General features: G+C 34.4%; 2 protein-coding genes and 1 non-coding gene across 4 annotated transcripts; 2 read left to right on the top strand and 1 right to left on the bottom strand.

Annotated features, from left to right (window-relative positions):
• Nucleotides 1-37984: 37984 nt before the first annotated feature.
• On the top strand, nucleotides 37985-38057 carry TRNAA-UGC (transfer RNA alanine (anticodon UGC)). Its single transcript has one exon. It is a non-coding gene; the product is annotated as a tRNA-Ala (tRNA).
• Nucleotides 38058-46354: 8297 nt separating this feature from the next.
• Nucleotides 46355-50411, top strand: LOC146955224 (putative plastid-lipid-associated protein 13, chloroplastic). 2 transcript variants are annotated; one of them, XM_085720747.1, is made up of 8 exons: nucleotides 46355-46415; nucleotides 46449-46684; nucleotides 47603-47724; nucleotides 47803-47886; nucleotides 48020-48116; nucleotides 48455-48671; nucleotides 49270-49322; nucleotides 50208-50411. In XM_085720747.1, exons 2-8 carry the CDS (start codon nucleotides 46466-46468, stop codon nucleotides 50301-50303), a joined length of 888 nt encoding a protein of 295 aa, XP_085576873.1. In that variant the 5' UTR covers nucleotides 46355-46415; nucleotides 46449-46465; the 3' UTR covers nucleotides 50304-50411. The 2 variants fall into 2 exon arrangements, with proteins under 2 accessions (XP_085576873.1, XP_085576869.1); XM_085720743.1 differs by having other exon boundaries at nucleotides 46355-46684.
• Nucleotides 50412-64744: 14333 nt separating this feature from the next.
• On the bottom strand, nucleotides 64745-65744 carry LOC146955223 (VQ motif-containing protein 25-like). Its single transcript, XM_085720740.1, has one exon. The coding sequence runs from the start codon at nucleotides 65493-65495 to the stop codon at nucleotides 64917-64919; it is 579 nt and encodes a 192-aa protein (XP_085576866.1). The 5' UTR covers nucleotides 65496-65744; the 3' UTR covers nucleotides 64745-64916.
• Between the last annotated feature and the right edge of the window lie 6345 nt (nucleotides 65745-72089).

The raw sequence follows: 72089 nt of genomic DNA, 5'->3' as shown, positions 1-72089 counted from the left end.
CCTTTAAAAGATTCCTAAAAAAAAATTCCTATGTGTTCTTGATCATTTTCTTGATATTTTTGTGATGCTGTCATGTGTTAAATCTTGATTAAAAAATGTGTGGTATTTTCTTGTCAATTGTTTACCATTTTTGTTAAAAAATTGTGAAGTTTTTATATGTTTTTGTGTCTAAAAATTCTTTAAAAATTCCAAAAATTTTCATACACATTTCTTGGTAGTTTTGTGGTATTTTTGTAATGATTCTAGCCTATTGAAAATTGATAAAAATATATGTGGAGTTTTCTTGTGATTTTATGTTACTTTTTGTTAATTTCTTGTGAAATTTTTGCATGTTCTTGATCCCAAAGTCTTGCTATGGCATATTGATCCTTGGTGTGAGAGTTTGCAATGTGTATACCCCTGATTTAGAGTTGTTCTTTTCTGTTTTGGAGTGTGATTTGTTAGTTTCTTGTTTTACAAGTCATGTAAATAATTGTTTGTGGAAATAAAGTGTGATATATGCTTAAAATGTGTCATAATTCTTGGTTTAATATTGTCTTATAATTTTCATGTCGTAGCTGAAATAAAACTCTTTGAAAATTGTCATGGCATGAAAATTATAGGCCTTATGTTTATGAGAATTTTATGACAAAGTTTAGGCATATTTTACCACTTTTGTGTGCTAGGATTTTTACTTTTTTTTCAAGTTTCATTACTTTCCTATGCTATTTTACTTGCATCCATTCCAATCCTTATTATTCCTTGTGCCACTAACCATTTTGTTTCATGTTTCATGCATCTCCACAAGCATACTTCATTCTTCCATTATAGTTTCATTTCTTGCACTTTAATTCCCATATTAATACTTAGAATGTAACACCTAGGAAATCTTGTACTTTACTTTTATGCCATTTTTTTAATTTCTTGCAAGACCATAGAATGTATCTAGGCCAATGATGTAAAGGACAATGGACTCTAATGATGTACACCGACACAAGCACCGACACATGCACACACACCACTTTAGGTATATAGCTAGAATATGCATGTTTAGATGTATGTTTAGGATTGTATGTTTAGATGTATGTTTAGGCTTTAAACTTAGAAAAATCAAATTTCCAAAAAAACTTGAACAAACTTCACTCAAACATTTTTCATAATAAACCTTGGGGTCAAAACCCCATGGAATTTTCCTTTTATTTTCTTAATCAAATCTTAATGAATCTTAATCATACTTTGACCATATTTTGCAATTCACTAATCCAACCTCACAATTTCCTAATCCCATGCCCTTGAGGCCTCTTTCTATTCTTCAAATTCCAATTTTCAAACTTAAAATCAACCAACAAAAACAAAAACCTTTTTGGAAGAGAACTACGGTGGATTTGATCCCTTAAACGGGTACGTAGGCAAGGAACAAAATTCCTTCAATTCAAATAAAATAAAAATTTAAACACATTCTTCTCCCTCCAATTCTTCACTTAGAAACTCTTAGGTTTAATAAATACTTTTCAAAATAGCATTTAAAAATAAAGCGCGCGTAGAAATTAAAGACGGTTCCTATAGGATACTATAGTCGTTATGGGTGCCTAACACCTTCCCGTAGCGAAAACAACTCCCGGACCTCGATTCTCAAGGGTTTTGCTTACCTTTTTCCCTTCCCAAGAAAAAATAAGATATCACCGGTTTAAAAGGTTCAAATGTAATCAATGTTTGACACCCGAAAACCAAGATAAAACAGCTGGCGACTTCACTGAGGACATTCGAGAGTTACGCCTAGTCTTTATTTCCACGCTTGCGCTTGAATTTTTACTTGCTTCTTTTACTTGGATAAATGTTTAAATTCTTGCAAACGTGTGGGGTGAGAATATCAAAAGTCCTGCACCCGGGCTGAGTGAACTTAGGATCTAGGAGGGATATAATCGACAATTCATTCCGGGGGTTGCCTCGTGTTTTGGATTATGCGATCAATCCCACATAGCTGAGGCATTTTAGGGGTGATGTTGTCGGCGCGTGTTGTCGCGTTTAGGCACTTTACTTCTAATTGTTCTATGACGCTATGAACCGTAGATAACCAAACCCATCCATGGCCATTTTCTAGGACGTAGTGCGGAGGCTAAACCGAGTGTTGTCTCGAGCTTTAGTTGTCACGCGATACTACACTCAAGTTAGACCTTCCACGGATAATCATGGAGCGAGTGTTGTCTCGTGACACCGTGATATACGTCGGAGAAGTTGCAACTTGGGAACCTTTTTAGAACCTGGTTACTATTATCCTAAAGCCCTAGTTTCACCGGACACCGTGTCCACCCATGACTCCTCGACTTTGAACTTTAACCCACCATGTTTTCTCCGAACTTGAACATAATCATGCATTCATGCATACATGCATACATGCATAAACTTCTTCCATGCATTGTTATCGAAGGGCTTAGACAAGTTGAATTTGTAAACATTGTATGGATGAAGAGGACTAATTCCTACAAGTTCAAGGAAGTGGATTTGGCTAGTTTGAGAGATTTGGCACTCAAGATTGAGGATCCAACTGGTTTCCGACATCGTTACGGGGCTTTACTTCCTATTCTTCATACTAATATGGATGAGAAGCTTGTGCACACTCTAGTGCAATTCTATGATCCGAAGTATCGGTGCTTTACTTTTCCGGACTTTCAGCTGGTGCCTACTCTAGAGGCTTATTCTTCCTTGATGGATCTGTCGATTGCTAAGGGGGTACCTTTCTCAGGACTTGAGCCTCCTCTTACTCCATTGGTTATTGCTAAGGATCTCTATCTCAAGACCACCGATATCTCCAAGAATCTTGTCACTAAGGCACGTATCCGAGGGTTCACTTCAGAGTATCTTCTTGGGAAAGCCAACCTCAATACCACTTGTCAGGACACTCTCGAGGCTATTCTTGCACTTCTCATCTATGGGCTCATTCTCTTTCCGAATCTTGATGGCTTCGTGGACATGAATGCTATTATGATCTTCCACTCCAAGAATCCGGTTCCTACTCTGCTAGCTGACACATACCATGCTATTCATGATCGCACCGGCAAGGGTCATGGTTACATTCTTTGTTGTGTGCCTCTCCTCTATAGGTGATTTATTTCGCACCTTCCGGAGTCTTTCCATGACAATCCGGAGAATTGGTCTATTTCACAGAGGATTATGGCTCTCACTCCTAATGAAGTGGTTTGGCTCACTCCCGCTTCTAGGGTTAAGGAAATTATCTTTGGTGGTGGTAAGTTTCTTAATGTACCTCTTCTTGGTACCCGAGGTGGAATCAACTATAACCCGGAGCTCGCCTTGCGACAATTTGGTTTTCCGATGAAAGATAAGCCCATCAATCTTGCTACGGCTCCTTACTTCTTCCACTACTCCAATGCTCCCACGAGGATAAGAGAGGATTTCATGGAAGCTTGGTCCAAGCTTCGGAAGAAAGAGGTGAAGCATATGGGTGTAAGGTCCGGTATTGCTCATGAGGCCTATACACAGTGGGTGATAAACCAAGCTGAGGAGATTGGTATGCCTTACCCCTCCATGAGATATGTGTCTGCATCTGTTCCTACCATGCCTTTGCCTCTACTCCCACCTACCCAGGAGATGTATCAGGAGCATCTAGCTATGGAGAGTCGGGAGAAGCATCAGTGGAGAGCTAGATACTATGAGGCTGAGAACTTGATCATGACTTTGGATGGAAAGGATGAGCAGAAGACTCATGAGGTCTTGACACTGAAGAAAGAGTTAGCTAAGGCTAAGAGGGAGATTGAAGAGAAAGATAGACTGCTTATGAGGGACTCCAAGAGAGCTAGGGGTGCCCATGACTTCTATGCACGATACTGCGACTATGAGTCTGAGTCTGAGAATGATGCTTCCACTTCCTATGCTTGAGGACCTCCATTCCCTGTTGTTATTTCCATTTGTTCATGTTGGATTTGTCTTGTAAAACTTTATGTTAGTTGTTTGATTCCCTTTTATGTTAATCATTGTTTAGTAATGTTTACAAGTTTTCAATTTGTCTAAAACCCTTCGATGACACAAAAAAGAGTCTTTTTGCATATGCATTAACACATTTCATGCATCATATGCATTCATTGGCCACAAAGAACTTCTCTCGTGCTCATTGCCTCCTGGTTTTGTCCGCCGCAGTCTGAAAAGTGGCTCGTGTTCGCAAAGTCTACCAACCAGACATAATTCATCAAACAAGATTTCACAAGAGAAGAATGATGGCTAACTTCGAAGAGGAAAATGCTCAGCTCCGTGCCGAATTGGCTGCTATGAAAGAAGATTTGGCTAAGGCTCATGACGCTATGTCCGCTATGATGGCTGCACAGGAACAACCAGCCACTTCTGTTCCAGTCACTGCTGAGGTGATTCCCTCTATCCCACTGTCTACTGTGGCTACTGATGCTCGGTTTGTTATGCCCAACGGCCGTCCTTATGGCCTCTCAGCTTACTACTCTCCTAATACCGCTGCTGGTGTCTCTGGTTTTGCTGGTCAAGGACAGGTTCCTGTATCCACTGCTATGCCTCAGGTGACTACTATTGTTACCGACCCTATTGTACACACTGTGCAACAGGTGATTGATGTTGATACTCCGCGTGGACAAGATCCCGCAATGGAATCTATGAAAAGACAGTTGAGGGAGTTGGCTGGAGAACTCCGTGAGGTCAAGGCTAGCCGAGGAAACAATGGTGCTCCTGCTAAAGCTCGTGATCATTGCTTGGTATCCCGATTTGAGGTTCCTAAGAAATTCAAAGAGCCAGAATTTGACAAATACAATGGGACTTCTTGTCCACACAACCATGTCATCCGGTACGTCCGAAAGATGGCAAATTATGCAGATAATGATGCACTAATGATCCATTGCTTCCAGAGTAGCTTGACAGATGATGCAGCAGATTGGTACACTAGTCTGAGCAAAGATAACATCCATACTTTTGAAGAACTCGCTGCTGCTTTTGAAGGTCAATATGAGTTCAATACCCGTCTAAGGCCAAATAGGGACTCTCTTAAAGCCCTATCTCAGAAATCAGATGAAACCTTCCGTGAATATGCTCAGAGGTGGAGAGGGGCAGCTGCCCGTGTTTCTCCTCGACTTGATGAGGAAGAGTTAACACAGACATTCCTGAAGACTCTGAAGAAGGATTATAAGGAAAGAATGATAGTCTCTGCTCCAAACAACTTTTCTGATATGGTTACAATGGGAACTCGTCTAGAAGAGGCTGTCCGAGATGGTATTATCGTCCTTGAGAAGGGTGAATCTTCAAACAGTGCGCCAAAGAAGTATGGTAATGGTCACCACAAGAGGAAAGAATCTGACGTAGGGATGGTATCTGGTAACCCATCTGCAGCTGCTACACAATTGCCCTTGCCCTATCACTACATGCAGTACTCTCAACATCCCTTCTTCCCGCCATTCTATCAACAGTATCCTCTACCACCGGGTCAACCACCAATGCCCGTCAATGCCATTCATCAGCAAGTACAACAACAGCCTCCCGCTCAACAGCAACGGCAGCAACAACAGGGTCCCCGACCCAAACCTTCTTTTCCACCAATACCAATGCGGTATGGTGAGCTGCTCCCCACTCTACTGGCCAAGGGACACTGTGTTACTAGACCAGGCAAGCCTCCGCCTAATCCGTTGCCTCCCAGGTTCCGACAGGATCTGACATGTGAGTTCCATCAGGGCGCTCAAGGCCACGATGTTGAAGGTTGCTTTGCTCTGAAATATATTGTGAAAGACCTGATAGAAAAGGGACGGTTGACTTTTGAGAATAGTGTTCCTCATGTCCTTGACAATCCGCTTCCAAACCATGCTGCTGTTAATATGATTGAGGCCTTTGAAAGGGTTCCCGTTCCTCAAGAGGATCCCATGATTGGATGTCCGCAATGTCGTTACTCCCTTGGTGCCATTACACGTCAAACTTTGCCAGGCTTCTCTGTTCAAACATGATCATGCTTCTTGTCCGGAGTGTCTTCGGAATCCTATGGGCTGTGGTGTTGTGCAAAATGATATCCAGAGTCTGATGGATGACAAGCACTTGATTACCAGTGATGTATGTGTGATTGTACCAGTGTTCCATGACTCTCCTGTTGAAAGTGTATCTCAGGCAAAGAATGTTGAGCCTTTGGTGATCAGGTTACCTGGTCCGGTATCTTATACCTCTACCAAAGCAATTCCCTACAAGTATAATGCAACCATGATTGAGAACGGGGCGGAGGTGCCTCTGGTATCCCCAGCCATAGTTGATAATGTTGCTAGTGAAGTTACAGCTCTCAGAAGCGGGAAAGTCCGTCCACCCTTGTTTCAAAAGAAGGGAGTGACACCCATTGCCATAATAACACCACCAGTTGCTCCTCCTGTTAACAAGAATACCGGCCCAGCAGGCCAATCTATCGAAGAATCCAATCTGGACGAAATCCTGAGGCTTATCAAGAAAAGTGACTATAAGATTGTTGACCAGCTACTACAAACCCCATCAAAGATATCCATCTTGTCTCTGCTCATGAGTTCAGAAGCCCACAGGAAGGTGTTAATGAGGATACTGGAGCAGGCTTATGTTGACCACGAAGTCTCTGTGGATCAATTTGATGGGATAGTGGGTAATATTACTGCTTGCAACAGTTTGGGATTCAGTGATGATGAACTCCCCGAAGCAGGGAAGTATCACAACTTGGCTCTACATATCTCGGTGCACTGTGGGTCTGACATGATATCCAACGTTTTGGTGGACACTGGATCATCGTTGAATGTAATGCCTGAGTCCACACTAAGGCAATTAAGCCATCATGGAATTTCCCTGAGGGGTAGCAGCTATCTGGTTAAGGCTTTCGATGGATCTCGCAAGGATGTTCTCGGGGAAGTAGACTTGCCAATTACCATTGGTCCTGAGACATTTCAGATTACTTTCCAGGTCATGGATATCAATGCCTCTTACAGCTGTCTCCTCGGAAGACCATGGATCCATGACGCTGGAGCAGTCACGTCCACTTTGCATCAGAAGCTCAAGTTCATGAGGAATGGTAAGATTGTCACTGTGCATGGTGAGGAAGCATATCTAGTTAGCCAAGTATCATCGTTCTCTTGTGTTGAAGCAGGGTCCGCTGAAGGGACATCATTTCAAGGATTGACCGTTGAGGGCGCAGAACCCCGGAGGGCTGGTACTGCTATGGCTTCGCTGAAAGATGCCCAGAAGGCTGTCCAGGCAGGGCAAGCTGCCGGCTGGGGCAAAGTGATTCAGATTCTGGAAAACAAGCGTAAAGAGGGCCTTGGATTCTCTCCAACTTCTGGTGTTTCAAAGGGAACCTTCTACAGTGCTGGGTTCATCAACGCTATTACGGAAGATGCTGCTGAAGGAAGTCACGTGCCTACATTTGTTATACCAGGAGGCGCTGTGAGAAATTGGGAGGCCATTGATGTTCCTTTAGTCATGCATGCTTCCATGTAATGTGTTTTGTTGCTCATGTTTTTTGTTTTCAAAATAACAATCCTTTCGCTCTGCCCAAGGCGAAAGTGATATCATTGTAAGGGCATGTTTGTTTCGGCATTGCCGTTATCAATAAAAGTTGTCGTTTTTCTCACGACTCTTTGTTTTTTACTTTTTAGTGCCTTTTTCTTGGAAATAATGGTAATGCCAGAAAAAACCAAAACATCTGTATTTTCTTATTAATTTCAAAAATCTGCATGAAAAACTTTTTCTAAAATCATCCCAATCATATTATGCAGATTGAACCATAATAAACCCGTTGAACACAGTGACCCTATGGTTCATCCAAATTTTGAATTCCCTGTATATGAAGCTGAAGATGAGGATGATGATAATGAAGAGATACCGTATGAGATCACTCGACTGCTTGAGCGAGAAAGAAGAGCCCTTCAGCCTCACCAGGAAGAAATTGAGCTTATCAACCTGGGTACTGAAGAAAACAAGCGAGAGATCAAGATCGGTGCTGCACTTGAGCCAGAAGTGAAAAAGAAGATCATTCAGCTTCTCCATGATTATCCAGATGTCTTTGCATGGTCCCATGAAGATATGCCGGGTCTAGATCCCAAGATCGTGGAACATCGGATACCGACAAGACTTGAATGTCCTCCTGTCAAACAGAGATTGAGAAGGTCTCGTCCAGACATGGCTCTTAAGATCAAGGCTGAAGTGCAAAAGCAAATTGATGCGGGTTTCCTCATGACAGCTGAATATCCTGAGTGGATTGCCAACATCGTACCGGTACCAAAGAAAGATGGGAAAGTTCGAATGTGTGTTGATTACAGAGACCTGAATAAAGCCAGTCCAAAAGATAACTTCCCATTGCCTCATATTGATGTGCTTGTTGACAGTACTGCTCAATCCAAAGTGTTCTCCTTTATGGATGGTTTCTCTGGTTATAATCAAATACGAATGTCTCCTGAAGATAGAGAAAAGACGTCCTTCATCACTCCGTGGGGAACGTTCTGTTACAAAGTGATGCCGTTCGGCTTGATAAACGCTGGTGCTACCTATCAAAGGGGTATGACCACTCTGTTTCATGATATGATTCACAAAGAGATTGAAGTATACGTTGATGATATGATTGTGAAGTCAAGTGATGAGGAGCAGCATGTTGTGTATTTGAAAAAGATGTTTGAAAGACTGAGAAAGTACAAGCTGCGGTTGAATCCTAACAAGTGTACATTTGGTGTAAGATCTGGAAAGTTGCTAGGCTTCATTGTCAGTCAAAGAGGCATTGAAGTTGATCCTGACAAAGTCCGAGCCATCAGAGAGATGCCGGCCCCTCAAACTGAGAAGCAAGTCAGAGGTTTCCTCGGACATCTGAATTATATTTCAAGATTCATATCTCACATGACTACTACTTGTGGTCCAATTTTCAAATTGCTCAGAAAGAATCAGCCTGTCGTATGGAATGATGAATGTCAGGAAGCTTTTAATAGCATTAAAGAATACCTGTTGGAACCACCTATCCTTGTCCCGCCAGTGGAAGGAAGGCCTTTGATTATGTATCTATCAGTGTTAGATGATTCAGTGGGTTGTGTCCTCGGTCAACAAGACGAGACTGGTAAGAAAGAGCATGCTATCTACTATCTGAGCAAGAAGTTCACCGACTGTGAGACTCGGTACACAATGCTTGAAAAGACTTGTTGTGCTTTAGCTTGGGCTGCCAAACGCCTGCGTCATTATATGGTGAATCATACAACTTGGTTGATATCCCGAATGGATCCAATCAAGTACATCTTTGAGACGCCTGCTGTTACTGGAAAGATTGCACGATGGCAAATGTTGTTGTCTGAATATGATATTGTGTACAAAGCTCAGAAAGCAATCAAAGGAAGTGTCCTTGCTGAGCATCTTGCTTGTCAACCTCTAGATGATTACCAGCCGATTAAGTTTGATTTCCCTGATGAAGAGATTATGTATCTAAAAGCAAAAGACTGTGAAGAACCACTGATCAATGAAGGGCCGGACCCCAATAGCAAGTGGGGATTGGTGTTTGATGGTGCTGTTAATGCTTATGGTAAAGGGATTGGAGCCATCATTGTAACTCCGCAGGGGCATCACATCCCTTTCACCGCTCGAATAACTTTTGAATGCACAAACAACATAGCTGAATATGAAGCATGCATCTTGGGCATCGAAGAAGCCCTTGACCTGAGAATCAAGCACCTTGACATCTATGGAGATTCTGCACTTGTTATTAATCAGATAAAAGGTGAATGGGAGACTCATCATGAGAAGCTGATCCCATACCGTGACTATGCAAGACGTCTGTTGACATACTTTACCAAGGTTGAGCTGCACCATATCCCTCGGGATGAGAATCAGATGGCTGATGCTCTCGCTACTTTGTCTTCCATGTTTCGTGTGAATCACTGGAATGACGTGCCTGTGATCAAAGTACAGCGTCTTGATAGACCCGCTCATGTGTTTACTATTGAAAATACGCCAGATCAAGCTGATGAGGTTGTGAATGATAAAAAGTCTTGGTATTACAACATCAAGCAATTCTTGCAGAATCGTGAATATCCACCTGGTGCTTCCAACAGGGATAAAAAGACTTTGAGAAGATGGGCTAGCAAATTCTTTCTGGACGGAGAAATCCTATACAAGAGGAACTATGACATGGTCTTGCTGAGATGTGTTGACAAACAAGAAGCTGAGAAGTTGATGCATGATGTACATGATGGCACCTTTGGGACCCATGCTTCGGGCCACACTATGTCAAGAAAGCTGTTAAGAGCCGGCTATTACTGGATAACTATGGAGCGTGACTGCCACAAACATGCTAAGAGATGCCACAAGTGTCAAATTTATGCTGACAAGATTCATGTGCCTCCACATGCTCTCAATGTTATCTCTTCCCCGTGGCCTTTCTCTATGTGGGGCATTGACATGATCGGAAGAATTGAACCAAATGCTTCCAATGGACATCGTTTCATCCTAGTGGCAATTGACTATTTCACCAAGTGGGTTGAAGCTGCTTCCTATGCAAATGTGACCAAGCAAGTGGTTGTCAAGTTTATCAAGAATAATATCATCTGTCGATATGGTGTTCCCAACAAGATCATCACTGACAATGGTTCCAATCTGAACAATAGCATGATGCAAGCTTTATGTGAAGAATTCAAGATTGAACATCACAACTCTTCTCCTTATAGACCTCAGATGAATGGTGCAGTTGAGGCCGCTAACAAGAACATCAAGAAGATTGTTCAGAAGATGGTCACTACTTACAAAGACTGGCATGAAATGCTACCATTTGCCTTGCATGGTTACCGCACTACAGTGCGCAGTTCAACCGGGGCAACTCCCTTCTCTCTGGTATATGGTATGGAAGCAGTTCTCCCTCTGGAAGTGGAGATCCCATCTCTTCGAGTAATCATGGAAGCAAAGTTGACTGAGGCTGAATGGTGTCAAAGTCGGTATGATCAATTGAATCTGATTGAAGAGAAACGTATGGATGCTATGACTCATGGACAGTTGTATCAAGTGCGAATGAAGAATGCTTTTGACAAGAAAGTCCGACCTCGAGAATTCAAGGAAGGCGAACTTGTATTGAAAAGAAGAATAAGTCAGCAACCCGACCCAAGGGGCAAGTGGACACCTAACTATGAAGGTCCTTATGTTGTCAAGAAGGCTTTCTCTGGTGGTGCTTTGATTCTTACACACATGGATGGTGTTGAGCTTCCAAATCCTGTTAATGCCGATATAGTCAAGAAATACTTTGTCTAGAAAGAAAATAACAGCGTGGTAGGTCGAAAACCCGAAAGGGCGGCCTAGGCAAAAATGCGCTTCCCGGTGGATCGAAAACCCGAAAGGGCGGTCCAGGCAAAAGTTAGGGACAAAAAAATGAATATGAGAAAGCTCGCTGAGATTGTACGCAACTCAGGCAAGAATGAGCGCCTCGATGAGCCGAAAACCCGAAAGGGCGGTTCATGCAAAAATGAGGTTGACAATAAAGACAAGTAACTATATCTGGCAAATCACCATCACCCCTTGGGGCATCTGCAACTGTCAATGGTCGTCTTCATCAGAGGCTTCTGTACTTGTGAATTCAAAATTTCTATGAAATGTAGTGGTCATCGTGTTCAATGTATCACCAACCAATAAAATTACCATTTTCCAAGCTTTGTAAATCCGTGAAGTCATGCCTTTGGCTGACTTTCACTCTTCTACATCAATTTGAGCCTGTGCTATTGTTTGAAACTCTATTTTTTCTTTCTACTTTCAATGCTTTATACAAAACATTTTCTTTCTATTTGATAATGTCAATGTCTGAAACAAACATCTTTGAAAATTGAAAAATCTTTTTCTGTCTATTTTTGAAAGCAAACCTGAGCAACAGGATACATTTCAATGAAACATGCATGAATGAATGAGTGTCAATGTCTATTTCAATACATATTACAAGCAGGTTACTCCCCAGGATGATCTGTGGTCAATGGCAAGAATGAAAAAACAGAATGAAAATGAAAAATAAAAAGTGAAAATGAAAAGCTCGCTAAGTTGAAAACCCGAAAGGGCGGCTTAGGCAAAAGTGAGCACCCCGCTGATTGACAACCTATGAAGGCAAATCAGGCAAAAAGGGGGCAATGAAAAGAATCTTATTCCCCGGTGAATCGAAAACCCGAAAGGGCGGTTCAGGCAAAAGTGGGGTTTGAAAATAAAAAATGAAAGGAATATAAAAGCATTGACCACAGATGCGAACATCCAATGATTACCCAGCACTGACACGCCTAGCAACGGCGACCTGTACCCAAGAATCTTCCAAGGGTTCCTCCTTTACAAGTTTTATTGCCCCCAGCCACGGTTTTGATACGTCTCTCAACGACGGTCTCTCCAAAGAGGTTTCCCCCTGTGAATATGTTTCAACACGAGCCATTACGTGCCCAATCTTCCAATGTTTTGTCTATCTCTGTGAAACTTCCTTGTCAAACTGCCAATCAATCATGCATTTCAAGCATTCATACATGCATAAACATGCATTTTATGTGCTCATACATCCAATAATCTTGCTATACCATACATACATGTTGCATATCCAACTGTCAACTGTTAAACTCAATTTCAATTTCAATTCCGATTCCAATGACAAGTTCAATTCAATTCCAACTGTCAAATTCGATGCAATCTCCAATCTCAATTTCAATTCAATGTCAAATTCGAAGCAATTTCCAATCTCCAATTTCAATTCCAATTTCAATGTCAATCTCCAATTTCAATTCCAATTTCAATGACAATGTCCAATGTCAATGTCAATGACAATGTCAATATCCAATGTCAGTGTCAATATCCAATGTCAATGTCAATGTCAATGTCGATGTCAATGTCGATGTCAATGTCAATGTCGATGTCTATGTCAATATCCAATGTCAATATCCAATATCCAATGCCAATGTCAATGTCAATGTCAATTTTCAATTTAATGCCAATTCAATCTCAATGTCAATTTCAACTCTCAATCCAATGTCTATGACTATATCTCTGCTCAATCTCAACTTTCAATCTCTATTTCAATGTCAACTTTCAATTCAAATCAATGTCAATTTACTCTCAATTTACTCTTGGGCCAACAAAAATGGTCATGTCTATTTGCAAATCAAGTCAATGACAATTTACCCCCAATTGGTATCTTGTTAAACCAGACTTTCAATTTGTATCTTGTTACTGGTCAAGTGCCAGGTTCGATCCAAAAAGAACCACTTGTACCTGCTTATATACCTATGCTTCCGGACAAACGACAGGTTCAATCTAAAAGAACAGTTTGTACCCAGCTTATGCTTTGTTATCGGTCAAACGACAAGTTCAATCCAGAGAACAGTTTGTACCCAGCTTATGCTTTGTTATCGGTCAAACGGCAAGTTCGATTTGAAAAAGAACAGTTTGCACCTTCCCACATGACGTGGTGATAATCCAACAAGCAAGTTCGATCCAAAGAAACAGCTTGTATCAACCCTTTTGTCTATGTCTCCAGCCAAATGGCCAGTTCAATCCAAAGAGCAGTTTGTGTCTGCCTGTCTGTTTGTATCTTCAACCAAGTGTCAAGTTCGATCCAAAGAACAGCTCGTATCTGCCTATATGTCTATGTTTCCGGTCAAGTGCCAAGTTCGACCCCAAGAACAGCTTGCACCTATCTCTTGTTTTGTCTTCCTTGGTCAAGTGTCAAGTTCGATCCAAAGAACAACTTGTACCTCATTTTCTATCCCCTGGTTTGTCTACCCTGTCAGTGTCCACCTGGATCCCCAGTGACATGACATGTTCCATAGACTCCAGTTGTTTGTCTTGCATTCATAATCAAAGTATTGCATGGCATTCATATTTTTGAAACTCTGAAAGCGTATTTTTATGTCCAAAAGCAGTGCAAATGTTAATATTTAAGTATCTTCGTCCCGTCAACTCTAAGACTTCGTCTCTTGACTCTCCGGACAAAGAAACTTAAATAGGGGCAGCTGTTATACCCTAATTTTGGACCTAAAAATACTAGTCAATCTTTCCTTTCTTGCATTATAAGTCATTTGAACTGTCTCTGATCAATTGCATCTTTCTCTGCATTCTATTTCCATGTTATTTGCAAAATTTACACACAAGGGTATTTTAGTCATTTTCTATGTCAAATTTCTCTCAGTCTTTCAAAATTTTGTTTGAGTCCTTTCAAGTAGTGTGAATAAGTCTTCATTTCAAGGCTATGTCAAAATCTAGTTCAAGAATTACATTTGAGATCATTTTGAGTCAGTTTTGCCCCTAGGGGCATTTTAGTCTTTTCATGTGTTAAAGCTCTGTTTAAACCCTTAAAATTGTCTCTGAGTCTTTCAAGTTGGTTTAAATAAACTTGTGTCTCAGTTCTCTGTTAAAAACCATTTTAAAGTTGCATGTGAGTCATTTTTAGTCGTTTTAGCCCCAGGGGCATTTTGGTCATTTCACACGAAATTTCGGCAGAGAGGTTACTTTAAAGTACCTCATTTAGGTAGTTGGTTCATTTTAGTCCGTTTGGTCAATTTTAGTCGTTTCACTTTACGTTATTTTCAAATTACGTTTTTTACCAATTTTATTTTAATTACATTTTTAGTCCTTTTTTATTTTTGCATTTTAGTCCTTCAATTTTTAATAATTGCAAATAGGCCCAAAAGTTTGTTATAAGTCCAGTACACATGTCAGTTTGTCATTTGTCCAGTTAGTTACAATCCAGTCCACGTGGCAGCAAGCCATTGGTTCAAAGATGTACAAGTGTCAGCTATAAAGGGGCCTAATCATCACAGATCCATTCAGAATTGGCCAACTCACACAAACACACTCTCAATTTCTCTCACCAAAATCACAGATCACAAATTCAAAGAACTCAAGAACACGATGAACAACTTCATCACCTTCAAACCCTAACCGCTTTTTTCAGAATCGCATTTCCTCCAAATCCTTTCGAATTCACACCAGTTCTCATCGATTCAACCACAAACAAATTCGTTTCAACAATCATTTCATCAAACCAGATTCTAATTCAACAAAATCTACCAAATTCGATCGAAGCTGCGAAGGTTCTCAGTAATTCTCTGCGAGAATCATCATCATCGAACCTTTCTCCTACAATTCGAGCACGAATGCGATCACAGGAGGAGGATTGAGGAAGAGAAGAAGAAGATCAAGAAAACCAGCATCAACATCAAGTCGAACTCAAACAAGAAACAGGTTCATCAAAGATTGAACCAATTTCGTCAAAGCCACAACGAAACATTCAAAAAACCAAATCAAACTTCAATTCAAGCTGATTCCGAACCCTAGGGTTTCGAAAATCACCAAATCGAAAGTCAACAGGGAAAGAATTTGGAATTTGCGAAAGGATCGAAGAGGCTAGGGTTTGAGCAGTTTACAGAAAGCCAAAAGACGAAGAAGAAAGTGCAAAGCTGAACGAAGCAAGAACATTAACAACGTCTTCAAGGAGTGGCGAAGCGAACTGGTACTCCTTTCTTCTCTCTCTCTTTTTCAAATTTTTCGCAACTTAAGTCGTTAGATCTAGCTCAATTGCGTGATTGTTCCCAAAAATTATTTGCAAATTCGAACAGAGGAGAAGAAGAGGATCGTTTTGATATAAGTTTTTTAAGGAAAAGGATAAGTTTCGTTTTCCAGTGCGGCGGCGCCGCCGGCAGCCACCGCGCTGGAAAACCACGCCGTTCGTCCTCTCCGTTCAACACTTGCAGAGCACCTCTCTCTAAACATAACCTAGAGAGAGAAACGTGTAGGAATTGTGTGGTTTTCTTCTTTGATTTTACTTTTATACTCCCTTGTGATCCCATGCGTGTGCGTACATCATCATATCATGCTCCCACGCGTTCTGTAGCGTTGGATCTAGGGTTTTGGCTCCCTGGATCAATCCAACGCGCCTGATGCGTTTGGATGATCCAGGATCCATTTCCCTTGGGCCTGGACGTTCTTTTCTTGCAGTTTCTTCGTTTTTGCTTGTTTCTTGCTATTTTGCATGCCATTTCTTGCTAACTGCACCCCTGCATGTTCAAAAATCCTTTAAAAGATTCCTAAAAAAAAATTCCTATGTGTTCTTGATCATTTTCTTGATATTTTTGTGATGCTGTCATGTGTTAAATCTTGATTAAAAAATGTGTGGTATTTTCTTGTCAATTGTTTACCATTTTTGTTAAAAAATTGTGAAGTTTTTATATGTTTTTGTGTCTAAAAATTCTTTAAAAATTCCAAAAAATTTCATACACATTTCTTGGTAGTTTTGTGGTATTTTTGTAATGATTCTAGCCTATTGAAAATTGATAAAAATATATGTGGAGTTTTCTTGTGATTTTATGTTACTTTTTGTTAATTTCTTGTGAAATTTTTGCATGTTCTTGATCCCAAAGTCTTGCTATGGCATATTGATCCTTGGTGTGAGAGTTTGCAATGTGTATACCCCTGATTTAGAGTTGTTCTTTTCTGTTTTGGAGTGTGATTTGTTAGTTTCTTGTTTTACAAGTCATGTAAATAATTGTTTGTGGAAATAAAGTGTGATATATGCTTAAAATGTGTCATAATTCTTGGTTTAATATTGTCTTATAATTTTCATGTCGTAGCTGAAATAAAACTCTTTGAAAATTGTCATGGCATGAAAATTATAGGCCTTATGTTTATGAGAATTTTATGACAAAGTTTAGGCATATTTTACCACTTTTGTGTGCTAGGATTTTTACTTTTTTTTCAAGTTTCATTACTTTCCTATGCTATTTTACTTGCATCCATTCCAATCCTTATTATTCCTTGTGCCACTAACCATTTTGTTTCATGTTTCATGCATCTCCACAAGCATACTTCATTCTTCCATTATAGTTTCATTTCTTGCACTTTAATTCCCATATTAATACTTAGAATGTAACACCTAGGAAATCTTGTACTTTACTTTTATGCCATTTTTTTAATTTCTTGCAAGACCATAGAATGTATCTAGGCCAATGATGTAAAGGACAATGGACTCTAATGATGTACACCGACACAAGCACCGACACATGCACACACACCACTTTAGGTATATAGCTAGAATATGCATGTTTAGATGTATGTTTAGGATTGTATGTTTAGATGTATGTTTAGGCTTTAAACTTAGAAAAATCAAATTTCCAAAAAAACTTGAACAAACTTCACTCAAACATTTTTCATAATAAACCTTGGGGTCAAAACCCCATGGAATTTTCCTTTTATTTTCTTAATCAAATCTTAATGAATCTTAATCATACTTTGACCATATTTTGCAATTCACTAATCCAATCTCACAATTTCCTAATCCCATGCCCTTGAGGCCTCTTTCTATTCTTCAAATTCCAATTTTCAAACTTAAAATCAACCAACAAAAACAAAAACCTTTTTGGAAGAGAACTACGGTGGATTTGATCCCTTAAACGGGTACGTAGGCAAGGAACAAAATTCCTTCAATTCAAATAAAATAAAAATTTAAACACATTCTTCTCCCTCCAATTCTTCACTTAGAAACTCTTAGGTTTAATAAATACTTTTCAAAATAGCATTTAAAAATAAAGCGCGCGTAGAAATTAAAGACGGTTCCTATAGGATACTATAGTCGTTATGGGTTCCTAACACCTTCCCGTAGCGAAAACAACTCCCGGACATCGATTCTCAAGGGTTTTGCTTACCTTTTTCCCTTCCCAAGAAAAAATAAGATATCACCGGTTTAAAAGGTTCAAATGTAATCAATGTTTGACACCCGAAAACCAAGATAAAACAATTAAGTATATATGTCAACTCACACTTGATACATTAACATATGTCAATCAAGTCTGTGACTATCCACATCTGTAAATATGTGACATAGTCAAATAAGGTCAATCGTAGGCACATCATGTTCAGAAAGGTAGTTTGATAGTGATTTCATGGAGGCAAATTTATGTTTATTTATTTCATGATAATAGAGAAAGGAAATTAAAAAGAAAAAATAGAATACGAAAAAAGAATTTGAATATGATAAAAATGATTAGGGAAAAAAATATATGTAGCATGTTTTATCCAAAAAATTATTGGGAATAAACTGAGTTGCCGGTAATTATATGGGTTTGTTGAAGGGGTTGAAGATTTTTGGGTAATTATTTTACCAAAAAATTAGACTTAATTAACAAAGTGTCACGTCATTTTCAAATGTCTAATAAGCATGTGCTTTGTCAACTAACATAACACATCTGCATTTTTCCATTGTAACATCCCACTAAAGACCAAATGTAAAGTAATTTTAAATGATAAAGGCTGAATAAAAAATGGCATGAGAGCGAATGACATCCAAAAACTATATTTAAGTTAAAAAATAAATAAACAAATGACATCTAAACACCAGCAAAATAGTTCATCTTAATGTTGGGACGACACAGGGAGCCTATATTGTGTTTGATCATCACATTATGCAAAGAACAATCACACAATGGAGATTGACACCACATATCGACTTAAAATATCTAATGAGCTTATGAATATGTATTTTTTTCAACTCAGCATAACACTTCTACATTTTTCAATTCTTAGATCCCACCAAAGACTAAAAGTAAAATGGTTTGAAATAATAGATATTGAATAAAAAACAGCATCAAAGCAAACGACATCCCTAAACTATAAATTTTAAGATGAAAAAAATTTAATAAATGATATCCAAAACTAAGTAAATAGTTCATCATAATATTGTGTCTTCTAAGGGAGCCTATTTTTTTTTTATATAATCAGTTTAGGCTAAGATCAACCACAAAAGTAAGATTCACACCACATCTTTATCTAAAATCTTAAGACATTATGTACATAAGTTATCTCACTTATATTTTCCTCACCATCTACCATTGAATTCGATGTGAAACTTTAACTCACATATGACACATTAACATCTCTCTTAAATGTGAGACTTTTTGCATGTGTAATATGGTGACATATCCAAATTATAAGGACAAACTGAGACCTAACATGAAAAATGAATTTTTTACATGAGATAGATGGTAAGGAAAACAAGTAAGGGGTGTGTGCTTTAACCTTTAAAGTATAGCAAATGGATTGAGTTGCTTGCAATTTTGTAGGTATGTTGAAGGATTAGGAGATTTTGGGGTAATTACTTTACGAAAAAAATAGACTCAATTAAAAAACGTCACATCATTTTGGGGATTATGCATAGAGTTTGATCACCATCTTAGATTAAGAGAAACCTCACAAGTGAGATTGATATCATATCTTCGTCCAAAACCTTTAGGTATCAGGAGTGATCTCACTTATATGATGTTCAAAATCTATTATTCCATCCAATACAGAACTTTAATACACACTTGATAAATTATCATTCAACTATCCACCTCCGTAATTACATGATGTATTTAAATATGGTCAATTGAAATCACAAAATGTTCAAAAAATTTGGTTGGCGGTGGTTTCATGGAGAGGGGTTTATGTTTCTTTCTTCCATGAGAAGAAATAAAGGAAACTAAAAGAAAAAAAAAATCAAAAAAGGAATTAAAACACAAGGGAAGATAGGCGAAAGAAAATAAGTATTGTGCATTTTTTTGTAAGAGTATAGAGAATAGTGTGAGTTGCTGGTTATTTTATGGGTTGGTCGAAGGAGTCCGAGATGTTTGGGTAATTATTTTACCAAAAAATTAGATTCAATTAAACAAACGTCACATGATTTTTTTTAAGGAAAACGTTACATGATTTTAAATAGTCTAATAAATATATATTTTTGTCAACTCAACATAACACATCGACAATTTACCATTTTCACCTGTCACAAAAGTCCAAAAGTGAATAAATTGAAATAATAGACGTTGAATGAAAAAAAAAAACATGGAAGAGAATGCCATATAAAAACTAAACTTTAAGATGAAAATAAACAAATGACATCCAAAAACTAAAAAACCGGTTGATAACAATATTGTGATTTTTGCATAATCCTACATTGAGTTTGATCATCTCAACATACAAAGATAATCCACACACGTGAGTTTGACACCACATCTTAACCTGAACCTTAAGAAATTATGTATATGGATCATATCACTTACATGTTGCTCAACATCTACTCTCACATCCAATGTGAAACTTTAGCTCACAGTCAACACATCAACATATCTCACTTAAGTATAAGACTCTTCGCAGCCGACATTTGTCACTGGGATTCACCCATGCTTCATTCGCAAAGTCGAACCGAGTTATAATATCATCATTGGACCTTATGGAAAGAGCCAGCACTGGTGTTAATCTACTCATTAGACATAGAGCAACCACATAAATGAGAATAATACATCTTCATCCAATGTTTTAATTACGATGAAATTCTAGCCCGTGTTTGGCACGGGTGTCCATACTAGTAGTATTACACTTGCGTTAGTTAACATGCGCAGGGGCAAAATTGGCATGGCTGCAGGGTGCGAGCAAAACATGCTGGGTGGAGAGCAAAATTCTTTTGGTTAACGGGCCTTGTTGGATTCAGTCGATCGAGTGAGATGTGAAACAGTTCGAAACAAAAACAAACAATATGTGTAACAACGACAAAATCACAAAAACATATGAAAGAATAGTAAAAGTATGTGAAAATTATGTATTTAATTATAAAAGAAAGAAAGAAGAATAATTTTAGACCAAAATTAACTTTAAATTACTCATTTTTAGTAGATCTTGAGTAACAAGAAATGTTGTGACAGTGAGCTTTTGACAAGGAGAAGAGAGAGTTCTTTTGAGTTCCTATTATCCAACTTCTTGGAATTGTCGTAATTATTAATCAAAGGATTTCTTTTTGGACTAAATAAATAATTGTGGTAAGGACTTGAATAAAAGGACTATACATCAAATTCCATTAAAAGTGCACGGAGAGCTTGATCACACGTATCGATCAAAACTATATAATGGACCCAACAAAATTTATTTCAATTAATATGAATAAATAATGGTACAAGGAGATTCGTATCTTTGATTATGAATTATGAACCAATAAAATAGGAGTGATGCTACATAAACGTGACCCAAGTGATGTTACTACAATGTACGATGTCTAGATCTGATGGCGTATCAACACAGTAGTTTGAAGCAGATAGCATCAATATTCAATATAAGATGGGACAATAATTCCTCAAAAATAAATTAAAAAAATTAGGATAATTTTTTTTAAATGAGCCTTTATTTTGATGAGGAGAAAAAAATAAGACTGTAGAATAGAAATTAAATAAAAAAAAATGTGTATTTATATATGTGGAGTGGAGGTGGATATGACAGCTTCCAAATTCAAACTCTAACTAGAATAATACTTAATTTGATTTAAAATTTTGAATTATTGGATCATCTTCTATATGGAAGCAGAATGTTAAGAAAGAAAACAAATGAATTAATTAACTGATAAGCTATTACATTTCTTTTTTCTCTTGGGGCGGTTTCAACTAATAAAGTTTTAAAAATTAAACCAAAGATTAAACAGATGAGACTTGTAAGTTATAGTTTAAAGTTTAATAAAGGGAAATGTTAACGAGTGCCCCCGGGGCACTCTTTAAGCACCTAAAGTAGCAAGATTTCATGAAAGTTTGTGCATTTATTGCATTGAAAATTGAAACCATTGTATAATAAATAAATATAAAAACATTTGATAGATAAATAAAGATTAAACTCTAGATAACTAATGCAAATCCTAATTTATTAAGTAAATTTATATAAATACAAGCAAAGAATAAATTATAGTTTTAAAATAAGAAGAAAAAAAAAAGAATAGTTTTTAAAATAAGATAATGGACAAGTAAAAAAATGGAAATCAATTGTATAAGTGAGACCCAATTATTTTACATTGTAAAGAGTATCTTAATCTTCCTATTTATAAGATCCTCTTAATCATTCGGTTTCTTCAACATTCAAATGAGTCATGTAGGGGTAAAAGTAGGTCAGGATGACTAGTCTATTTTATGTTAGGCTCAATCCATATCAAACTCTTTTAAATAGAGAAGATTAAAAAAATTTAGAAATTTAGTTATAAAAAAAAAAAAAAAAGCTAAAATACTAACCATAAAAAATACTTTTCAGGCTAGATTGATTTTTTTTTTTTGACGTTAAAGACAATTTCATTAACAAAAGTATGACAATAAATTAAATGCCGAGACTGCAGAAATACAAGGCGGAGTTTCTTCGACCCATATACAATCTAAATTCTTAAGAGCATATTTAGTTAAATAATGAGCAGCTTGGTTGGCTTCACGCGACTAGATTGATCTGCATAAATGAATATGAATAATATTTTCCTAACATTTTCTCCAATTTAAAATTATTAGCATATACTAATTTTCTCTTGTTTAAATGTATCATTATAAACTAGAATATAAATGAAAATCATATGTATAATTTCATATTGTGTCAGATTCTCTAAATTATCATATTAAATATTAAAATGAAGTTTAATTTCGGTGATCTATTAACTCATTTATCTATTTAAATTTATCTCATTATTTATTTAAACACTTTCATACGAAACATGTTTTTAACTAAGTGTGCATGTCATACCATACTTATAAAAAAATTAGTTAATTAAGTAAATGGTCCATATAAATATTGACAATTTTGATTTTAGTCTCTGCAAAATAAAATTACAATTTTTAGTCCTTGTAACATTTTCCTTTAGCTTTTCAAAACAAAAAAAAAAAAAGTTTCCTTTAGTTTTTTTTTGAAGGAAGTTTCCTTTAGTTTTTTATGGACCAAAAGTGTTGACGGAAAATTTGTATGGGGACTAAAAATGCTGATAAATTTTTTTACAGGGACTAAAAATGCCGATGGAAAATTTTAGAAGGACTAAAAATTGCGATTTTATTTTGTATGGATAAAAACGAAATTATGAATATTTATAGGGATCATTTACTTAATTAACCCTAAAAAAAATCAAATCTGAGCTTAAGAATAAGTCTATGACAAACTACAAATCAGATCAGTGGCTTAGTATTTTTATTAGACCAAACTTGAGTCTTGCAAAGACAAACTCGGTTCGACCTATTCTTGCCCCCTATAGTGCCACACACATGTGCCATCTCTCTCTACGAAGTTAATCTATTTATTACTTATTATGGTGATAGTCATGATTTATGAGGAACATTATTCTTCAGTCACAAGCACTTGTTAAGAAAGCAAAACGTAGAAAATTTACATTGAAACAACAATTTCTAATCATTTAATAAGTTAAATATAGACTTTCTTACCGTTTTTCAAGACAATATTTTTATTTTCTTAACAAGTGTCATAAGAGCACTTTTAGCATTTCCTTAATTTATGACTATATTTGGTTCCATTGCAAAGATTTGTTTTTCTCCCAAGCTCAACACCACATGTCTTAGTTTTCTTTCATCATCTACACATCATTAGATCTGAAGGACAAATCAAAAAGAGGGGAAGAAAACACTTAGGAACCCTAAGTTAAGTATAATTGGTTAGAAATCTAATGTAAATACTTGACTGGTTATATATAAATCTTAATTTATTATAGGGTTAATTAAGTTTTTAGTCCCTATAAAATTTTTCAATACGGAGTTTTAGTCCCTGCTAATTTTTTTTAATTATGCTTAAAATTTTAAACTGTTTAATGATTTTTTATATACTTGTTTAAAACATTATAAAACGTTCCTCCGCAATAAGTTAGTTAAAAATTTTATTTTTAGGTCCAAATTTTCGTTAGTTTTATCTTCAATTTTTGGCGTTTAAAAAAATTATATTTAATTCCTTACATGTTAAAAAATTCTAATTTTTTATAAAAGAGATTATTATAATGTTCTTAACATGTCTGTTAAAAATCATTTAACAATATAAAAGTTTAAGTATAATTAAACAAATTTTAATTTAACAGGGACCAACACATACTTTTAGTCCTTGTAAAATTAAAATTTGCTTAATTGTTCTTAAACTTTTAAAATTTTAACATATTTTTTACATACTTATTTAGAAAATTATACAAAGTTCCTCTGCCAAAAAAGTAGCTCAAAATTTTATTATTAGGTACAAATTTTCATTAATATAATCTTGAAAATTTACCTTTTAGAAAAATTCATATTTAATTCATTACATATTCAAAAACTAAAAGATTTTATAAAAAAGTGTCTTACGATGTTATGAACATGTGTGTAAAAAATCTTTAAAAAATTTAGAAGTTTAAGCATAATTAAACAAATTTTAATTTAACAGGGACTAAAACTACATGCTAATTTTTTTATAGGGACCAAAATCTGTTTTTTTTATGAGTACTAAAAACGAAATTTAATATATTTATAGGGATTAAAAACTTAATTAACCCTTTATTACATCAATATTTCTATTTCTACAGTTAATGCTTTTCTGACGTGCAATCTGAAAATAATTTTTTGACTTGGGGGAGTGCTAGACATAGACCTCCCTTGTAAGGAAAATGGATAGAGCCATTTGTAGATGCTAGTTGCGAGACATAGGTTTATAATCACACACTTTTTCAGAGCGTAATGCCACTCTATTAGCTAACTGAGCCAGACATTGAAAGTTAGAGACTAGAGTGGATCTCCTGTTATCTGCGAGAGATTGAGATGCATATAGACAATATGTGAAAGCAGGCCTGGCCCTGAGGGGGTGCAAATAGCTCAACAGAGCTGGGCCTCCCTCAGCCATGGGCCTCAAAAAAAAATTTAATACCCACTAGTGCTACTGCCCTCCAATTTTTTTTTAATACCCCAGCCATTTTATGTCCCCTTGTTTTAGCATTTTAGGCCTATTAGAATTAGGTCCTCTTGCTTTTGGTGTTAGGTGGGGGTTCCTCATGTATACGGTAGTCATTTTCACCTTTGGGTGTACCACATATATACGATACCTTATATTTATCTTTTAAAAAATATAAATAGAACATTGTTCTTTTAAAAAAAAATACGTTTTGATTTTATCACTGAACCCTTTTCATTCCCAGAGTCGAGCCTCCGAATTCTTAGGGACGGCCCTGTGTGAAAGTATAGTTTAAATATGAGGAGTAAATAATTGATTAAGGAAAAACATTAAAGGACTAACCAATGAAACTTAATCCTAACACGACTTATTAATTTGTAGTTTCACCAACTTCCAATCATCTACATACTACCACCACTTTTAACAATCAAAGTTATTGAATGGTTGATCAAGAAAGTCCATGTGGATTGATAATTATAAATACTTTGATACCGCTACTAAAGTGATCTATCATTAAGCTATTTGCACTTGTGCCGTTTATATTATAAAATCTAAAAAAATCCAAATTCCCAGTTCAGTTTTTTTATTATGAACTCTTTTCTTATAGATCATATTTTCTTAAATATGGATACACATATTGATTCCTCTGTTGATTTGAAACCTAACACTACACATGTTATAGATCCTCCTGTTAATATGAAGTTAGTTATTGCTCCTCAAATTGATGTGAAACCAAATGTTACATTTGGTTGTGGATTTTTCCAGCAATATCAAAGTTAAGGTTCCACTCTGTTTGTGGATCCTCCCACCAATTCCAAAGTGAAGATGGCGTTTTCTATTGATTGCCTCATACAATTCGTGACTGATAGCTCATGACACAAGTTGTTGACATGAGTTTGAGGTGAAATAGAGAACTTAATTTTTACTATTGTTATTGCAAAATTAGATTGTGGTGGGGAAATAATAAAAAAAATATGTTATGTTGGGACGTGAAAGAGAATATTCCTATAATGATTACAAGCTACTGTCTCATGCAGTTTTAGCTTGAAATGTGAGTAAGATGTTATTTTTTGAGCGGTGGGCTATAGAGCCTTAAAGTTGTAAATGACAAACATAATCATGAGGTGGTTCAATCCTTTCAATGTTATAAAATATGCATAACATCTATAATTAGATAAGAAGAAGAAGCATGTTCATAAGATGGCGATTGATATAGTTTTTCAAGAAATATTTTGATGGCCATCTAAGTTATTGAAAGTGCGTGCAAGAGACTTTATTTATAGTGCATCATTGCTTAGTGATTAAAAGATGAGAACTGATGAGGCGGCAAAAGCTTTTTGAATTAATAAAGGCGAATTTGTTGCTTTTTGAATTAATGTCGGGTTTAAAGGTGAACTTTCACAAAAGCTTGCTGGTCGGAATAAATATATCCCAAAGTTGGCTAGATGAGGCGGCAAATATTCTAAACTGCAAAATAGGCTCTGCTCCCTTCAAGTACCTCGGTCTTCCGATCGGAGCTAACCAGAGGAAAAAATCTACTTGGCAACCGGTGTTAGACGTCGTGAAATCTCGTCTTTCAAATTGGAAGAACAGACAGTTATCCATCGGAGGTCGGGTGGTCTTAATAAAGTCAGTCTTGTCTTCACTACCAGTCTACTTCCTCTCTTTTTTCAAGGCTCCAGCAGGTATAATCACTAAACTTGAATCTCTTTTCAAGCAATTTTTATGGGGAGGGTGTGAGGATGAAAGAAAAATTAATTGGGTGAGTTGGGACAAAGTGTGCAGGCCCCTCGAAGAGGGGGGTCTGGGAATTAGAGATTTGAGGATCTTCAATCTAGCCCTTCTAGGAAAATGGGAGTGGAAGATAAGAACAGAGAGAAGGGGTATTTGGTATAGAACTTTGCTAAATAGATATGGGCTTAATGATGAGGTTATTAGACTAGGAGTCAGAGGTAGCTCTAGTTGGTGGAATGATATCTGCCAATTAGATATTGGAGACAGGGAATCACTTGACGGTTACTCTGTTAGAGAAGCTTACAAAGACCTCATTTCTAGAACTTCATGCTCTACTAGTGCAGTTTGGTCGAAGGTGTGGCATAAATCAATTCCGTCAAAAGTCTCTTGTATGGTTTGGAGATTGCTCCAAAATAGATTAGCTACAAGAGACAATTTATGTAGGAGAGGAGTCATAGGGCATGGGTCTTCGCTTTGTGTAGGAGAATGTGGGAGAGAGGAAACAACAAACCATTTGTTTTTTGAGTGTCCAAAATTTTCAGGTGTTTGGTACAAAATCTGTCGTTGGCTCGGGATCTCTTCGGCATTTCAAAAGGAAGGATTGGCTCATATAGAACAATTTGAAGGTCTGATCGGTAGCGGCAGGGCGTTCTCAAGTCGAGTCAGAGTGATTTGGTTTGCGTGCGTGTGGAGTATATGGAAGGCAAGAAATGAAAGCATCTTTCGTAACAAGGAGATTTGTTTAGACAGTATGTTGGAGTTTGTGAAGGTGACATCATGGAACTGGCTTAGGATTAAATCAAGCATTATTAATTATAGCATCAGTTCGTGGTGTCTGAACCCAAGGGCTTGTCTAGGGAGTGTGGAGGTGTAATTCACTCGGCAGTTGTCAAATGGATTCAGATCCTTGTTTCAGAATCGTTTGTTCTGCATTTCATCGCAGTTCAGAAGCGTTCTTTATTTCTCTTTCTAGATTCAAGGCATTTTCATTGTCGCTGGTTGTTTGGTTTGCTATCTCTGGTTCAGTCTCTTATTATCTTCGCTGGTGCTTTTCGCTTCAGAGAGGTATTCGGAGTACTGGATATTATTATGTGGCAGGTGTTATCAGTGTAGGCGCTCTTTGGTTGCTTTGGTGCCTTGTGATCATGGTTGTTGTGGCTGCAGCGTCTGGTGATGGTCAAGTTTAGACGTGCTCGGATAAATTCAAAGTTGGAGTGTGGTGTTTTAGGAGTTAAATGTGGTTATTTTCAATTTAGTTCAAGTTGGCAGAAAGAGGAGGAATTGGTTTTAGCAGGTCTTTGATTTTGGCTTTCGAAATTACCTTTTCAGTATCAGGTGCAGGTGCTATTTCAAGCTGCTTTCTTCTTTGTGTGTTAATATTTCATCTACTGCAATCTTGGCAAAACACGGGCATTAGCTTTAGCTTCAATAGTGGAACTTCGGTAGCAAGGTGCATTGATACGAGAACATATTCAAGCTGAATCATGGAACTCAATTGTTTGAGATTGTGGTATCGGATTGCGATTGATTAGTTTCCTTGGTCGTATCTCAAAATCCTAGTCCGTTTGGCTCCGGAGTAGTAGTTGATGCTCCTTGCATTGTCTACGGTCTCCCGGTAGCTCGTTGGTGGCTTGGAGTGAGATCCTAAGGCATCTCTTTTTTCTGCTATTCGATCGTTAGTTTTGCTCAATTCGTTGGAAAAGTGCACTTTGGTGGAGTTTTATGTATTTTCTTTAGAGTTCCCACTCTATGGCGTTATAGTTTTGTCCTGGTTTTGTCTAGGTGGCATTTAGTTGATTTCTTAGTGTTTTGGGTGTTTGTCCTCTGCAGTCTTTGATTTGGCCCTGTATTTAACTTTCTTATAGCATATCTTGTGCTGTGAGATGTTTTTGTTAAGTTAATAATATTTTCTTTTGCTTTTCCAAAAAAAAAAAGATGAGAACTGAGCTTTTTTCTTCGATCCAACTTTGAAAACAAGCTAAAACTGCATTTTTTCTGTGCTCGTGCGCATGAGCGCATGGCTCATGCACACCAGCACATGAACGCATGAGACAGTAGCTTGGATGCGAATTTTGTTTTTCGTCCTTTTTCGAGTGTTCTTCCATATTAAAATGTCTTGGAAATTGGGATAAATTTTTCAAAACCCTTCTAAGAATCATTGATTTTCATTCTTTATATCCTTGATCCTTCATTCAATGTCTTGTTTTATCGATTTACATGATTTCTCTTAAATGACTAAAAACATCTATGGAGTTGCATGATTTAGGATAAAAGTGAATTACAACAACTCGAATGAAAACAATACAAAATGTTCCTCAAACCATTGACAACTCCTCTAAATGACCTCGTATTTTCTTCAAATGCAAAGAAAATAAACTAAAAAATAGCCTAAAATATCATATGATCCTCCGTCATCAGGATCTCATAAACTATTTTTTTATTTTATGCGATTTGCACATCAAAAACTAATCACTTTGTACGTGATCTGTATCATCATAAACTAATCGATTCATCTTCTGACTTAGATATGTTGATAATAACTACTTTTCACTATGGAGTTTGCAGCAAAGCATGTATGGATACAACTTTGGCTTGAGAGTGATTCTACTAGTGTCGTTCAAGTTTTCAGTAGTTCTAATTTTATTCCATATCGTTTGAGAAATCGTTGGCATAATTGCTTACATTCCGTTCTTCAAACAATTTGTTCTCATATCTTCCGTGAAGGAATCGTTGTGTGGATAAGTCAGCCAATCAAGGTCAAACTATTTATGGTGTAATTTGGTGCACGTATATGTTGAGATAAATTCTAAAAATACATCTTAAATTGTTTTAATGATAACAAAACATTTAAATTATATGAACCGTCATAATATTCCTAAAGGCTTATAAGCCCTCCAGAGAGGCTCTAAGGCCTTTAGAAAGGCTCCAAGACCTCCAGAAGGACTTTAAGGCCTCCGAAAGGGCTCAGGCGCCCTCAGGAGAGGCTCCTGAGACCTTGGCGTGCTCGCCTTAAGGCACCGCCCTTCCAAGCTTCTAGAAGTCTCTAGAAGCCGCCTAAAATACAAGAATACCCCTGTTGCTTGGAAACCAAGCTACCAAAACCCAAGCCCATAGCAGGCTATAAATACCACCTTTGAGAGCATTCTCAAGGCATCTAATCATGAGTCTAAACCCTAGCATACGATTCTTAACCCTAGAATCCCTTACCGTACTTTTTGCAAGTACATTATATTTAAAAGAATTATGAGATTATTTGTTATTTAACTTGTGTTCTTGAGTGAATTTTAAAGATAGGTTACAAAGCAAGCAAATATTTTCAAGAACATTCTAAGAACATAGTCCATCTCCTCTCCTTATGTATTCCACGCCAAAGTTAGCCCATGCAAGACAAATTGGAAGTTACGGTTAATCATGGGTACAAAGATCGTGGCCTTTAAGGAATAATTTATTTGTTCAAGTATCATTGTGGAAATATGGTACAAAAGGATCAAGAGTCATATGCTACAAAATGAACATATTTATTATGATACACTCTCAAAGGAATGAAAGGAAATAAATAAATATGTGATGTACAAAGGCTTGGTTGAACAAGTGGAAACGATTCTGATCTGCACTTCAACGACTATGTTCACCATTTCCCTCAACAGTAGATGCCACAACAACAAAAATCATCATAAGAATTAAAACAGACATCATATTTTTCACCATATCAGTTTTCTTTTCTAATCAAATTGCAGAGAAAGTAATGAAGATATGGTCCAATGTATAGAATTGTGCATTTCTTTAAATGTTATGTTTGTTTTGCGGGTGCACAATTTCTTTGTCCATAATTTGATGTATTAGTGTTCAATACGTGTTTTTAAGGTTGTACCTGGAAAAAAATTAGGTGATAACTACATGCACTAATTAACATCCATTTTGATGTTATATTATATCAAAAAGTTAAATCTAATGCAAAAAATGCTTAATTGTATTTTTTTTCTCTAAAATATTGTAATTTTCGTTTTTGCTTCACCAATTATTAATTTTAGATAGCTAAAAATTAAAGTTGACACGGTTTTAAAAATGAGAAAATAAACATGCACTGTATGTTTTCATTTTAATAGAAATTAGTATATCAAACATGATCACTAATCTTTTGAAGTTCCAAAACATCATTTTATAGATAGCCCTTTTTTTACATGGGTTTTTCACGCTAAAAAAATAAAACTGGTTTATGTAAAGATTACTTATACAAGGTACATATTGGTATTCAACGGTGTATATGTGCTATGAAATCATTTTTCAGTAATAAATAAAGGACTTAAGTTGGTGAAAGTTCTTGCTTTAGATCTAATAAAAACAAACCAAACTAAAATAAGCTATTGAATGTGATAGTGAGTCGGACTTGTAGTCTTCTAAGTAGTCAAATATTCACTGCAAGAAACATTACCTTTTGCCAGGGGCAAAATCCCTGAGAAAAGGATATAATCCCTGGGAAAAGGGACGTTTGTGAGGGAATTTGCCAGGGGCGGAAGTACTGGCAAAAGCGCTCGTCGCAAACATTTTGCCAGGGGTTACGCCCCTGAGAAAAAAACGAGGGGCTCAACCCTTGATATATGGCTTGGCTTTGTCCCTGTCATAACCCCTGACATATTCCCTCACTTTTTTCTGCTGTGCAGTCTGCTCTAACTGACGCACTGACTGACTGATGGAAGGTCAAATCAAATCAGCCAAAAACCAGGGACTTGCGAGGGGTTTAACCCCTGGCAAATGGTATATTATTTTTTTAAAAAAATGTTTTATTTATAAAACCGAATTTTTTATTAAATATTTTATAAATAATTTTAATTAATAAAACGTATTTAAATTAATTAAAAAATCAATTTTTTTAAAAGTTGTTTTTCAAATACAATTAATTGGTTCAAAAATAATTTTAATTAATATAATATATTTTTAAAAAAATAAAATTATTTTTAAAAAACAGTTAAATGCATATAAATAAAGCAACATCACACATTTATAATAGTATATTGATTTTTTATAAATTGTTTTAATTTATTAAAAAACCAGATTTAATTTTGAAAAAAAAAACTAATTATAACATACTTTATTTAAATAAAAAAACTATTTTGTACTACACTATTTTTGAGTCCCTTTTTTTCAAACAATAGGCGTTATTATAGTATAATGTTTTTTATAAATTGTTTTAATATAAAAACATATTTTAATTTATTAAAAAACAGCTTTAACTTTTTATATAAAAATAATTTTAACAAAGTTTTAATTTAAAAAAAAAACTGATTTTGAATACATTATTTTAAAAAAACTGTTTTCCAACAATAAACATTTTTAGTATATTATTATTTATGAGGTATTTTTACTTAATAACCAGTTTTTAAAATTAATAAAATAATAATTTTTAAAAATAGATTTAGTTTAACAAACAGTTTTACTTTTAAAAAATATCAGACTTTTGACTACACAAATATAAAAAACGATTTTCCCTATATTAAAAAAATAAAGTTTTAAATCAAATGTTTTAGTAAAAAAACAGTTTTCTGTAATACTTAAAAAAAATGCTATATAAGAAAGAATATAGTTTGATGACAAGCCTTTTTCTACCTTCTGTCGAACAACAGTCACAATATAATATGTATACTTCAACGAATGCTTTGCTGCAAGAATGAGGATCCGGGCTCAAAGACATAATTGCAGGGCAGCAGCTTGAAAAAAGGTTATGTATAATAGTTGAAAACAAAGTTTCATTTTTTGGAATAGAGATAAGTTCCAAATACTCAATGGGAATGTACAAATCGAATTCCAGTTGAGTAGAGCTTCTTAAAAAAGATATAATAGGTAGTAAAAAACAGTAAAAATAAGTAGTAAGGGCATGTTTGAAATAGTTTTTGTTTTCAGTTTTTGAAATATACAAGTCCTCTTTTCACAATAGTTATTCTTTTACATGATTTAGTTTTTTAGTCCCCAAAACTAAAAAATTCAAAATAGTTTCCAAAACTGTAATTTTAAAAATAGTTTAGCAAACAAGTTTTTAATTTTTAAATTTTTAAAAACTAAAAAAGAGTTTTTGGAAAGTGTTTCAAACATGCTCTAAGTCTCCTAGTTTTCTATAAGATTAATAAGTAGGAAAAAATAGGAACATGAAAAAATATATAACAAAAGAAGAGATTTTTACCAAATAAATGAAGTTTGATGAAGTGTTGTGTGTAGGTGTTGTGTTTTATGTGAAGAAAATTTTCTAAGTGTTCTGAAGTGTTGCAAATGAACGGTGCTGGGTTATTTATAATGCAGCAAAAACACAGGGAAAAAACGAGGGGTGCCCCTCACATATGGAGGGATCCGGATTCCATAACTTTTCTGAGGGAAAAGTTATGTAACTTTGTTCAATCTTGACCCTTGGTTTAATCTCATGGTTTAGAATTTGACACATGTCCCAACCTTAAAACAAAAAAATACTGAGATCCATTTACAAAACCAGGCACTTGTACCACAACCCATGACCCATTTCTCCCTCCCTAAACTTCTGTCTTCAACCTTCAGACTGCCTCCACGTCTTTGTCCACTGTGCCGCCGTCCTGCAACCATCACCATCCCGCTCGCCGTCGACCATCCTTCAGTTTTCAGATTTTGATTTTCTTCACAAATTTGTTCAGAGAAGAAGACATGAGTACCGCTCATTGCCACAACCAAGGTCACCACCCATGGCCATTTCCAAGAACTGTCATCTTCAGACTGCCGACGACCGCCGTCCTGCTCAACAATACAGTGCATCTTTTTGCGCGAAAAAAGCGCGAACAGATCCGACAGCAATATGTACGGTGGTGGTTGTGGGAGGTTACGGCGGCTCACGGCGTATGACGGCAGGCTGAAGGAAGACGGTTAGTGGGAGGTGAGATGGGTTGAAGAAACGGGTCGATATGGGTTGTTAAATGGGTTGCTGTCTAATATGATTTTTTTGTTCTTTTTAACATAAATAAGGAGGTGGATACGTGTCAATATATGCACCATGGGATTCATCCAACAATTGGAATTGATCCAAAGTTACATAACTTTTCCCGCAAAAAAGTTATGGAATCCGGATCCCATATGGAGGTATAGAGCTAGCATTCAGACTAGCTGCAGAATAGCTGAAAAACTGTCATATTTTCAGACCACAAGCCAGGGATTTTCACAAGTTGACAGGGGTTTGCCCCTCGTTTTTGGCTTTTGCTCAACTTTTGTCATGATGTAGTTAAATTAGAGTTGGAAACACTGCCAAATTCCTGCAAGCCCACGTGATTATGTCTCAATATTCAAATTTTTTATTTTTCCCACTCAATAAAAGCCAGGGATTAGTGTTTTATGCGAGGGGCGAAACCCCTGGTTTCCACAAAGCTCTTGGCGCCATCCATACCATGTTATGCAAGGGGTTTCCCTATCATAGGCCGTGGGAAATTTGCCAGGGGTTTTATGTCCCTGTCAAAATCCCTGGTAAATAGGCATTTTTCTTGTAGTGATTTGACAAGGAATAAACTAGTAAAAACAAAAACAAAGAATAGAAAGAGAAGGAAAGAGAGTATAAACCTTGAGTTTTCACTTCTCTGATAATGATAGATAATGATAGTTGTGTGTGAGTGAACAACCATGTGCAATGGTGTTGAGTGGTGGTGTTGAAAGGAAGGTTCAACACTTGGATGCAATGCAATGGTGTGTTGAATGGGAGGAGAGAGGAGAGAGGAGTTGAATTGGTTCAACTATGTTGAATTCTGCCATGTGGGACCCGTAGCCGTCACGTGGCAAATTCTGATTGACTGTTTGGATTTTACTCATTTTAATAATTTGAACTCAATTATTTTATAGTAAATTATTTTTTTTTTAATTTTTTTTACCAAAATTCATGATTTTTTTTGTCTATAAATAGAGACTTGGTTCATTTGATTTGGACACAGAAAAAACCAAGTTTTTCACTATCTTAATCTTATTATTATATTTCTATTAGCTTTTTTTTGCCGCATGCCTAAATTGTTATATTGCATTTTAAGTTAAGAAAATAAAAATAAATTATTTAAATAAATTTTGTTTTTCCAAAAAAACTAAAAAATAAATTGTTAAGTGTTTATTATTTTAATTTAATTATAATCGATAATTGCAATTTTATGTAATCAAAAAAACAAAAAAAATAAAATTAAATAAGAATATGAAATAAAAAGTGGTGGGGTAGAGTGTTGAATGAAAAAACCATTGGAGAGGGTAAAAGTTGAATGAGTGTTGTATAAGAGAGAGAAAATGATGTGAAGTGTTGGGAAGAGAAAAAGTGGGTGTTGAGAGTGTGAACCATTGTAAATGGTCTAAGAGTGTACTAGCCTATTTATAGAAGAAGTGAAAGGGTTTGAATGGGCAACATAAAAGCCACATTTAGAGTTTCTGAAGGGAGTAAGGCCGTAAGCCACGTTGATGTGTTTAATGTAGTTCTTATCTAATTACTGCTGTACAATTCTTATCCTAGTATTAATTTATATTTTTTAATCAATGTTTTTAATCATATAATCGTATTATATATATTTTTCTGGTTTCAAATATATATATATTTTATTTTTTCCCTCAAAAAAAGATTTTTTTATTTATTTTGGTAATAAAATTTATACAGTAGAGCAAATCGCCTTTCGAAATCCGGTAGAATTTTAAGCTGAAATTTTGAACACAGCCTGTTATAAAATATATATATTTTTTTATTTTTGAATCATTTTATTTGAGCTAACGAACTGAACCTAACGAGCCGAATTGAGTTGTTCGCGAACTTTAAACGAGCCGAACGCGAGCTAGATAAAGGTTCGTGTCGAACTCGAGTCGAGTTTCGAGCCGAACCAATTCTTATCGAGTCGAGTTGAGCTCAGACAAGTTCGACTCGGCTCGACTCATTTCTAACCCTACATAAAACACACACATGCGCGCAAGCACAAACTCTGATGCGCTCGCACACACGCGTGCGTGCAAACTCACAATCAAATATGTTATGACTTAAGAACTTTTATAAATAAGATATGGGAACAATTTTTTAAAAATAAAAAAAAAAAGCAAAAAATTATGAAGACAATTTGCAACAACTTTTTTGGCTCCAAAATGTTGTCTTAGAGATTTAAGAACTTTTATATATTAGAGCACTAAAAAACACTTTTCTATATTAGATAATAATAAGAAGAAAAGTAAATTAAAAAATCAGTGGAAGTGGAGAAGACAATCATTAGAAAGGTAAATACACAAATTATGGAAGACGACCAATTTCAACTTTAAGATCTGAAGGTGCCCTAGCAGCTACGTTGGCTGAGTGACCAATACAGATCATGCGGTATTGCTCACAAGCCATTGGAAGTTGAAGAACATAACAGTTGTAATATAGATCTGCACAGAACAAAGGCCCAGTTGAACAAGTGGAAACAATTCTAATCTCCATTTCAACGACTATGTTCACAATTTCCCTCAGCAGTAGACACACAATTTTTTTAAATGGTATGTTTGCTTTGCGTGTGCACAATTTCTTTGTCCATAATTTGATGTGAGAATGTTCAATACGTGTTTTTAAGGTTGGATCTAGAAAAATTAGGTGATAACTGCATTTAGTAATTAACATCCTTCTCGATGTTATATTATATCGAAAAGTTAAATCTAATACGAAAAAATGCTTAATTGTATATTTTTTGTTTCTAAGTATTGTAATTTTTGTTTTTGCTTCACCAATAATTGATTTTAGATAGCTAAAAATTAAAGTTGACATGGTTTTAAAAATAAGAAAGTAATAGAATTCTTTTAAAAGTAAGAAAGTAATAGAATTCTTTTGGCTATTACAAGAAATATGAGAGAACTAGCTAATAGATAAAGTTCATTCCTTACAATTATCATATGTACTAGTATTTGCACCTGTGCGATGCATGCGATGTTAGTCATCTAAATGATTAATATTTGTAAAATTGTCGTACTATATACAAAAATAAAAAACACTAATTCATTGCATCTTTGAATCAATTTTGACATAAACACACACATGCACGCATGCATGCACACACGTGCGCGCAAACACAATCAAATATGTTATGACTTAAGAACTTTTATAAATGAGATATAAGCATAATTTTTTTTAAATAAAAAACAAAAAATTCTTTTAAAAATAATAAGAAAGTAATAGAATTCTTTAGGTTCTTACAAGAAATATGAGAGAACTAGCTAATAGATAAAGTTAATTCCTTACAATTATCATATGTACTAGAATTTGCACCCGTGCCATGCATGAGATGTTAGTCATCTAAATGATTAATGTTTGTAAAATTGCAGTACTATATATAAAAATAAAAACACTAATTTATTGCATCTTTGAATCAATTTTGACATAAACATACACGCACGCACGCATGCACAGGCGTGCGTGCACACACAATCAAATATGTTATGACTGAAGAACTTTTATAAAAAAGATATGAGATTAATTTTTTCAAATAAAAAAAAAGTTATGAAGACAATTTGCAACAACTTTTTTTGACTCAAAAATGCTGTCTAAAAGACTTAAGAACTTTTATATATAAGATACCTAAAAAGAACTTTTATATAATAATAATAATAATAATAATAATAATAATAATAATAATAATAATAATAATAATAATAATAATAATAATAATAATAATAATAATAATAATACGAAAAGTAAATTAAACGATTAGTGGAAGTGAAAGTAATAGAATTCTTTTAAAAATAAGAAATTAATATAATTCTTTAGGTTCTTACAAGAAATACGAGAGAACTAGCTAATAGACAAAGTTCATTCCTTGCAATTATCATATGTACTAGTATTTGCACCCGTGCGATGTATGAGATGTTTAGTCATCTAAATGATTAATATTTGTAAAATTATAGTACTATATATAAAAATAAAAACACTAATTCATTGCATCTTTGAATCAATTTTGACATAAACACACACATGCATGCACACGCGCGCACACACAATCAAATATGTTATGACTTAAGAACTTTTATAAATAAGATATGAGATTAATTTTTTCAAATAAAAAAAACACAAAATTATGAAGACAATTTGCAACAACTTATTTTGACTCCAAAATATTGTGCAAGAGACTTAAAAACTTTTTGACCAATACAGATCATGCCATATTGCTCACAAGCCGCTGGAAGTTGAAGAACATAGCAATTAAAGTACATATCGGAAAAGAACAAAGAGCCAATTGAGATACATTTCATATGTCTACATATCGTTTTACTTTGTTGGGTTTGGTTTGGGCCTCTAACTTTTTTTGTTTAGTTATATTTTTTTTAATTAATAATGCATAGGATGGTAACTGAGATTTCAATACATTATACTATGGTAACTTAGAGTGTCAATATAGTTGAGATGTCAACCGCCATAGTTAATGTCAATATGATCCATATTGTTTGATTCACACCATTTTATGTATGGTCTTCATGCATTTATATTTCATTTGGAGAGAAACACGCCCGTTTCCAATAATGTCATAGAAGCAGCGTAAGAATATACTGTTTCAAAATAATGCAAGAGGGTGACAAAAAACGATATTTGAAGTTAATTGCTATTTGTATTTTTTAGTGGATAAAATATCAACATGGGGATGTAGCTCACATGGTAGAGCGCTCGCTTTGCATGCGAGAGGTACGGGGTTCGATACCCCGCATCTCCATTATCTTCCTTTTTTCCAAAATTTTCTCTTGTATGTCACAAAGCACCCGCACGTTTTCTCTCTCATTTTTAGGATTAAAACGTACCTATATTTTTTCTTCATTTAATTTATCTAACTTCCATCTAACTTAACGTCAGAAAAAAAAAAAACTTCCATCTAACTTAAATATCATTTTTTTTAAGAATTAAATATCATTTTTTTTTTCAAACTAAATGGAAAACTATATTAGCTAAAAAATTTGGTGATAGTTTTTTTTTTTCTTAACAAAGCTTTGGTGATAGCTGGTATTAATAATTATTTACCATTTTGTCTTTTTTTGAAAGGCTACCAATTTTTCAAAATAATAATAAGTGAGCAATATTTTAAAAATGATCGAGCAACTAAATACAAAATAAACAATAATAATATCTCTTTAAAACTTTTTTTTAGAGGGTGGGAGTGAGGAGTATATAAAGGTTCATTTGATTCATTGAGATAAAGTTTGTCTGGATAGTAAATGATGAATAATTCAGCATGTGTACTAAAATATCGTCAAGTAGTAATATTAATAAAAGTTTGGTAATTGCGTCCAGTTCCAACAATTTCATGAAGTTTGAATAAAATAGCATGTCCCTTGGTCCGGTGGCTAGCACACTTCTCCAGTTACAACACCCTGATATTTGCCATGGTGTATAGTATTGTAGGTTTGGATAGAATTGAATGAGCGTCATACTATTTTTTATAGGTTGTGTCTCAAGCCACTACTACCTATATAAAAATGGTTATAAATGGAGAGGATCTTTACCCATAAAAGTTTTGCACTCCTTTTACAAATCGAACAAAATTATACTAGTGCCAGGGACGGACCCAGAATATTTGAGTAGTGAGGGCAACATATGTATTTTTTTTAAAACATAAACATACATCATATAATTGGTTTTGGTAATTTTTTATACTTTGGAAACAATAAATGATTTTTTCCTTTTCAATGTTATTAAAAACCTTTCAATTCTTGAAAATATTCATAGTAGGGAAAACTCTTTCAATAATTGCAATTGTCAGATCTAATATAAGAATAACTCTTAAAATAAATATATCAACGAGTATCCAACATGTTTTCTCGTCTACGCTAACTTAATAGAAAGATGAATATATATTTATAATATTAGTCAAAATACGTATATTACTTATCTTTTATAAATAGATAAAATGACAAATAACTAATGAAATCCACACACACAAGTGGAGGAGCCGAGGTTCGAACCTCGATCACGATATTCAATCTAACAATTTCGGTATTTTTATCAGTTTATTTAGGATATATAGACAAAATATGTATATTACTTTGTACATATAATATTACATATATCATTTTTTGAGCTAAAATAATAAGGGAAATGAATACAAATGGTATTACTTAATTTTCTTCCCAAAATATAGTGAGGGCCCAGGCCCACAATGTGTGCAACCTGGGTCCGTCCCTGACTAGTGCAAATCTCGCAGTCAAGGTCAATGATCAGTCCGATTGATTTATTTTATGGGCATTCAAGAACAAGTATAATTGAATGAAACCAAAAGGAATAATTGCTTTAAAAGGTACTCAACATATTACATGGTCCAAGAAGTTTACATAAAGTATCTTATACTTAACCTAATCAAAGAGAAATTATCTAGACAAAGAGAGAAGAATAAATAACATGGAGATGAAAATAACCATGAGATGAAGTTGCTCCAAAGTTCTCTCCGCTGCCACACTGCCTGCCTCCTCTTGTTGTTCTTCAAAGCCCTATTTGTATGTATCTTTGATTCTCTCCTCCGATGAATCATTTCTTGTGCTTCTTACCTCTTGCACTTATAGGTACGTGTGACCTAATTTCCAATGTTTCCTTTGGTTCATACAATAAAGCCCAGTAACCCAATAAGTGAATAATTTTTATTCACAATCCATCAATTCAGTAACTGACTTGCACGACGCGTAGCTCTTAGAACACGATGTGTCTTAGGCAGTGATGAGACACTTTCAATTCTTCACAGCCACGCAACGCACAAGTCACAACTCATAGCATGCACCGCGTTTGAGGCAGTGACGAGATACTTCTACATTTCCTTCAACAACGCAACAGGTGGCTCGTAGCCCACATCACACATGTACCAATAGTTGATCCTTCATCTTTGCTTCATTCCTTGTCACAGTTATCCTCACGGAAACATCCATAGTGACTATGCCTCAAGAAGTTAATTGATATATCTTGTAAGAAAGTATAACACGACCACAAAGTTGTTTGGTTTGGATGTTTTGTCATGTTTTTAGGTCCTGTTCGCCTACTATTATATGAGTGACTGTCATAAGTGAAAAATGTTGTTTAGGTGTGCTTCATATTCATGAGTTTAATTTATCTTTATTGCATACATGGTTGTGGAGGTTGGGGGGGTTCTATTTAGTGGAATGATATGCAAACGATTAGTATAGGTGTGAGGTCATGTCATAGGAATTGGTTCGATGATCGTCTTGTTCGAGTGGTGAGGATATAGTAGAGACCTCTTTTTGGTGTGATTCTTCACTTCTTGCTATTGATAAAGATTTGTCAGTGGCAGAGATGTGTAGCTAGAGGTTGGGAGTGAATGAGGGTGGGTGGAGGCAAAGACTTTTTTGCGCGGGAAGAATGGTGGTAAAGTGTTGTTGTTTGTTGGATAACAGTTTCATGTAGGATAATGTAATTGACAAGTGGGCATGGAGGTTTGGAAATGATGAGACTTACGTTGTTAAAGGTGCTTATTATTTGCTCACACGAGTGACAAACAAATCTTCCTCTATCAATAAGTTGGTGTGTGTTTTATCTTGGTTTTCGGGTGTCAAACATTGATTACGTTTGAACCTTTTAAACCGGTGATATCTTATTTTTTCTTGGGAAGGGAAAAAGTAAGCAAAACCCTTGAGAATCGAGGTCCGGGAGTTGTTTTCGCTACGGGAAGGTGTTAGGCACCCATAACGACTATAGTATCCTATAGGAACCGTCTTTAATTTCTACGCGCGCGCTTTATTTTTAAATGCTATTTTGAAATGTTATTCACACCTAAGAATTTCTAAGTGAAGAATTGGAGGGAGAAGAATGTGTTTGAATTTTTATTTTAGTTGAATTGAAGGAATTTTGTTCCTTGCCTACGTACCCGTTTAAGGGATCAAATCCACCGTAGTTCTCTTCCAAAAAATGTTTTTGTTTTTGTTGGTTGATTTTAAGTTTGAAAATAGAATTTTGAAGAATAAGAGAGAGGCCTCAAGGGCATGAGGTTTATGAAATTGTGAGGTTTGATTAGTCATTTGCAAAAAGGGTCTAAGTATGATTAAATTCTTTAGGATTTTGATTAAGAAAATGAAAAGGAAAAATCAATGCGATTTTGATCCCAAGGTTTATTTTGAAAATGGTTTGAGTGAAGTTTGTTCAAGTTTTTTGGAAAATGATTTTTCTAAGTGTAAAGCCTAAACATTCATCTAAACATACAATCCTAAACATACATCTAAACATGTATATTCTAGCTATATACCTAAAGTGAAGTGTGTGCATGTGTCGGTGCTTGTGTCGGTGTACATCATTAGAGTCCATTGTCCTTTACATCAAGCCCTAGTTTACATTCTATGGTCTTGCAAGAAATTTAAATTGCATAAAGTAAAATATTACAAAATTCCTAAGTGTTTACATTCTAAGCCTTGGTACAAATTTAAAGTGCAAGAAATAAGATGGAGAGGGAGATGGAGTGTGGGATGCTTATGAAATGTATGAGGCATAAAATAGAATGGTTAGTGAAAATAAGGCATAATAGAATAGAAAGGTAGGTAAGGAAATACTAAGACAAAGAATGGTAAAAATGCCAAAAATAAAGTGTCAAAATGTAGTGGAAATTTATCATAACATCTCAATGAGTACATGACCTATAATTCTCTTATTATGGTGATTTTCAAAGAGTTTTATTGTAGCCATAATATGGGAATTATAGGAATATACCCAAGTCAAAAGATAGGATGCATTTTTTAGACACATTTGACACTTTATTTTTTACAAGACTTGCAAAACAAGAAACCAACAAATCACTCATACAACAGTGGAATAGACATAACAAAACAGTGGTACACACATCTTAAAGTCACATATTAAGTACCCATATCATGCATCAATGCATCATGACCAAAATCATAGCAAAATTCCTTGAAAAATAACAAGAAAAGTAAAAAGTAACAAGAATTTATACACACACATTTTTATCAAATTTTATTGTGCAAAAATATTGCAAAAACACCAAGAAAATTATCAAGAATTCATAGAAAATTATTTGGAATTTTTTTTCTAAAGAAATTTTGAACAAACAAGGGCGTAAAAAGCAATTCTTATGGTGCAAATAGCAAGAAAAGACCATTCAAAACGAAAAAAAGGTGACACAAGGCCCAGGCCCAGTTCAAGGTGGAAAAACGGGTCAGCTGAGGCACAGAGATCGTTGGATCGATCCAATTGGATTGGATCCAAGATCCAACGTTCAAACACGCGCCAGCACACCAGGTCAACACATCAAATCATGGAAGGGTTCACAGTAGCCGTTAGATCAAAGATCTAACGGCTCAAACGAAAGAGGTGCACAAAAGACGAAGCACGCACGCACACCAGAACACACAGAGGTATATAAGCTTGCTAACACACATTATTCATTCTAAACCTAATTTCTAAACGGCTGTTCCTTGTTTGTCTTCCTCACTCTCTCAAACGGCCACCTCTAGACATGATACGTCGGAAGTGATGAAGTTCGGCCGGAAACTGGAGAGTTCCGCCGGAAACTTCATCGTTTCCGATGAACAAAAACCCTAAGGCTATGACTCTGAGACAAACAGGCGTCAAAACACTCGGATTTCGAAATTAAACATCAATCCGAACCTTACAAGCACCAGAAATGACTAGATCGGCATAGATCAAAAGGAAATCGCTACGGCTTCGAAGTTATTTGAATCTTTTTTTTGTTTTTAAACGATTTTTTTTGTGAAAGGAACACTTGCAAGCCTTCGATCTATGCTGATCTGTGAATGATGACCAAGAACGAACCCTAGATGCTTAAAATCATGAAACAGCAAAGAGAACGACGGAAAAAAAAAAGCGAGGAACTTACTTCGGTGAAAATGGAGGAAGAGACGAAAGGAGAGGACGATGATCCTTTTCTTCGTGCCTTTGGTGAGAATTTTCTAGCTTGAACACCGAAAATAAATCAGTACTTCTCCTTTTTATTCCTCTTCTCACTTTTGCGAACGTTCTTGAATGATTCTGGTGATTGTTTCTTCGTTGCTCTTTGATCAGATTCTCCTTCAATTTCCCTCTTTTTTCTCTTCTCAATGTTCCTTCTCTGTGATCGTATGGAAATTCCGTACTGGAATTGCAGAGAAGCAATTCAATGATGAAGATTCGATTGAATCTCTGAGAATTGCAAAAAAAGTGCACTCAATTCTTCTTTGATTTTGATTCTGGAGAATCTAGGGTTCATGATTGTTGTTGTTGATTTTCTTGTTGAGGAATCTATTTGGTTATGGATGAAGGTGGTGATTGCAGTGGCAATGTGGTGGTTTTGGAATTTGTTACGGTGGAGCGGTTGTTACGGTGGTGACTGTGGTGGCCGTAACAGTTTGTTACGGTGGAGAGAGTTGGAAGAGAGAGAGAGAGTTGGTTAGGGTTGGTGATGTGGCAGAGGATGAATGGGGAAAGTGGAAAAAATGAATAATGTGTGATGACTGGGTCTGTGACTGGATTTATAGCTGACAAGTGTATGGACTGGACCAATGGATCAATGACATGTGGCATAACTAACTTTTGGACAAATTAGGACCTGACACGTGGCACTGGACTAATGACTTGGACAAAAAAAGGACTAAAATGCAAATTTTAGGAATTTAGGACTAAAAAATAAAAAAATAAAAATGACTTAAAATTGGTAATTGGAAAATAACGTAAAGTGAAACGATTAAAATTTGACAAAACGGACTAAAACGAACCAATGGCCTAAATGAGGTACTTTAAAGTAACCTCTCTCTGCCGAAATTTCGCGTGAAATGACCAAAATACCCCTAGGGTTAGAACGACTGAAAATGACTCAGATGCAATTTAAAAATGGATTTTTAACAGGGAAATTAAAGCAAGAACTTATACAAACAAAATTAAAAGACTCAGAGACAAATTTAAGGGTTTAAACAGAGTCTTGACACTTGAAAAGACTAAAATGCCCTTAGGGGCAAAACTGACTCAAAATGACTCCAAATGCAATTTTTGAAACGAATTTTGACATGAGATTGAAACAAGGACTCATACAATCCAAAAAAAAAAAAGACTCAAACAATTTTCAAAGATTAAAATGAGTTGAATGCAGGAAATGACTAAAATACCCTTCTATGTGAATTTTGCAAACAATATTGAAATAAAATGCAGAGAAAGATGCAATTGATCAGAGACATATCAAATGGCTTGTAATGCAAGAAAAAAAAAGAATTGAATAAGTATTTTTAGGTCCAAAATTAGGGTATAACAGTGTGGAACAAGGTTGTGGCAATGAAGGTATCTTTATTTGTGTGACATTTGTTAAATAATCAAATTCCAACAAAGTATAATATGATGCACGGTTAATTATCAATTCTGATACTTTTGCTTGTGTCAGTGGTTGCGGGTTTAACGAATGTTCTCCACATTTATTCTTTGATTGTGTATTCTTTAGTGGTGTGTTATATAACATTTTTCATTGGTTGGACTTTCAATATGCATGTCGAGCAATTTTGCACTTTCTCTCTTAATCTCATGGAAAAGATGAATTTTTTCTCCAAATTATTTGGTTTCCAGTGTTTGGTTTCTTTGGAAAAAAGGAATAGTCATGTTTCCGTTAAACAAAATCTTCAAAAGAACAAGTTATTTATCATATTAAATTACATATGTAGTGGTGGTTCAAAGCAAATTTCTCCAACTTTATTTATGATTTGAAGCAATGGTGGCTCAACCCTTTAAGCTGTCTTGGATTTGTTAGTACTTACTTTCTTGTTTTGGTTGTTCTGTTTTGCTAGCGCATGTACTAGTAGTCGATCCTTCATCTTTTCTTTATTCTTTGTCTCATTTCTCCTTACTGAAACATTTGTAGCTACTATACCCCTATAAACCACTTGATATATCTGGTAAGAAAGTATAGCACGACCACATAGTTGTTTGGTTTGAATGTTTTGACATGTTTCAAGGTCTTATGCGCCTAATAGCTCTTCCATGCTCATCCATTTATTTATTTACAAAAACTCAACCAAAACAAATGAAAACCTGCTATAAAGACTTTGAAATTACTTATAAACACTGCTTCTTTGGTGTGGTGCTTGTTTGTAGGATGGGAGTTGGATTTGCCCCAAGATTTGTACGTCTTGTTTGTTAGCATTCGATCTCTACAATATAATGTTAAGATTAGGCTAGGTTTGACCTTGTACTGACATTCATTTGCGTGGTATATATGAAAATCTCGCAATGATCATATCTTTTCTGGTAAGACAATGCATATTGAATAACTGGAAGATATACATATATTCTCCTCTTGAAGTTTTTAGTTTTGGAAAGGATCCTAGTGGTCACTGCACCCATTATGAGTGGGTAGCGGAACTCGTCCTCTTGTCAGGCTAGTAGTAGATTATGTGGTTGGTAGGGACAAGCCATTTCTTGCGTCCGATGTGGATGGTTGTCGATTCTATATTGCGTCCCTTAGCTGAGGGGTGCTACTCGTTTCTCTAATTTCGGTTGGTTTTAAGCTTTGTACGTATCCAGGATTCCTCTATGAGTGGTGCATGTTTTTTTTTTTTTTTGGATCTCTTAGGGATTGTGCTATTTTGACCGATTGTTTTGATTATTTTTCGCTAGTTTTTTTCCCTCATCTTTTATTGGTTTGTTTGTATGTTCCTCAATGACTACTTTTTGCGTACTTTTTGCACTCTATGTTTACACTTGTGATTCAATTTTTTATTTTATATATTATATATGAAAAATGCTAACAAATAACATAAGATCATAAATTAAAAAGCAAAGGATAAAAAATTTATCTTAAAAATGTGTATTTATTCCTTAAAATCAAGTGTAATTTATGATTCTTTTTGAGTTACATTTTCAAAAGTAAAAAAGGAAGCTAAATTTTAGGGGGACAAATTGGAAAGTTAACTAAAAATATACTAAATGAAATGTGATGAAGGTTGTTGTTTGTTGGGGATTAGGACAAAATCTAGTGAAACTAAAAACTATGATTGGTTTTAAAAAACACAAAAACAAACACACCCACACACACACAACACAACACTTACCTAAGTTGAACAACAAACACTTTCCTTCCATTCCATGTTGAGAACTAAGAACTAACTAACTCATCACAAATTGAACTGAAACCAATTTTCAATGGCTGTTTCTGTATCTATTTCTGCTTCTCATCCTTGTATTTCAACAATCACAAATTGTTCAATTCCTTCATCTTCTTCATGGAAAGTTTCAACTTCACGCATCACGTGGCAGAAGCGTGGGTGTTGCAGAGCTATGGTTCAAGTTCAAACTGGTGCACCTGCTGCTTATGCTAAGGAAATGGAACGCCTTTCTGCTAAAGAATCGCTTCTTCTTGCTGTAAGCCATTCATTTCCTTTCCTGCTTCATTTTTTGGATTATTGGTGTGCCCCATTGTTTTAATTTTTGTTAATTTATTTAGTTTTGGTGTTTTAATTTTTTGTATGTTTGGTTCTACTCTAAGATGAGGCAAAATTGATTTTAGAGGCGTAGAATTGATTTTGACATGTTTGGTTATTTTAGAGTATAATAATTTTTTTTTTTTTTGATGAAATATGAGTGTGGTTAAGCATCAAGGTGAAACTATTTTCGAGTATAATTAATTTTGCCTTTATAACTGACTCTAACTCGAAACTAGAATTTGTGTGCATGTTTGATATAACAATGAATCACCGTCATTTTGCTTCTACAATTGATTTTAGCTTAAAATTTACAATCCAACCCACTTTTACATGAATGTATATAATAAGACATCAATTTACATTCTACTCACTTTCAATCGGATTAAATTTTACAAAATCAATTAATTCAAAACTAATTTTCGTAGTTGTAGAACCAAACACGCAATAATTTAATTATCATTGAAACCAATTTATACAAGGGTTATAATATCAATTTTCAAAAAACAAATAACAGTTACAAGTAATGAGGTATTGTGATATGATAGCTAAAAGGAACTAACTACACAAATTGTTGGAAGTCCATTGTGTAGTTAGTTCCACGTTGACTTGAAATGAACTAAAGGACGAATCATAAGTAATGTAGCCAATAAACTCGATGCTTTAAGGTTTTGGGAGGAGCCGTTGGGTCCAAGTCTCTTGGTGGTTCCGGTCTTTACTCGATTGTTGTTCCTAATGCTCCCTGGACTCCCCAACAAGAATAAAACGAAGTTGATTATATTATGTCATCTAATCTAACAGTTTTAGCAAATTGCCAAGCTTGTACTCAAATATACTTACTCTGGAGACATCTTTTCAGTTTAAGGATGCAGGTGGTTTTGAGAGCTTAGTCTCTGGGAAGACAACTGAATATCAAAGAATTGATGTGAATGAAAGGATAACTGGTCTTGAGCGGCTCAATCCAACACCTCGGCCCACGACGTAAGAGACTAAAAACGTCCATTTCTAAGCTTTTTGAATAAGATGTAAGGGACTAGTTCATGCTCTTTATTGCTACAGGTCACCCTTTCTAGAAGGTAGATGGAACTTTGAGTGGTTTGGTCCCGGCTCTCCAGGGTTGTTTGCGGCTAGGATGATATTTGAGTGAGTTCTGTCTATTTGCTTTTACCTTGTTAGTCCAAAGTTTTTCTTCGGATTGTTTACTTTATCTTCCCTTAAATTTAGCTTGATCTAGCCTTTGAGTTACAATGCTTCCCGGTGCTTTATATATTTGCAGGAATTTTCCTTCAAGTTTAGCTAATTTGTCAAAAATGGATGTCTTTATCAAGGATGGAAATGCAAAGATTACTGCAAACACATTATTTTTAAACTCGGTAACTTTAGTATCTAATTTCTTTATACATCTACAAATCATGCATCAGCATTCAGAAAGCATTGAGAACCTCTTTTACATAATGATTTTCGGTCTGTCACACACTCCACAGAAAGTAAAATTATTTCAACGTTTCTTGTTAGGACATATTTGAAAGAGTGTCCACCTTGTTTTAACATGTAGTTATGGTAAATTTTGTGAGAACCATGCATAAATGTTTTTTCAATTATAAGTTCAATCGATTTCTAGAATTTACTTTTAAAAGCAACCATAATGCCTAGAAAGAGTTTGTTGTACCTTTCATATTTTGTTTAAAATTGCTTTAGTTGAGTGTTGTAGATAGAAAGCAGAATTATTCTCTCAACCAAGTTAACTGTGGAGGGGCCACTTAGAATGAAAGAGGAGTATGTGGAAGGGATTATTGTGTCACCAACAGTCTTGGAAGACAGAGTACCAGATCAGCTTAAAGGTGCACTTGGGCAGGCAGTTAACGTTTTACAACAGCTTCCCGTACCTTTACGTGATGCTCTCGCCGATGGGCTAAAAGTTCCACTAAGTAAGCTACCACTGATTTCTATATTCACCTCTGAAAATGTTCTCTGACTTAACTGTTCTGGAAGAAATATAAAATCTGTTAAATATTGGTTTCACCATGCGCTGCTAATATTAGGGCCTGTTTATTCTGTTGTTTCGTGTTTACATTTTCACTGATATAATAATCATTAGAGAATATAGATTTAACTTTTTTTGAAAATTCTGAAGAACTTCAAATCATTGTTTTATATATTTCATGAAATGGATTTTCTCTAGTTGGATTCATCTTCTCTCTATCACAAGTGAAAAGAAAAATTCTCATACACATATATGTGGGTTTTTACCAAAAAAGAAAGTAACTTGTGGCTTAGCCTGGCTTGAAATTGCTAGATATAAGAGAACAGTAAGAAATGCCTTATGTTGGTAGATATTTACACTTACAGTGATATTATGTAAGAAATAATGTACACTTTTGGCTAGATAATTATGTAAGAAATAATGCAAAATATGTGCGCACAAAGACAGGATATGCAAGAAATAATGTAATTGACTAGTGACTATTATTTTAATGTCAAAGTTTATATTCAACATACACTTTTGATGTCATTTCATGTTTGAAGGTGGAAGCTTTCAAAGACTCTTCATGATTTCTTATCTCGATGAGGAGATACTTGTAAGTTTCCAATTCAGTAAATAATTATAGATAAATGCAATGCTTGTGTTCCTTCGTAGATTACCATGCATATGAATCTAACTTGAAATCTTAAACTTTAATTCATGCACTAAGAAACGCATGTATGGTTGCAACTGGTGTTTTGGATATAACTGTTGCATTATCAGATTGGAATGTGGTAACATAAATTCTGATGATTTTCTAAGTGATGTACGTTACACCTTTTGGTCATGCTGGGTTATGACCTTGATTTCCAGAAAGTCTTACACTGTCACGTGTAAAGGAGTACATGCTGATTTACACAAAAAAGTAGTCATATTTGTTCATAATAAATTGCTCGATGCCTCTGAGTAGTTTCACTTTCTGGCATATCTTTTCAACAACTTCAAAATATGGAAGGGTTACTTTTCCTCACTGTCACAGTTTGGATGATTAATACTGAGAATGAAAAATCGCCTAGGGTTTAATAGGTCTCGAGGGGAAGGCCTCAATTCTATCATTCTCACATGATACGCAAATTGCATTGTTTTTTGCTGTTTTACATATATAGCACCACTTACTAAAATCAATTTGAAGATAGATAACTCCTAGATTTCCTCCTAAATTTATAGCTGGATGAAAGTTCTAGGTGGTGCTTGTCACTTCATCTGCAGACCAATAAAATTATATATTTGCCGATGTAAATCTGTTGTTGCCCTCAATTCTCTTATACATGCTAGGTTTGAATGACATGGGAACATGGAAAGGAAAAAAATTGAAAAGCAATAGGATTTAAAATTCTTCAATTTTTCTTTTCATTTTAATAGGACATTGTAAATTCCATTTTTACCTATAATTATCTCAAATCATGGTAATATCTGAATGATTATGCTGGTTCTGATGCAGATAATAAGGAACACAGCTGGGATACCAGAAGTTTTAACGAGACTCGATGCATCGCCGTCATCCCTGGGAGAATCAAGTCCAGATTATGAAAGCTAGGTGTTTGTATGGAAAGTGAATATTTTACCTCCTTATTCGAGGTGTTAAGTAAAATTCCTGTTACTTTAAATTCCCTATGTGAATATAGAAGTTTCAATTTGAAGCTGACACCATTTCTTACAAAACCATATTTCATGTTTTAGTATCACAACAAAAGTGGTTCTGTGATGTAGAACATGAGTAATGTTATTCATTCAGCCAATAGTGAAATAAAAAAAAAAAAAAAAAAATCAAAATATTTGTTTGTGAAATCAAAATGTTTCTGCAGATACTTACTAGCCTATATTTTTCACAGTTTTTGTGGCTGACAACATATTGTTTCTGTGGCAATGATTCTATAAATGTTTGTACAATTTGCAAATGACAATTTTTGGTTTTATTTTTCTTGATATCTTATCACAAAAATCTTTTTGACATTAATGGTGTATTTGGAAGAGCTTATTTATAGTTTATTGAACTTATCTTGTAAAATAAGTACTTGTGTTTAAGTGTTTGGCAAGAGGTTATGAAAATAACCTATGATATTTATAGTTCACCATGATAACTAATAAAAAATAACTTACAACTTATAAGAAAATAGTTTAACTATATTACAAAAATAGTTATTTAATATAAGTGCTTAAATGATTAATTAATAAACATTTAGGACCCGTTTGGTATGGATTATGAAAAAAATGATTTTGTTATTAAATAATTTAGAAATTAAAAGATAAGACAAACTATTTTTTGTTTGTTAACCACAGTGAAAATCAATTTTTCTTAAAAAAGAAAAAGACCAGTTGTCAATAATGATTTTTGAGAAAAGTTAATCAAAACATACTTTTAAAAACGATTATTTTTTTTTCAAAAAGGAGTTCTGTTCTTAATTACAAATTTATCTTTTTTTTTTTAAAGTTTTAATTCTCCGGTTCTTAGCGGAAAAGGACTATACCAATTCGAAGTTTGGGTTAGAGGCAAATAAAGTTTAGGTACGAATTGTTCAACATCAATGAATCAACTTCAGATTTTCACAAAGGATATCATCTTTTGATGTAATTCTTTAACTATTTAAGTCTAATTACTTGGTTTAATTACAAAATTATCTTTTTTTTTTTTTGGTGGTCAGGGTTCGAATCCCGGACCTTACATATATTATGCGTCCATACCAACTTAGCCAAACTCACAAGGACAGTTACAAAATTATCTAAATGCACTATAAGTGGATATTTGAAGAAGCTATGAATGAATCTGAGTCCAGAAGTTACCGAACAAAACTATTGCTGCTGCGTGACTAATAAGGAACTTTTTCTTTTACCATGGATATGAAGATTTGGATCTTGATATTAAACTTGAAGTTAAGTACGTAGCAGCAGTGACAAGGATCGGAATAAGTCAGGTCGACCTACAAGAGCTTACGATATAGCCTACAACCAAACTTTTTTCTTAAATAATAGATCCATTGGCTTTTTTCAAAGCATGTTTAGTTAAAAAGGTTACTTCATCCTTATTTATTAATTTTCTTAGGTCTGCAGCAACTTAACCTAATATTTTCCCTCCCATTTGCGGTATTAGGTTAGCGGTAATTTAAACTAACAAATTATCTAAAAAAATGCATCGCACCAATTTCATTCATATCCTCTTGCTTTTTTGTTTTTACAATATTTTGCACACTTATTTAATACTAAAAAAAAAGCATCGCACCAATTTCATGCATTTTTTTTGACAATGTACACTTTTTTTTAGAAGGAAATATTTTGTACACTTATTTAATACTAAATAAATGCATCGCACCAATTTCATGCCTTTTTTTATAATATTTTGTACACTTTTTTTTTGAAGGAAATATTTTGGACACTTATTTAATACTAAAAAAATGCATCACACCAATTTCATTCCTATCATGTTGCCTTTTTTTTTTGACAATATTTTCTGCACTTATTTAATATGTTTACAAACAAAATACCCTAATTTGCATGCAAACTCGGCTACCCTAATTTCCATGTAAACTTGACTATATATACCAAGCCATAAACCGTGTTTCTCTAAAAAAAAAAAAAAAAACCCTAATCTGTGGTAAATTTCACACACAGCACAAGAATCATATATTTTATTATTCGTATGTCAATCCCTTTACAATTAACCCGTGCGGAGCACAGGTCAAAAATCTAGTAAACCATTAAAAAAGGACTCTTAGACCTACCTACTTAACTAAATATGAATAATATTTTTTTAGGGTTAAATATGAATAATATTGTTTATTACTAAGATATGGAAACTAGCTTCTAACGTGGTCGCCTTTGTTAACTCATAGGCAACCACATTTGCTTGCCTCTGCACAAACTCAACAATCACCTTCTTTGAATCAAGTTCAAAATCTGTACGTCCTAGATGTAACTCATGAACACATTGAAGAGCCGACAATTGAGGAGCCGACAACAAACCTAAAACTTCTCCAACATGCACATCACACTTTGGGGCGTGCTACTCCGTCTTAGCTAGTAGCTGGCACAAAATCACCATAATCATTCTGTTGGAACATGTGTGGAAATTGAGTAAAAAAAGACTAAACACAAATTCCCATGTCGGGTAGAACTAGTGTTGTGTGAATTGAAAAAAAGTGGAAGTCCCACATCGGATGAAACACACACATTAGTAGTGTTTATATAGTGGGGGTGTACCTCTAATTAATGGGGGTACATAAGCACTAGAGAAAAAATATATATTGATATATATTTTATTATTTGGAAATGATAAATTAAATAATTAATTTAATCATTATTAGAAAGTGCTTTCTTAGTCCCCCAAGTTTTGCTAAAATATTTTGGTACATAATATGATATATTTTTGTACTAAATTTAATATATTTTAGTACTCAATTAAGATAATTTTGTACTAGATCTAATATGTGAATTACTTAATCGCAAAGTAATATGTTACTTGTTCCCAAAGTTTCTCATATTACTTGTTCCCAAAGTTTCTCACTTATTAGTTGTGAATTTTCCCTATAAATAGAGAACTCACATAGTGCATTCCACACACCGAAAAGAATTTCATTGAGTTGTCGGGAATTCTTTTCTTCTCTTCTCCCTCCGACTTGTGCTAAACGAGTTTCTTCTGCTTCTACTCCTTTCTGTCCCTTTCGATTTCAAATAGAGCGGTTACGTACCGTATCGAGTGGCTTTGATCAATCGATTGAACCATATTTTAAGAATGTTCTTAAGACCATAGTCCCTTTTTCGGTTTAATGTCCCTTCGGAATTAAGAATGGTCTTAAGTTCATAGTCCCTTTCGATAATATATGTCCCTTCGGAATAAAGAGTACTATCAAGATCATAGTCCCTTTCGTAATAATAATGTCCCGTCGGAATTATGAATGATCTTAACAGTATATAAATTATTTAAATATTTTTCTATTTGAGGAGAAATGGTGGTATCACCATATTTTGAGTGGTCGTAGTACCATATTGAAAGTTTGGAGAACTTAAAGGTTAGAATGGTGGAAACACCATATTTGAGTGGTCTTAGCACCATATAGAATGGTAATAATACCATATTAAAGTGGTTTTAGTATTAATGAGTGGTCTTAGTACCATATTTGAAGGTGTAATTCTCGAACGGTTTTCTACGGTGCAGTAGTTAACCGCACAGTTGTAGCTGGGCTTGTTTTATCCTGGAGGCGGCGTGGTTGATAGTCTACCTTGCACAATTTTGGGTAGTGCCACGAAACGTCTTAAAGAGAGCGACCTGGTCGTGACTCAACCTAGTAACAACTTCGGTAGATAATAGAATTTGGAAATCCAAATACAACAGTTTGGAAATCCAAAAACAACAATTTTAAGACGTTTCGACTGCTATGTCTACCGAAGAAGTTACTCATTGAGGTTCAATTGTCCCTAAATACATTAAGGATAAATCAAGTTATAGAAATACACCTTTTGACTGAAACAATGATGTGTATGTTGTTATAACAACAACACTATGAAATTCACATATCCATTTTAATGGTAAAATATGGAGTTAATTGTGGATAATTAAAACTGTTCCTCGGCACATCCATGTAGTTTGACTAATTTTTTGTTAATTAAATGCTCTTCATTTGACTGAAGCATTATTTGTTCATCTACTGTTGGGCATACTATGAACACTATTACCGCTTGGTTATGGAGAGTACTGAGTACTCTAAAGTTCATTGCTTCCCTTCGCCACTTGGATTTGCTTTTGACCGGTCCTGTTCTAATGAATGCTACTCTATTGAATAGATGGAATGTACTGAGGAACATGTGGATAACTTTACCATATTAATGGATTCTGTTATATGTCGAAATATGAACATTGAAAGAAAAAAATGTCTTTTGATGAATTAGAAATTATATGAGAAATTTGTTCAAAACGTTTGAAACAAATATTAGAAAGAATCTAAATTTCAGATTTCTACTGAATAAAACTGAGTTGACTCAGACTTAAAGAGAGACTTGTGTATCATGCATCCTTGTGGAAAAAGACTGCGTCTTTGATGACATGTTCGAAATTAAATTCTCCTTCTATTTTATAAGTTGTGTGATTTTAATATTTGACACGTCAAAATTGATCACGAACAAGCTTTTAATTTTAAATTTGAGTAACTTGGATTTAATTTCAATGTTATAATTAGACAATTTTATTTATTACAGTCAAGATATATGAACCAAAAGTTCATATAAATTAGAATTTAGAGAATATGAATCTCTAAACATAATAAATTATGATATGTGTGAATTTGATGACACATAAATTAGAAATGATAAAATGATGTTTTTATCATATTTATTGATGACTGTAAATTTTGGAAAATAAAATTGATATGCTTGAATGTTCAATTTTTATAACGAAAATTGAAATTTATAGAGTACCCAAGTCTAAGAACAAAAATTCTAATTAAGAAATTTTTGAAGAAAAGACAATCCAACCTGTCTTATTTTTGAACTTGGGATTGTCCGGACTATATTTGGCTTCAGGACCCCAAGAGAGTTAAACTCACTAGTAGAGCCTATGAATATGTATTCATTAGGTATGTTATAAATAACGAAGCATATAGGTTTTAGGACCTAAATGTTAAAGTGATCATAGAATTAAAAGATGCTGATTTCTATGAAGTAAGTACCCCTGTAAATTAAAGAATAGTGGGGGCACTAGTGGGGGTAAACTAAATTCCCTTCTAAAAATTAAGAACTAGTGGGGGCACTATATCTAATCACATTCATGTAATTAGAAATAGTTATGAAAACATCATACGAGATGTTATAGAACCTCAAGGAGGTAAGAAAGCTAAAAATGCTAAAGAGTATGAACTTGGTTTATACATTGGAAGAAGATTCATTAAGCCTTAAAGAAGTTATATCTTCATTGGATGCTGAATTATGGCAAAAAGCAATAAACGATGAAATGAATCTTCTAGAGTCTAACAAAACATTACACTTGGTTGACTTGTCTCATAGTTGCAAAATCAATCGGTTGTATTTGGATTTTGGAAAAAGGAACTAAAACCTGATGGCACGGTTGTTGAATACAAGGCTCTCCTTGTAGTCAAAGGTTTTAGACAGAGAAAAATATAGACTTCTTCGATATTCATTCACCAGTCACGAAAATCATATCCATAAGAGTACTAATCCCTTTAGCCGCCGTTCATAACTCGATAGTACTCCAAATGGATGTGAAAGTTGCCTCTTTTTATGGTGAACTAGAAGAAGAAATCTATATGAAACAACCTGAAAGTTTTGCGATTCATGGACAAGAAAACAAGGTCTGTAAGTTAGATAATTCTTTGTGAGGTCTAAAAAGGAATGACATAAATTTTTTGACATTCTAATGCTATCGAATGAGTATAAAGTGAATGAAAGTGACAAATAATATTTGCACGATCATATGTCTTTATGAAGACAACTTACTCATATTTGGTTTAAAGATTCATGTTATGAATTATGTGAAATCATTATTTATCAACAACATTGATAAGAAAGACCTAGACAAAGTTGAAGTAATTCTTGATTTCAAGATTACTAGATCAGAAAAGATAACTTTTTTGATAAATCTCACAAAGTTGAGAAGTTCTTAAGGAAATATTATTATTTCATCGTAAACTTGCAATCATATATTATGATCAAGTGTAAGAACACTTGAGATGGAGTTAGAAAAACAAATGTGAGCATCATTGACAGTACTTAGGTATGTCACTGAATGTATTAGACCCGACATTGCCGATGTCGTGAAACTCTTGTGCAAGTTTACTAGTAGACAAATGAGAAGCATTGCCATGCTATAGAAAGAGTCATGAGGTGCCTTAAGAAAACAATGACTCTAAGATTACTTCACTAGGAGTAACCTATTGTACTTAAATGGTACAAGATATAAAATAGAACATCTTTCAGATGAATATTTAGCGACTAGTGTTTGTATATTGAGCATCACTAGAGGAGTTGTTTGTTAAAACAAATGATATTGACTCAGTCCACTATGGAATGAATCTGAGATGAGAACACTAGAGAAAACTAGTGGAGAAGAAAGTTGACAAGATGCTTGCTAATTGAGATCCCTTAGTGGATAAAACCGGTTCAAGAAGTGTTAATTTATTGTGATAGTCTGCAGCTATTACAAAATTGAGAATCGTTACCACAATGGTAAGAGGCGATTATTAAGGCACGAACACATAGAGAAATAGAGAGCTAGCTACTCTCAAAAGGAACGGTTAAAGTAGATCATGTACGTACTGATAAAGAATTAGTTAATCCTTTGACGAAAGGAATTACTAAAAAGAAAGTCCTAAACACATCCAATAGGATGGGACTAATGCCCAAAGGTCACAAGTGATGGTAACCCGACCTACATGACTGGAGATCCCAAGAAATAGGTTCAATGGGTAATAACAAGTCACAAGTGATAGAACATGCTATGTTAAAGGTAAGAAAGCATGATTCCTGCAGCGATAGAAGGATGAGATAATAGAAACTCTTAATGAGATCTATACTCTATTTGGAGTGGAGTACATAGCTACAGGAGTACTCTTGATAGACTCACCTATACGAATGTGGAACTAAGGGCCGGTTCCTATGGAATTCGGGGCAGAATACCTAGAGCGTTCATTAAACCGGGATACACGTGCAAGGCCATAAATGCACGGGCTTTTAGAATACACATTATGAAATGGTTTGTGTGTGGGTTCTATGTCTGAGATAGAGTTCAATGCTGTAAGCAACTCTTGTTAATCAGAATTTTACTCGCTATGCAGAGGTTCAAGTTGTAGGCGACACCTTTGTTTACTAGCAAATCTTATGGAGACGTTTTTGACGTTATTTCTGAAACCATTTTTTAAATTCAAGTGGGGGATTGTTGGAACATGTGTGGAAATTGAGTAAAAAAAGACTAAACACAAATTCCCATGTCGGGTAGAACTAGTGTTGTGTGAATTGAAAAAAAGTGGAAGTCCCACATCGGATGAAACACACACATTAGTAGTGTTTATATAGTGGGGGTGTACCTCTAATTAATGGGGGTACATAAGCACTAGAGAAAAAATATATATTGATATATATTTTATTATTTGGAAATGATAAATTAAATAATTAATTTAATCATTATTAGAAAGTGCTTTCTTAGTCCCCCAAGTTTTGCTAAAATATTTTGGTACATAATATGATATATTTTTGTACTAAATTTAATATATTTTAGTACTCAATTAAGATAATTTTGTACTAGATCTAATATGTGAATTACTTAATCGCAAAGTAATATGTTACTTGTTCCCAAAGTTTCTCATATTACTTGTTCCCAAAGTTTCTCACTTATTAGTTGTGAATTTTCCCTATAAATAGAGAACTCACATAGTGCATTCCACACACCGAAAAGAATTTCATTGAGTTGTCGGGAATTCTTTTCTTCTCTTCTCCCTCCGACTTGTGCTAAACGAGTTTCTTCTGCTTCTACTCCTTTCTGTCCCTTTCGATTTCAAATAGAGCGGTTACGTACCGTATCGAGTGGCTTTGATCAATCGATTGAACCATATTTTAAGAATGTTCTTAAGACCATAGTCCCTTTTTCGGTTTAATGTCCCTTCGGAATTAAGAATGGTCTTAAGTTCATAGTCCCTTTCGATAATATATGTCCCTTCGGAATAAAGAGTACTATCAAGATCATAGTCCCTTTCGTAATAATAATGTCCCGTCGGAATTATGAATGATCTTAACAGTATATAAATTATTTAAATATTTTTCTATTTGAGGAGAAATGGTGGTATCACCATATTTTGAGTGGTCGTAGTACCATATTGAAAGTTTGGAGAACTTAAAGGTTAGAATGGTGGAAACACCATATTTGAGTGGTCTTAGCACCATATAGAATGGTAATAATACCATATTAAAGTGGTTTTAGTATTAATGAGTGGTCTTAGTACCATATTTGAAGGTGTAATTCTCGAACGGTTTTCTACGGTGCAGTAGTTAACCGCACAGTTGTAGCTGGGCTTGTTTTATCCTGGAGGCGGCGTGGTTGATAGTCTACCTTGCACAATTTTGGGTAGTGCCACGAAACGTCTTAAAGAGAGCGACCTGGTCGTGACTCAACCTAGTAACAACTTCGGTAGATAATAGAATTTGGAAATCCAAATACAACAGTTTGGAAATCCAAAAACAACACATTCCTTATACAAATCCCTAATCCAATCACATTCTCATGAGTAGGGAAAGAAGTGTCAATGTTGCATTTCATTCGTCCTAAGCTCGGTTTAGCCCATTTAACCAGACGTGGTAGTTGTGCTTGTGAGCTATTATTCGTAACAATATTAATGCTTGGTTAGCCCAACTCCCATTCAAATAACAAGGATGTCATTCTCTCTAAAACACTCTCATTCAAATAACAAGGATGTCATTCTCTCTAAAACAAAGCATTGCATATCTAATCCACAATATCGTTCCAAACCTAACTCAGCCTAACATATTCTCACCTTAAGCGGTGTAAATAATCTTTTCCCAAATAATGGGTTATGGGTCATGGTCCTTTTCGCATTTGTCACATAAAAGTTTAAATTATCCCAGATAGATTTGCATTCCATGAGTTTTAGAAGTTGGGTGAAAGTCAAATATGTGAAAGTCAAATATGTAAATGTCACCGACCATTAAAAAAAGGGTATGTATATGTGTGAAAACGTGGATCACGATGATGATTATTACTTTTTTTCGGTGAAAAGGAAAACAACAAGTTTTATTCCAAAAAAAATGGGTGAAAATAACAACTTAGTACCAATTTGAAATTGAAATCTATTACAATGCAAAGTTGACTTCTAAAGAAGACCGTCACTAGAATATTTATATATAAACATAGTACTAATGGAGTAATGGTGGACATTTTATGTGTAGCAAATTATACAGACATGGTACTAATAATAGATTACAGTACAATTACTAATATATAAAAATGAAGCTGGTTGAACACAAGGACATGTGAACTATGTATTGACAAAGATAACATTTTTTATTTTTTTTTGTGTATTGTCTTTTGTCAATATTAATATCCTCCAGCTTAATTAACATCATGATCTTTGACAAAATTGTGCTCATATCAATCGATTGGGCTAATTAACTTCCACGTCAGTTGGTGACAAGTTGCTCCACTACTTCATAGTTTTATAATGGGGGAGGCATTCAGTGTCAATATTTTGGTGCAATGTGAAGGTCTTTTTCTTTTACATCTATTAGTAATTAATTAACACCAGTTTGATACTAGTTGTTTTCATTACTATAAAAACAATTTAAATAAGTTTCTATGTTGCCTAAAAAAAATAAATTGCTATGCTATCATACATATATACTTGACCACCTAAAGTCGTCCCACAAGTTGCTCTAAGGTGAAGTCGATTCTCCCACATCTATTATTTTTGAATGAGAAATAATCGACCTTGCATATTCAATGAATAGATATTGTTTAAAGAGAAATGATATTTGTACAACTATTTAGAAATGACTCTTCTCTCATACTTATATTGTGTTCTTGTTCTATCTCTCTATTGTTTTGGTTCCAAAAGAAGAGGGAAAAAAAGTTATACCAAAAATTGTCCTTAAAATTGGTTGTACAAATATAATTTTTCTTCTTGAAATTTGTTATAAGAAATTTTCTTCTTAACTATTGGTTTAAATTATTTATATTAGCAATAATATTTTGTAATTTTTGGTGTAAACTTGGTAACTTTGTGCATGATGGTACTAATCTCTCGAGTTTTGTGAGATTCAGATGGACAATTAACTTTCCCCACAAGTTTTAACTTCATTTCATTACTAAACTTGAGATGGAACCCTAGATATTGGTTAAACTAGAAGATATATGTGCCATTTCATCTAAGTGATCTTGGGTATTTTTTTTTATCTATAACCTATATTAGTTAACAATAATGACATTGGGCATCTTTTTTTAAACGAATTGGTTAAAATAGCGAAAATACCTCTTGCTGCCTCTTAGCTATAAACTAAATTAGTTAACAATAGTGATATTTTTGGGGAGCACGCGAAAGTACCTTATGATTTCATTATTTCCTATTGATGAGATGTGCTCTGTTTGCCGTAAGACATACATGCCTGGATATCTTTGGGTGGCACGCAATTCATTCTAAAGAGCTTCCTGACTTCAAACACATGCATGATTGTGTTAGAGATGTCTTTTTTTTTTTTTTTTAATATATTTAGAGGTACGAGAGTATCTACGAAAAAAGGGACGTCTGTGAACTTCTTGTTTGACCCACAAGATTAAAGATGAACACTTATAGATGTTCTAGTGTACCAGTGGCCGGAGGAGGGAAACACACATGTATGGACTTGACTTGAGTTTCTCCACTTGTGGGATTTGGGACCGTGGCTTTAACGGTGGGACAAACAACCCTCAAAACTGCATCAAGCAAAGTGGCCAAACATGAGAAAACACGTACTCACAATCAACATGCTTTTATACCATTTACAATTTGACACTTTTGGCTTCTGAACACCGGAGGTTGTAGACAAGGACGGACCCAGAAATTTTATGTAGTGTAGGCAACAAATATATAATTTTGCAGAGTAAAATATGTATATATATATTTAAATAGAGTTAGGATCCTTTGACACCATATGTCAACGGATTTGTTAACACCAAATCTCAACCATTTATTTTTTTAATCCGAAGGTCCGTAATTGTTTCTCAATTAACTCATGTGCGTTCTCTATAGAGTTTCCTAAACAATCATTAAACGAACAACAATGAAAAAATGTGTATTCTCACCGATTTCAACTACATAGGGTTAATAGTGCTTTACCCCCCTATAATATAGGTCATTTCCGGTTTTCCACCCTGTAAAATTTTTTGTTTGGTTTTCGTCCTTGTAATTTGAAGATTTTTTGGTTTTGGACCTTCATGGCAAATTTTGCCCCCTGTAATTTGTGAAAATTTCGGTTTACCCCCCCTGTGATTTGAGCAAATTTCAGTTTACCCCCTGTTAATTTGAGCAAATTTTGGTTTAGCCCCCTGCCATATCGTCGATTTTGTACTGTTAAAATTCATAAAGGTCCAAAACCAGAAATCTTCAAATTACAAGGACGAAAACCAAACAAAAAATATTACAGGGTGGAAAACCAGAAATGACCTATATTACAAGGGGGCAAAACACTATTAACCCACTACACAATTATCGGTCAGATCCTTTCTTGATTTCATGTGTTTCATACCAATCAATTCTACTTAGTTTACTACCTTCTTCTAAATGCAATCAATTTAATAAATTTTACCTAAACATCTAAAAAGGTTCTGATCCATGTGAGCAATTAGCCATGAGCGAATGAAGATGCAAAGGAGTATCGGGGCAAGACGATTCATTCAAATTAAGTTTAGTGACTGAAAACAATATTAGTATGTGATCGAAATTATTAAAGATGATCATGTGAAATTACTAACTTCAATGATACAGTCATGGAGCATTCAAATTAAGTTAGTAATTTTTTTTTAATTATTCAGTTTTTTTTCTGACAAAATTAATTGTTCAGATATGGAGCATTATAATTAGCCTTTGATAATAGCGTGTGATTGAAAGAAAGGATACACAATAAATATAAATGTGGCACTATAATTAGCCTTTGATTAAATAAAATAAATGATTGAGATTTGATGTCAACGTTGACACCTGGTGTCAACGGATCGTGACTCATTTAAATATTATATAACATTTCATTTTAAAAAAATCAGTATACATAATAACTATTTTTTACGATTTTTCCTATTTTGGAAAACTGAGTGATTTTATCATTTTCAATGTCTATAAAAATTAACAAATTGAGACGGAAATCAAAACTTCTGATTATGTGTATGACCGTGTTGATGTTGCTTCTCTTTATAATTGAGAAATTTAAGGTTTATCATTTTTTTTTTGGACTGAAATTGGGGTTCTCATTCTGTAAATTGTTGACGAAGTAACAATAATCACTTGAAAATTTACACACACAAGTCAAGGATAAGGCCCACATACTAGTGTATGTTGGGTCGTCCCTGACTGTTGACCTTTTAAATAGATATCAAAGGATCATACATATTTTACTTGCATGCCTTTCATCCATGTGTTATTTATTTATTTTTTCTTCAAAAACATCACAAAAATTGTAACAAACTTGTCCCATATCTTGAATCAACTAAGGTTTCAAAATGAAAATAAAATAAAATAAAAGAAAATACTTTTTTAGAGGAACAATAATAATGATACTTCTGCACTGTTATTTTTGAACACTCATTCAACACATCATTTTCTATATATCTCTCCTAATACATGATTCTCTGACTAGTTTACGTACACACCTCTATGGTTGTCCGCCAAACATTTTTCATTATGAAATTAATGAAAGCCTCGAAATATAGAAAGGATATATTTTAGTCTAAAACGTCCCTTCAAATTAAAAAAAGGCTTTGTTATTCAGTGTAATATATATGCTTATATATGTTAATTAAAAAGGCTTTTAAGAAGTTATATATTTTTTTTTTGGTGGCCGAGGTTCGAAACCTGGACCTTGCATATTTTATGCATTATCCATACCAACTGAGCTAAGCTCACGAGGACGGTTGAAGTTATATTTAACCTAACCATGAGGGGTCCTTTTCAATTTAAAACCCCAGGTACTGTTGTGAATTCTAACATGGTATTCCAACATTTTATCAATATAAATAGAGTATCCCAACTTGGGTACGACAAGATATATGGAGGCTTTGGATTAGAGATAAATTAAATTAATAAACTAAAATAGATAGCTTACCAGAAGTATATATGCATTATATTACAAGAAAATTGTACAAAAAGTTTATAACATGCTTAATTTTTAAAATTTTCTCAAACAAGTAGAGTATAACAATAATCTTAAAATATAAATGTTTTCCTTGTATTCTCTGTCTTGTGCCACTAATATATGACTTGGGAAAAAAACATGCATTTGAAGCAAAAATATCATTATACTTGCACGAATAGCAATATATAAATAAACATATATGCCATATGTTTATTTGTCTTTGCAGATTCTTATCTTGTTTTACAAATGAATATTGTCCAAAAACATTTATCCTTGGAATATTGATTTGAGAGAGTAAAACAAGTTAACACTTTCAAAAGAAAGAAACAAATCCTGTCCAATATTGAACTATATCTAGAGGACTAAGACCATTACATGTGCCGCATTGGCGGTAGTATCAACTCAATCTACCCATTTAAATTAATAAATTTAATAAATATATGATAAAATTAGATTTTAAAATCTTAACCGTGCGATCTTTAAGATTTCGTACAAAAAAAAAATGAAGAAAAAAACACATGCATTTCTTAATCTAAGATTCTACGGTGATCTGGGATCCAGATACATTTTACCAATTAATATTTTCCCTTCTAATTAAAAATAGAATCAATTGGGCCAAAATTAACCAAATTTGTGTTTGAATCTTGTTTTCTCTTATAAGAAATTGAACTTATTATAAAGATTCAAAGTTTTTTTTTAGTTTTAACCTTTAGGTTGGACGTACAGATGGAATCCGGAGTTCGTCCATAAAATTATTTTTTTTGAACTAAGGAGTTCGTCCATAAGATTAATAAAATTTTACTTAGGAATGTTTCACCCATTATTCAAATTTAAACTTTTCTGAACAATTTAACTTTAAGTAAAGTTTATTAATCACTTGATTAAGATTTTGTCACAAAAAATACAACTTGATTTATAAGATGCAACCTTTAAATACACATCAGATCTCGAAGAGATTAGTGTATATAATAGCCTGGATAATATAATATCTTCGGATTTTTTTATAAGTCGGAATTTAACTCGTTATAATGAGATCAGTAATGCTATATCTCCCGAATATTTGGTAGGATAAATAATGACAAGAATATTTGGTTAATTATAATCTCAAGAATATTTGAAGTGAAAACAATAATGAATGAGATATTTATATGAAACTGATGAGTGAGCCATTCTATTTATCATAAGAAAATTAAACCAAAACATGATTTCATAATCAAGCATACATATAATTAACCTATAAGTGAAGAAAATTAATAGATTTAATTTATATATCTAAAGGCATACATTTGTATCTAAATGCTTATAATTAAATATTTATATCCTATAGTAGTTGATATTGTTCAAACCCTTGCATATTGTGAGTAGCATGATCCAAGGGAAACAAAGGAAATCCACCATTAATTTCAGAAATAAACCCTTCCAAATCTGAAAACCCACCTAAGTAGCCACCACATCTCTCATCACTGCTTCCACTACCAACTTCTTCTTTGACTTTATCCATTGTCAGATCCAACCCCGAAAAACCACCATTATTACTCACCTCATTTTTTATTGTTATCATTCTTGAACAATTCTCTGATGATAAACCACTGCCACTGCTTGTAGTGCTTCTTGAAGATTCTTGCTCTCTTCCTTCATTTTTTGATCCTTCTACAATTACCCTTGTCTTCTTCTTGAAATAATCTTTGTCTTCATCACTTGGTTTTCCAGTTAACTTCTGAACAAGTTCCCTAAAATTTTCAGCATCAGTTTTGATGATTTCAGGTGCATATATGTGAATTATTCGTATCTTAGGTTTCATTTTTGATATTTTGTGGGAATCTTTATGCATATCTAGGAAATTAGGTTGGTTGGAATTTGATATGCATGTATAATTAGGGTTTCTAAGCTTGTTTTCCATTGAGAATCAAATAGATGCTCAAAAGAAAAAGGATTAAGAAGGGTTTTGCAAAAGTTAATATTGAAGAGTAGTTAGAAAGAAAGCAAAAAGGGAATCATATATATACACATAAGCATGAGGCACATACCCAAATTGAGGGATAGTTTAAAAGGAAAAAGAGGAGAAATTAGAAAAAGGGAAAATATGAAGATATCTGTTGGGACAAGTTGGAGCAAGGGTTAGATGAATCCTGTTGTGACAAATGGAAAGGGAGAGTCAATAAATTAATATTTGATCAATGGTCCCCCCCTCTCCTCCCCCTAATATTTTGATTATTATTTATCATTATTATAGAATAAAGAAATGCCAATTGTTATGAAGTTGTAAATTTTACGTGTATATGGGTATCTTGTGGAGGGGGAGAATGGATGTAGACACTGATTTTTCCATTTACCTTCCATGAAATGACCATAGAATTCCACATAGTGGCAAATATTTAATATAATTTTTGCTATTTGAATCATAAATATAATTGTTTAGTAAATTAATATCTAGATATATCTACATTTCAAGCACCAATTTGTCTAAGCTTATCCAAATTGACTTTTTATATATTCCTAAAACTTTGTCATTAAGTAATTGTAGTTTTCTACAGAATTAATCGGATATAATAAGGAATTGATTTCAATCAACCAATATAGTACTATATGAAAGTTCAAATCCATTTGATATATCAAAATTTTATTTTAAAGGTTTAAATATGTTTTTGGTCCCTATAAAATTGGGACCTTTTAAGTTTAGTCCTTACTTAATTTTAATAGTTCTTTTAGTCCTTAAAAAAGAATTCTGCACTCAGTATTAGTCCCTCCTCAATTCAAATTTGTTTAATTTATGCTTAAACTCTTGAATTTTTGAACAATTTTTTGCAGACGTATTAAGAACATTACAAAAAGTTCCTTTGCAAAAAATTGTCGCAAAATTTGATTTCTACGTCCAGATTTTGTTAATTGTATCTTTAACTTTTGTCGTTTTAAAAAAGTCATATTTAATTTGTTTCATGTTAAAAAATTCTAAATTTTTAGTTAATGAACCTTTCATAGTATTCTAAACTTGTCTAAAAAAAAATCGTTCAAAAATTTAAGAGTTTAAGGATAATTAAACAAACTTTGTTGTAACAGGGACTAAAATTAGAAGTAAGTTTTTTTTATAGGGACTAAAAAACCTATTAAAATTAAGTAAGGACTAAACTTAAAAGTTCCCAATTTTATAGGGACCAAAAACATATTTAACCCTATTTTAATTAGAAGTAATTTTTTAAGGGAGTGCACAATACTTCTGCAAACGAAGAAGTGAATAATATTTTGTCCTGTTATATACAAATACACATAATAACCCACAACACTTATAATTTTTTGTCCAAGTCTTAGTTGAACCGATAAAAATATCAAAATTGTCATACCAGACCGGATGATGTGATCGGGTTTGAACTTCGACTCCTCCACTAAGGTGTCTGAGCTTCCGATAGTTATTACCATTTTGTCTATCTAAAAAATGATTTAGTTGTAAATTTGAGTTAATTATAGCGTGACTTTGGTCTAGTAGTAGTAGCTTTTGAACCATTTTGTTCATCAATGTTAAAAAGCTATGTTTCATTTTATTTAGTCCCTCAATTTTTACTATTGCGCAATTTTAAACCTTCTATTATTTTGAAACAATTTTAGCCTCCCACATTAACATTATTTTTTATTTCGTAGACTCCAACCATTTTCCTCCAAATTTATTTGCTAATATGGCAAGTTTTTCATGATGTGCCATATCGGAAAAAGAAATGGAAAATAATGATTAGGGCTACTAAATTAAAACTAAGAAAAATGACAGCAGAAACAACAATAATCAAGTTTTATTGACTAAGTGGATCGGCTAATTAAGATAAAAGACTAAAATTGTTTAAAAAAAAATAGGAGGTCTATTATTGCACAATTGAAAAATTAAGATGATTAAAAGTACACTTAAACTTCAAACCAAAAAAAAAGTACAGTTAAACCATTTTAAAATTGAAAGAAAAGAGAGTTGGTAGTTGTTGGAGAAAATGAAGCAAATAGGATCCTTCCTCCGTACGTGGTACCAAGTCTTAAGTTAGTGTTGTGTCAGAATATAAACCAAAGCGTGTGATCTTAAGTCTTAACGTGGCCTTTGTAATATGGAATCTCAGAACTCATCATCAAATAAACAGCACACACACACGAGTGTGATGTGGTGCCGGCTTAGTTGTAGCTGGCTCTATGCAAGGGGACCATGATATTGCTGGCATACACAACACACATCATATTTTGATATGGTTACGATTCGAATCAATATGCCACATGGAGACGTGCAGGTTTACCGAATACAAAGACAAAGTCAAACACAAGCATGAAAGAAAGAAAGAACAAGCGTGACTGCGACTTTGTTAGTGTTTGACTTGGTTGACGTGATTCCATGTTCTCTTTTTCATTGCCATAGCCAAAACCTCCTTTACTCTTGGTTATTATTAAGAAATGAACAATATTTTTTTTCTTGAACAAAAACAGTAGAGAGAAAGAGAGTGAGCAAATAAAAACATAATACGAGTGCAGAGAGTTGTCACAAAAGTATATTGTATAAATATCATTTTTTTTATTAATTAGATGGTGGACCGTCAATATTCTACTAAGAGCTCAGTATCCTTTCACAAGGGCTTAATGACCCAGGAGCACGCCCTCGTTCTTGAAATCTTGTCACCGCCATCATGGGCTTCTAGAATAGGCATGGCAATGGGGCGGGGTGGGGACGGGTTTTACCTTCCCCGTCCCCAACCCCAATTTGAATATGCTTACCCGTTACCCTACCCATACCCAACGGGGATGAGAAATTGAATCCCATTCCCGTCCCCGATGGGTTCGGGTATCCCCGCCCCATCCCCGTCCCCGCATTGAATAATTTTTTTTAATAAAAAAAATAGAAGTTTTTTTTTTCATCCCCAAGAGCAACGTTGTAATACATTATTCAACAATACGCTCACTTTAACATTTGTTAGTCGGATTGATTTAGTTGATCCTTTAAATATCAATGGTAGTTTTTATTAAAATGACAATTATCAAACAAAATAACATGACATATAATCATAAAGTAATTTTTTACATTTGGGACGGGTTTGGGTATGGGTTCGGGGTGGGTACCTATATACCCGTTACCCGTCCCATACCCGTGTTATGAAATCGGGGAAAACCCATACCCATACCCAAACCCAGTCAAAACGGGAAAAACCTGTCAAACTGGGTTTGGTTCGGGCCGGTAACCGCGGGTATGGGTTTTGTTGCCATGCCTATTCTAGAAGTATTTAGAGCGCACGTTTTGCATAGAAAACGTAACTTAGGGCTTAAACTACTTAGGGTCTAAGTCACAGAAATACAAGCTCAACAAGGGCTATAAATATCTCGTTGAGATCATTTCCAAAACATGATCTAAACAGATACTAAACCCTAGTTATCGATATTGTACTCACCGCAAGTATATTTGGCGTCCACCGTGTCCCCCGGTAAAACTGACATGGCCACGCCCCAATCGATTCTTCCATAGTAAGAACCACGCCGTTTTACGTCACTTTCATGGACCCGAGAGTCTCGTCGGTGATGCTGCCAAGAAACCATATTACCATTTGTCAAAGGTATCAATAACCATGTACATCGTTATTCATACCTCAGGTTCTATCGTTTCAATACTCTTATTTATCTCGTGATCTTCAACATCATCTTTAAATGTTCTTTCCACCGGCCTAAAAATAATTCAATAAGTTTCACCGATAATCAAAGATCAAATCACATAAAAAGGTATTCATCTAGTTCTATTCATCCCCGACAGCGGAGGGTTTGGTTACTCATAACAAATTAACAAGAGAAAGAGATTAAGGAAGAATTACAAGAATAACCAATGAACGATTCTTGAGAAATCTCCTTCAATGGTGTTGGGAACAACCTCCTCTGTGTTTTCTCTCCTAGGGAACAACATGTTAAAAATTGTATTTATAGTGTAACAGACCCAACAAGGGGTGTTGCGCTTCTACTGCGGCGCCTAGCGCCCAATTACATGGAGCTAGCGCTTGAAGATGGTTTTTTATGACGCCCATTTATGTGTCATTTTTACCCCTTTGTGTTCTGAATTGAGTTTATGTGTCTTCATGAAAGTTGTAGATATAAATGTTAGCTTTCATTTGTCGTTGGTTGAACTCCATTTGGACATCTACAACTCGATATATGATCAAACTAATGCACATAGGTCATGTTGCGCTTTCATGAAATTTCAGCACAAATCCTTCAATGGACTCTAAAATATCATGTATTCATCCGCTTTGATGCTACTCATGACTAGCCTTTTAACTGCCTTAAGTCCTTCATGAATGAACATACCCGAAACAAGTGATATGTTCAAATATCATGCTTAAACTTTCCAAAGGGAACCGACAAAACAAAATAGCTAAATAGACACAGAGGACGAGAAAAAGGCCATGTAATCACTTAAAAGATACTTTATTTAGAGGCAAAAATGAAGGTAATAACCAACATTTTTGTAGGTTATCAAAGAAAATTATAAAAGAGAATAATCAACATTTTTCATGTAGTCCACATTGCATCGACAATTACTGTGGTCGACGACGCACAAAAACTTGTATAAATTGGTGTGGTTGATTCATTTGCTGTAAACCACAACAAATAACCATGACCACTTATCCAATAGATCTAAAACCAAGATGTTGTTTTGAACTTGATATTGCTGCCATCTGCAAAACAACAAGATCAACTTCAAAATAACCTCTTGGAACACCTTCCCTTTCATCGTCACTCATCTTATAATTTCAACAATGGTATGTTAGGCTTCATTAATTGTGTTTTTGTAGTATAAAGTAATAATTTGAAAAAACTATTTTTTTCATACAATGTTTGTATCTAGGTCATTTCATTTCATATGTTCTGAACCATACCAAAACCTTATTACTAACACATTATAGGATGGTTCAAATTATAAAATCTGAATCCTTCTCTGAAGAATTCACATTCTATAATTTAAACCATCAAAGAATATGGCATGTGGCGTTACAAGCAATGCTTGGACGGTTTTTGGTGTGTTTAATGCATTTTTGGTTGGGTTAGACATTATAAATGTTTCTTTTGACAATTGTTCAAGTATATGAACGTTTTACGACTATAAATAGTCTTGCATCCTTCAACATTCATTTAATCTTCACTTTTTACTCATTCTAAATTTTTCTTTCGTAGTTTTCTATTGGGAATGATCATGGTACCATAGTCATTGTTGACCATTCATACCATCCCTAGAATTACTTTACAGTTTTTATGGGGATCAGATGGTGGTCGGAAGAGAACTTTTGATATCAATTTATGCACTAGTTACGGGTTTCATGAGGTTTCAGATCGTATAATGCTAAAATCCCTTGAAAGGAGTTCAGATTCTATAGTATGAACAAAGAATATTTTGAGGAAAAAAAATCGGGTGCATGAAAAATACATAGAATGGAAAGTTTAAAAAACATATTTTTTTTCTTTCGAGAGGCTTTATAAAGTTGTAAGCCAAAAGTTTTTTTTTTTTGAGCAAAAGATATCGTTAAACTTTTATTTTGATAGATTTCGGCATCGAAGTAACACAAACAAATTGATGGTTGCTCTATACACACTGTAGATTGCTCAACGTTTAAAATAAATTGATCAAAAATTACGATTCAATGTAAAAAAAAAAAACGCTGCTTGTATCTCCAAATATATTTTTTGTTATCGGGAGTTACCGTACAATAAAATTGATGGACCTTTGTGCAACCTGAAAAGCATGTAGAGCAATTTCCAAATGTGTTTATGCTCGTCCCCATAACCCTATAAATTACACGGGTAGTTGCTATTCTCCCATAACATTACGGGTATGCTCTTCTCCCATATATTTTTGCTCGTTCCCGTTAAAATAGCTAAATGTGAGTTAACTCACGCAGATGCATTTTCAACATGAGTTAACTCACGTAACCGTACTTTTCAGCAGGGGCGGTTCTAAGGCCAAGCGAGCTCGGGCACTCGCCCGGGCTCCGGCCCAAATTTTTTGCAATTTCTTATGTAAATCCTCTTGAATTTCTTATATAAACCCCTATAAATTGGGCAATTTCTTTAAATTTTTTATTATTTTCTTGCAATTTCTTATGTAAACCCCTATAAATGTATTGCAAATTTTTTTTCGCCCGGGCTTTATAAAAATCCTAGCTCCGCCACTGCTTTTCAGCGTGAGTTAACTTACATTAAACATGAATGAGCAAAAACTGATAGGAGAAGAGCAATTCTCTAACATTCCTCAATTTTTGCAAAAAGCCCACCGAAAAGTTGGTTTCCAAGAGCCTTTATGGATTGCGTCAAAAAAGAAATATAGATATAGCTTTTATGGAAGCCATCATCTGGTGTTTTGGGGATTGAGAGCAGTACCCGGGGGGGGGGGGGGGGGGGGGGGGGGAGTTGTGTTCAATTACAGTTCATGGAGACTAACTTTAGAAAAATGATGTATTTATATAATTATTTTGTAATAATTTTTGGACAACTTTCTCTCATA

The sequence above is a fragment of the Medicago sativa genome, chromosome 1, assembly GCF_051527215.1.
Source record: "Medicago sativa cultivar Bolivia chromosome 1, Bolivia_mono, whole genome shotgun sequence".
NCBI lineage: Eukaryota > Viridiplantae > Streptophyta > Magnoliopsida > Fabales > Fabaceae > Medicago > Medicago sativa.
Note: the sequence above shows the minus strand (reverse complement) of the source record. Positions and strands in the feature narration are given on the sequence as shown.

Excerpts from the sequence above, each read along its gene's own strand:
- LOC146955224 (XM_085720747.1), top strand. The coding sequence starts at position 46,466 with ATGGCTGTTTCTGTATCTATTTCTGCTTCTCATCCTTGTATTTCAACA. Across the intron at positions 46,685-47,602 it reads AAGAATCGCTTCTTCTTGCT|TTTAAGGATGCAGGTGGTTT; the intron begins GTAAGCCATTCA and ends ACATCTTTTCAG. Across the intron at positions 49,323-50,207 it reads ATCTCGATGAGGAGATACTT|ATAATAAGGAACACAGCTGG; the intron begins GTAAGTTTCCAA and ends GTTCTGATGCAG.
- LOC146955223 (XM_085720740.1), bottom strand. The coding sequence starts at position 65,495 with ATGGAAAACAAGCTTAGAAACCCTAATTATACATGCATATCAAATTCC.